Source organism: Salminus brasiliensis, chromosome 10, assembly GCF_030463535.1.
Source record: "Salminus brasiliensis chromosome 10, fSalBra1.hap2, whole genome shotgun sequence".
Lineage (NCBI taxonomy): Eukaryota > Metazoa > Chordata > Actinopteri > Characiformes > Bryconidae > Salminus > Salminus brasiliensis.
In genome coordinates, this window is record NC_132887.1 from 15689545 (window position 1) to 15761633 (window position 72089).

General features: G+C 39.3%; 2 protein-coding genes across 4 annotated transcripts; one reads left to right on the forward strand and one right to left on the reverse strand.

Moving 5' to 3' along the window:
* The first annotated feature begins 24559 nt into the window (after positions 1-24559).
* Positions 24560-52684, forward strand: c10h14orf180 (chromosome 10 C14orf180 homolog). 3 transcript variants are annotated; one of them, XM_072689441.1, is made up of 10 exons: positions 24560-25029; positions 28096-28126; positions 34111-34197; positions 37327-37450; positions 43726-43756; positions 43857-43965; positions 45404-45564; positions 46945-47074; positions 47616-47642; positions 49436-52684. In XM_072689441.1, exons 1-10 carry the CDS (start codon positions 24877-24879, stop codon positions 49639-49641), a joined length of 1059 nt encoding a protein of 352 aa, XP_072545542.1. In that variant the 5' UTR covers positions 24560-24876; the 3' UTR covers positions 49642-52684. The 3 variants fall into 3 exon arrangements, with proteins under 3 accessions (XP_072545542.1, XP_072545543.1, XP_072545544.1); XM_072689442.1 differs by having other exon boundaries at positions 37330-37450; XM_072689443.1 differs by lacking the exon at positions 47616-47642.
* Positions 52685-53842: 1158 nt separating this feature from the next.
* Positions 53843-58084, reverse strand: tmem179ab (transmembrane protein 179a, genome duplicate B). The gene is made up of 4 exons (XM_072690393.1): positions 57724-58084; positions 56973-57110; positions 55981-56059; positions 53843-55112 (listed from the first exon to the last, which is right to left on the reverse strand). Exons 1-4 carry the CDS (start codon positions 58071-58073, stop codon positions 54930-54932), a joined length of 750 nt encoding a protein of 249 aa, XP_072546494.1. The 5' UTR covers positions 58074-58084; the 3' UTR covers positions 53843-54929.
* Positions 58085-72089: the final 14005 nt, after the last annotated feature.

Here is a 72089-nt window from a genome sequence, read left to right on the forward strand (position 1 = left end):
TTCTAGCTGCACATTTTCTAATACACCTGATGTGTACAGCTGTTTGAAATTGCCTTTTTAGAGCAACAGTGTTTTCATACACAAGGCCTATCTTGAAGGTCCACTGGGTATATTTTCATCTTCTAAGATATGATCCTGATGAACTGCATCACTCTGATAAGCCAATGCTATATTTTAAGAACTAATTTCAAGGATTTTGATTGTGTATATTGGTATTCATGACATGCTTGCTAGTAACAGGCCCAAGCCCAAGCTTTTGTTCACTGGCCACTATGGATTGGAGAGCGTTTTGTCTACACAGTAAATGTGAGGAAAAGGCACATAATCAATACACTGGGCTACTCTGTAAGATATACTGTGTGTGAACAGGGGAAAATCTTTGTAAATGGAACCCTTTGTAAACAGGAGCCATTTGATCATAACTCCTTTCATAACCCCCGGTACTCAATCAGTGCAGAAGTGTCACACTCCCGACAATTATAGCAGATCCATTTTCACCAGTTGCGGCTGGACTGTCTTTATGATGGATCTCTCTTCGATAGCTAGGCAGTACACTCTGATATAATCACACTGAGACAAGTCATTTCTTTTAAGCAGTCAGCCACTTTACTTTCTTGCCCATTGTTCAATAAAAAAGCGCATTGTGGAATAGTTAAGCATCCTGCAAGGAAAACAATAAGTTTGGGGGAGAATGGTCATGTCTAACGTACAATGCCTCATAATCTTGCCTCAAACCTGAGCCAGCTCTATCATAAAGATAAGACTGCCTTTCATTTAAAGCAGCCGTTCGCTGGGTGACTTTCAATTCAGCTTCTCCACAGATGGATGAAGGCCTTTTATGCCATGTGCCATTTTGATATACAATGCCATTCGACCTGATTATTGCTGCCTGCTGAGTACGCCATTGTCACAGCTTCACAGGTGGGTTAAATTGCCTTGATAGGACTGGAGCTCATTGGGATGTAAATAACATGCATATAATGTGTAGCAAATAGATTGGACATAAACAGAGTGTAGCCTATAATGCCAGAAAACCAACTCATGTAAAATACCCATTCATTCTACACTCCAATTTACGGCAGAACAAAGTGGCATTTTGCAATCAGAACCGCAGGAATTTGATGTCTCTCGTCATTCTATTGTAATTCTAACCCGTGCTATAGAGACATCAGATTCTTGGGTTGTTAGTGAGCATTCATTCTCTCTCATTTAAACTGATTTACAGTAGTTACCGGAACTAATCTCTCATTTGTTGGCCTCTTTTTTCCTGTGTTGCACAATGTATGTGTTAAACTCTTAAAATGTAAGATCAGTGCACCCTCAGGGCACTGAAACTGTGCCCTCAGCTGAGGACATGTCTGCCCTCTTCAGGCCTGAAGAATGAAGTAGCTAAAACAAGATCAGTCCCAGTAGAAAAGCTGCTGTGGTTCATCACCCCTAGCATGTAAACAGTATTTAGGATTTAGTAAGGCATGGAATGTATATAACAGTCCGATCCTATGCTCCCAACCTTACTGGGTTGAGGTTAAAAAATAAGGAAAGAAGCTAATATATATATTTTAGGGCTGTCCCGATCAGGTTATTGTGCGCCCTGATCGAATCCGAGTCTCTTGATGCTGAATATCATCATACTGATCTGATCAGATCTTTGTGTTTGTATAATTAATACAGTGACACAGTTTAGATCAGATGTGCTGCTGAATAATACAAACATCACTTATAGCAGTTTCTATAATGAAACAATCTGAACTGAGACTTTTCTTAAAATGAGTTTTAAAAAGTGTTTAATCTTCTATAATCCAGTCTGACTCACCTCCCTGACCATTCAGCTCCCAGTTCCTTTAAAACACTGCAGTCAACTCACTTCGTTTGTATGTGTGTGTGTGTGTGTGTGTGTGTGTGTGTGTGTGTGTGTGTAGTGGTACACAACCTGGACTGATATCTGTTGTTGTTTGTCGACTACTGATGTGAAGGTGTTATTGAGGCAAAGGTCAAATTTGGGGTTCTATAGTTTGTGTGTATTAGCATTAGCATTAGCCAACACTCAAAGAAACAAAGAAAGGCATGCGATTGTCCCACCAGTTAAGCATTTTATAAAGTTTCATATATTATGTTCTGTTTTTATGTTCCACTGTAAAATACTAAACACCTTTACTAAATTAATTATAAGAATGTCCTTAAATGTTCATTAATGGGGCATGAGGCCATCAGATGGCGCTGGGATTAAAATAGTCAGTACCCGATCTATTGAAATATGCCTGTATTGGCCCTGATCCCTAATATATTTAGTTGAACATAAATCCTATTCAAAGAAAGCATTACCAACATTTTTCCTGTACCATCATAACAAAAGCCAATTACCAACCTTTAAAATTAAGGTACGTAGGTCAGTAGGTAGGTTGCTAGGTAGGTCAGTAGACAGACAGACCTCGCAAACAAACCTCGCTACACACTAGTTTGAGCTTCAGTATATCTCCTCTCAATAACCTAACTCAGAAAAGACCACCAGCTCTACATTCTTTACTTTCTTTAACCGTGCAACTGACAAGTGTTATATTTGGCCATCTGCAACCATAAATAGGTTTTATCTGCTCTATTTATTCTGCTCCATTTCCTGCCCCTTCTGATGTGACAGCAATCAGCTTTTCTCCCCATAAAAGGAAAAAGTTGTGGGCCAAATGGGAACCTGTCCTCCTCTGCCCTTTTCACAGGTATGGAGGTACATGACGTATTCTCAAATATGAGGAGTTCAGTTCACAAGGGGCCTGAGGCAGAGCATGTGTTCTCCATGCACTATTACAGCCCCCCCAACCCCCGGTCTGAGCGAAAGCTACATTTCCACCCTTTGCCCTTCCGATACACTGGTAGATGTGGGCCTCACAGCATGGTTTCCAGTGTTCGTGCGCAGTCACAGCGGAAAGTTGATTCTATCTAGCCACAGTAATGGTGTTTGAGATTTCTCCTGTAATGCCTATTCGTATGGCCTCAGGTGACCTCAGGAGGAGGAATGCAATTATGGAGAAAGGTATTGTACTGATGGGCTGTGGCCCCACTGCTCTTACTCTCTTATTTCTCTCTCTCTCTCTCTCACTCTCGCTCTCTCTCTCTCTCTCTCTCTCTCTCTCTTTCTCTCTCTCTCTCTCTGTGTTTCTATGAATCAGGTTAAGTGTTGTATAGTTTGGCCAGTCTTGTCCAATACAAAATGTTTTAAATTGCAACAGCATCATAATGCGTTTATCTATTACAACAACTGGGCTTTTAGATAAAAGACGTCCTAGAGAGCAGGAGGCATAAGTGCTTTTCGAGAAGTGCTGAGTGTTTTGAAATACAGAGTGGCACGAATCATTAAAATGTGTATGGAACCGTTAGCACCCAACTGAAGCATCTAAAAGATGCTCTAAAACAAAATTAATAATAATAATAAAAAAAACAGCCTGAGCTTTCCTAGAGTGTCCTCCAGTGATAAAGCGGATATTGCTGGATAATTATCACAGATGGACACAATGTGCTTTTTTTTTCCTAAAGGGGAATCCGTCAGCATTTACGCAGATGGAATGAGCCTTTTATGAGCTCCCAGTGAAATTGGCCCACACTACAGTTAGCCATATGAAACGAAAGCCTGAATGACACACTGCATCATGGAAGCGACAGTTCTTTTAGGAAACAGTAGTCTTTATTAAAAGCTGGAGTTTTCACTCAGAGCAAAATGAGCCATGTTCAAATGAAGAAATGTCATTTCTAAAGATTTGACTTGATTCATAAGGGGAGTTTAGAACCCCAGTTACTAGTCTTGTTGAACATTACAGATGGCATTTAGCAAAGGCCACTGGATGGCCGGCTTCATCTTTCACAACTAGAATTCCATTTGAATAACAAATTCGTGGCAGCAGCTGTGTGAACGTAATAGATTGGGTACATACAGGTGCTTAATGCGTTTTATTGACAGTTCCTTCCATAATGACGCAGCCACTAAAGATGCACAGCCGGTTTGGTTGGATTTTCAATCACATCGCCTCCAAAACAGTTACAAACAAGACGTGAAGAATGGGTAGAAGAAACGAAGGCCGTGCACCTTGCAACATTTTGCAAGTACTGCACCCAGATGTTTCTCCAATCTGTGATCAACAGAAAGAAGTCTTAGGAATTATAATGAGCCAGGGCCACACACACACTTTCTACAAATGAGGGAGGCTGGGAAAGATATAACCTCCACCCAACAGTAGCTCTGAAGTTAACAGATTTGCAAGCATGTAATCAGTGGAGGGGATGCCATGAATGAAATACTTTGGTATTTCGCAATTTGGTGTCTATCTGCTGCATCTATAAAAACATTCCATTAGCACAGACCACTTTTCTGCACTTAGTAACAGAGGAAACAACTCACAGCCTTAAAGCAAACTTGAATTTGAACTTTAATTAAAAGTCAAAGTGCAGGTTCAGAAAACACTGCCATCAGTTTTTTATGAGTGTTTTTAGTGTTGTTGTCATGATACTATGGCGTCACAAGCCATTTAGCTTAATGGAACCCCCTCAATACAAGTCCTAACCCATTTCAGAGAAGTTATAATAATATATATATATACTAATATATATACTAATCATATTGGCAGCATGATATATCCATAGTATTATGTTATGTTACATGTAATTTCACTCTTTCTTATCAATAATTACATTTTAGTAGTAGAAACTTCAATTACATCTGCAATGATGTTTTTATTAGTAAAATATGTAATTCCATATATCTACAATTTAATTCCTGCTAGTAAAGACTTATATCTAACGGAGACATTTGTTTTTTAGTAGTAGAAACTCCAGTTCCACATATCTACCATTATGTTTTATTTTAAAAGATTTAATTCCAAATATTGACAAATTAATTCATACTAGTAGAAACTCTAGTACAATTCCATTTTATTAGTAAACATCTCCATATATCTACAATTTAATTCAAGCTAGTACAAAATCCAGTTACAAATGTCTACAGTTATGTTTTATTAGTAAAACATTTATTCCAATATCACAATTTAATTCAAACTAGTACACACTCCAGTTACATATATCTACAGTTCCATTTTATTAGTAAAAATTGTAGCTCAATTTATCTACAATTGAATTCATACTAGTAAGAAGCCCTGGTCCACATATCCATGAATGAACTCTGCCTAGTATGCTAATATGCTAAAATGCTAATTCAAATTTAGAAACTGGAGTTAAAGTGAAATTCCATGTAGATTAATGATAACATTGACTAGTCTAACTTACAAAGGGTATGTTGCCTTGGCAATAAGACTAATTTGTACGGTTTTGATAATCTGTATATCTGATATTATTATTAGTAAACATTTCATAGCTGATATCTGATATTTTTGTTTGTTACGGGTAAAAACTGAGCTACAGCTTGTATCGCTGGTGTGATTATAAGCTAAAAACAAAAGGCTTGCCATATGATACTGGTGTAATGATATTTTCAACTTTGATGCACTGCACCAAATGCAATTATTTAAAACAGCTCAAATCTGAAGACATACAAGCAATGCGCTTTATAAGGAACACACTCAGGTTATTGTGGATGTAAAGCATGACAAATGTTTGTCAGCCCATCAACTTTTAGAATTGTGGGCTGGTGCTAGTCTCCAATATTTTGTACCATCTGCTGATGCTGATTCCTATAATTAAAATGTAGTAAAACTAATAAAATGGAGACTTGGTATTTGTATATTGGTATTAATTTTATATTAGTTTGAAATATCTGTAAAATTTAAATACCTGTATGTTTACACAAATATTTGCTGATATCGATATGATACATGATTTAATAAGATATGATTTATCATCATGCATTCCTTGTAGAAAGGTTCTCAGAAATGTCATATGTATAGTAGTTGTACTGTGACACACAAACACACACATTTTCAGTTTTTAAATGGTATTTAAGGGCTGTTTACTGAGTGCAGAGAGTCTACATTGTTACTTCTCACCACTATTCAAGATTCTTCTAATTACACCTGTATGAAGACTCATGGCAGGTCATAGTCAACAGATGATGACATGAGGCATGGCCGGGTGTGGCATCTTGTCCAACAGGCGAGATCTATGTCCTGTGAAGAGCTGCATTCAGCCCTCCCTTGTTTTCCTCCACACAAATCACAAGATTTCCCAAGGGAGCTCCCTGCTGTCCCATCTATATTTTACTGTTGTCTGTAGCCTACAGAAATATTCAGTATACCATTCGTAATGGGAAACTTGGCAAAATGGGATTCTCTAGACACAGTCTGGCTTCTGAATACAAATGCTTTGTGTGTGTGTGTAATGTGATGACTTTAAAGCACAACATTTTTAGTTCAATATGTCAACCAATATTCAATAACAAGCAACATATGGAAGAATTTGATTATATATGAAGTGCACTGGGTCAGTTAGTGATATTAGGTGTTTATAATGCAATCTGCCTGAGGGGCAAACAGCTTTTGAATATTGATATGTCAGTGGTTTAATATGGTACACATTTACAGGTTCTAGAAAGGGAGAAGCTCAAGAGTTGGTTTGAATATTGTATTAGTGAAATTATCAGTAGTGTCACCATTAATAACACTTTCATAACACTTAGTAGAAGTAGTTCCTATGTGCCTGTACACTTACACACACACTCATACACGCTCCTGAAATGTGTTTTTTCTTTGTGAGGTGTTGGTGTTCAGGCTTCAGCTCAAGTAATCTGATGTGGTTAGCAGTTTTCCCCTGTTGCCCCATTAAAATCGACTGGGATGGCAATCCATTTGTAAAGTCAATAATGAGCTTTGGTTTTCTTGGCTTTCTGATGCCTTTATAATGCATCAATGAAACATTTCATTTGAGATGGCAAACTCATTTAAAGCCCCAGACATATATATATATATATATATATATATATATATATATATATATATATATATATATATATATATATATATATATTGGAGCTGCTTCAATTTCTGGTTGCAGGAGGTAACGAGATGATTTAACTGTGTTTACGTTTTTAATTTCAATCACTTGAATCTCTGAAGATGGACTGAAAAGACTATATGTCATCAGATGCAGTCACTATGAACACCAGAAATCAACTTTACACAATTCTACCACCTTCTACTTACCCCATATGCAGAAGATCAGCTAACAAAGTTTGGTGTCCAAATTGTTCTCTCTTGAAGTTTGAAGTTTCAGTGCTGGAGCCAATCTGCTCAACAGACATCCGCCGCTTGATTCAGCAGCTATCATAGACTTCTTATTCTATTCCATATTCATTTTATACAAGAAAACAAGACAATAAGAAAACAAGTAAATGTCCTCCTCCTGAAAACAGCAAGGCAAATTGCAGAACAGGAATGTGTCCCTTTTTCTAAACTGCTGCAATTCGGCAGTTTGGTGGTCACCAGGGGAAAAACTGCAACCAGCACAGCCATTTTAGATAATAACTGGGAATAATAATTCCTAATAAAAACAACTGCAGATTCACTCTAAACATCACTGCTTAGGCATAAACTAAACTCAAACAGACAATTTTTTGTAGTGCGCACGGTCACTCTCACATGTTCCAGGCCTTTACTGCATATAAAACAACTCTCAACCCACTCCTTTCCAAACCGATTCCTGGTTGTTTTGTAGAGGTTAGTCAAAAATTCATTATGAAAACAATGTTATTATATATACACCTGACCTAGCTAACCTTAATTTGATCAGCAGTAGTCCTTTGATCTGAGGTCATGGGGGGGAGAAAAGGCATCAGTTTGAGACACACTGGTATACTTTTGTGCAAATCATGAATTGATTTTATTGAATCCAAGGCAGCAGCAGTGTGAATATTTCAGTCTCAGTTCATATGCTTCATATATATTTCAAATAGCAGAGTTACAAAAAAGTATTCTGCCATACTCAGCTGCTGACCCTCTCAGTGTCTGACTCATAAAGTGATCTATTCACAAAGTCTAAATTTAATTTAGCTTTAATTAATAGACCCGTCGCCTCAGCTGGCTGTTAGTCCTAGAGCCAGTAGACTAGACCTGATAGGAAGCTGGTATTCTGTATGTGACTGACGATTTTGAGGTTTTTAAAGATATTGTAATAGCAATATTGCAGCAGACCTCTGTCCTAGGTCACGTCTAGGACCAAAATAAAACGTGCAGTGTCCCATGTTAATGCTGTCTTAGCAATCTAGTTAGCTAAGTCAGCAAGTCTGAACTTTAAGTCTTGATCTCTTTTGACTTTTTTTTTGTCTTGTCTTACAATATGTCTTAAATATCTGACTACTGTTATATTATGATATTATGCAAGGCAAATAGGTGACATCAGAGGATCAGTCAAATAAGGCAACATTATGTAGCAATTTTTTACCTTAACCTTTACCTAAAAATTATTTTATGGTATACTGACTTGTAATAGGAAGATTACAGGGGCAGCTACTGGGCTTTATATTTATAATACTGATGTTGGATGATGTTGAGAAGTATCAATCATTTGTCAACAGTCTGTGTACTTGTCTACTAATCTATTTGTTATGTTACAAGTCATACAGATGTGCGCTCACCAAACACCACTCCAACAATGTGATATTGAGAAAAGTCATACACAAATGTGTGTTTCCTGCTTAAAATAGCACACATATTTGTATTCCATTGTCAAGTTTACTGGTGACATTTCCATAAAGCAGATCCATAAAACCCTAGTCTCATGAGTCCCTGATCATAAAAGCGAGTGTAATAGAGAAGGAAATTAAATTGCAAAACCTACTGGATCAATAAACATATTATTTGCCATTGCCCGGATTAATGTCATGTGCCGATTGCGTGGTTGTCCTACTGAACGGGTGGCTGGACTAAACCATTCAAATGTAAAATGTACAACACTTATTTTTTTTAGGGCTGATAAATCCAGGAGTGCTGCTGTATTCTGGGAAAACATTGATGAAATTCTCTGCTTGATTAAATTTAATAATCCACCTCCCCGCACATGGAGCGGCGAGGATAATGATGAGGGGAAGGGAGAAGGAGGAGAAGAGGTGATGAGAACACAAACATTTACAGCATTTACAGCATCCACTGAACAGATGGTGATGCTACAGGCTTCACCTTTCGCCCTCTGCTTATTGACTTATTACTGCACTGTACCGCCTTTCAGAGCCCACATCAGCACTTGATGGAGCGTGAAGCTAGCTGCAGGCCTTATGAGTGTCCAAGAATCACGCAATGCTGTTAACCTTTTTACACTCTGTACTTTATTTCAGAGAAGAGGCCCCAGCATGTCTGACCACAGGGCATTTTATTTATGGCACAAAACTGTAATTATGTGATCATGATTTAATTAAACACAGAACTTCAGCTTTCCAAAAAAGTGCCAATTTGAAACATTCCTTCAATTTGACACATATATTTGACAAATACATACATACAAATATTATCGATATTGTGGAAATGTGGAAAATGTGGTAGGAAACGGTGCACGAGCAACAGATGTCAATGCAAGAGCCAACTGGCGTCTCCAAGAAAAGTGGCTACAACCGCATTACAACTGCATTTCTAATTGGAGTTTGAAAAAACACTGTACACGGAGCAGAGGCTTTAATAGGGTTCAGGTCAGTATTGCCATCTAGCAGTTGACTGAGGAACTGCAGCACGCCGTTAGACATTGCTTTGGTGACTCATAAAAAAAAATATATATATATATATACAGTCATGCCCGAAAGTATTCATACCCCTGGCAAAGTTTGACTTAAATTTACTTTTATTTAACCAGAAGTTATATTTTTGCCTTGAAACGACACAGGCATCTCCCAGGAGATAACACGATGATGTACAAGAGGCATCATTGTGGGAAAAAGTATTTCTCAGCTTTTATACACATTTGAACAAAAAGTGGCATGTCCAAAATTATTCATACCCTTTGAAAACTGTCACAGTATATGGGAAAATCCAAAATTCTATACCATTCCAAATAGTCCAAGCTGTTTTAAAGCATCCTAATTACCCTGATTCATTGGGAACAGCTGTTTTATTCAACTCAACAGGAGAAAAACAGCAGCTCTCTGCAGTTGGTTTGTGGACAGTCATGGCTAAGACAAAGGAGCTCACTAAGGACCTGCGGCTGTGCATTGTGGCCGCTCACAAGTCAGGAAAGGGCTATAAAGCCATATCAAAATGTTTTCAAGTTCCAGTGGCTACAGTGCAAAGTATTATTAAAATATACAAGAAGTTCCACACTGTGGAAAATCTCAGAAGATGTGGTCGGAAGCCAAAAGTGACACCTGTGCTGGCCAGGAGAATAGTGAGAGAGGTGAAGAAAAATCCAAGGATCACCACCAAGGCCATCCTGGTGAATCTGGACTCTGGACTGCTGGACTGCTGGTGGCGACATCTCAAGGCAGATAGTTCAACGGACACTGCACACTGCTGGGTTCCACGGACGCAGGCCAAGGAGGACACCACTTCTCCAGAAAAGGCGCACAAAAGCCCGCTTGACCTTTGCAAATGCTCATCTGGACAAAGAAGAAGACTTCTGGTGTTCTGTTTTATGGTCAGATGAAACAAAAATTGAATTGTTTGGCCACAATGATGTGTGCACCATTTGGCGTAAAAAAGGAGAAGCCTTCAACCCTAAGAACACCATCCCCACTGTCAAACATGGTGGTGGGAACCTAATGTTTTGGGGGTGTTTTTCAGCCAATGGACCAGGGAACTTGATCGCAGTAAATGGCACCATGAAAAAAGAGCAATACATCAAGATTCTCAACAACAACATCAGGCAGTCTGCAGAGAAACTTGGCCTTGGGAACCGGTGGACATTTCAGCACGACAACGACCCAAAACACACAGCCAAAGTGGTGAAGAAATGGTTAGCAGACAAAAACATTAATGTTTTGCAGTGGCCCAGCCAGAGTCCTGACTTGAATCCAATTGAGAATCTGTGTAGGGAGCTAAAGATCAGGGTGATGGCAAGGAGACCCTCGAACCTCAAAGAGTTGGAGCTCATCACTAAAGATGAATGGGCAAAAATACCAGTGGAGACATGCAAAAAGCTGGTCAGCAATTACAGGAAGCGTTTGATTGCTGTAATAGCCAATAAAGGCTTTTCTATTAATTATTGAGAAGGGTATGAATAATTTTGGACATGCCACTTTTTGTTCAAATGTGTATAAAAGCTGAGAAATATTTTTTCCCACAATGATGCCTCTTGTACATCATCGTGTTATCTCCTGGGAGATGCCTGTGTCATTTCCAGGCAAAAATATAATTTCTGGTTAAATAAAAGTAAATTTAAGTCAAACTTTGACAGGGGTATGAATACTTTCGGGCATGACTGTATATATATATATATATATATATATATATATATATATATATATATAATCTGACCAGCTCTCAGATTGGCAAAATCATCGACTGATCATATAATTGAGGTGAAAATACACATAAAGTTGTCCTAGAAGACTATCATTGAGACCCTCCAAAAGGAGGTGGCAAAACCACAGAAGTCTATTTCTGTAAATGTGGAAAATGTGGTAGGAAAAGGCACACGAGCAACAGGGATGACTGCAGTCTTGAGAGGATTGTCTAGAAAAGTCAAACTTCCAAAACTTGATGAACTGACATCAGCCTCAGTCCAGAAGCCACCACAACAACCCTTTCATTTCTAATATCAAGCCACCCCTGAACCAGAGACAGCATTTGAGGCATCTAATCTGGGCTAAGGAGAAAGAACTGGACTGTTGCACATTATCCAAGTTGTCTGTAGTCCAGTGTAAGGTTTTCTTAGTCTGTGATGGTTTGGGGTGCCATGTCATCTGCTGGTGTCCACAGTGATCCACTATGTTTTATGAAGTCCAAAGTCAACACAGCCATTTACCAGGAAAGGAAACACAACCGAAAAGGGCTGCTTATCAAGTGCTAAAAACTTTGGATGTGATTCCTTTAGTTTTCACTTTTTGCTGCTGTCAATTTTGGTCGTGGGTAAATGTGGTCTGCACCGTTTGCTGTTTTGTGTAATGAGTGGTGTTTGTTAGCGCTGCTGTGTTCTGATACTTACTGTACTGGGCTGAGTAATGGACTCTCGAAAGGAGTATCCTCAATTATAATAATTATTATTATTTTTATTATTCTTATAAGTTTTGAATTTTCATTTATGTGAATTGTTTGTTTATTTATTTAAATAAAAACATTTTTGACATCTTCAAAAATAATAGTTTTTGATTCCCTTCATTACAGCCTGATAAAATAATGGGTGTAAATGCACAGTCTTATGGAAACAATTCATGGATCCCTAGATGAGGGGAGTAGGTCAACAAGCCCACTGGGTCATTTTACCCCATGGCCTCAAAAGCAAAACATCAAATCAGTAATATCTCAAGACTTCTTAGAACTACATACCTTCAGTCCTCAAGCTTTGATAGTTTGTGCTGGCCATCATCATTCTTTAGACAATAGTCTCGGTCATAGTTTTTCATAATTCTTTTTTTAATAATTCTTATTTTATATATTATTATATTTTACCTTATTATCACACAGTTCTCCACATTATCATAAATTGTAGACTGTTTTGATTACAGTAACTGTAAAAAATCAGAGGCAGTTCTGTTGAAGGCAGCTCTCTCAATGAGAATAGGAGCCAAAATACATGTAAAATATGAAACAAGATTTGAGTATACTGTCAGCATGAAAATGAATCCAATCCTATTTGGTGTGTGTACTCACACCCTGATTGCTCTACATTTTCCCTGGGATCAGACATACATGAATGATTCTATGCAGCAGTAATTGAACAGTCGGGCTGGCCTCTCAGATTAGGGGCAGATTGCGTTAACACATCTCGCAATCAGAGCAGAGAAATCTACCCCAAGCAAAAGAACCATTATTGGAGTCCAATTGCAGTGAGAGTTAATTCCCCCAGCAATCAAAGTGCTCTCATATGCTGGAGGAGCTGTACAAGAATTGTTAGAGAACGTTACCTCTAATTTGATGGCTTGCATCTAGAGCTCATTGATCAAAGCAAACTCAGTGCAGTCGGTTGGGAACGTAGAGTGGAGTAATTCACTGCAATGAGCTGAAATGCTAACACAGGACGATCTATGCAGTTAATAGATTTCACTGAGATTTTAAGAGAGACGTATCGGTCTCCTTTGATCTCAGTGGATGGAATAATAAAGAGTTCGGACTGACGCCCGGGATGCTAAACTGATTATGGTATATAACTTTGTTGAGATTTATTTAAAATGATTGGTTAGACTGGGGGCCACCATTTTAATAACATGGAAATTACATGGAGTTATTCCCATACTCCTACCTGTCAAAGGTTTGTGGTCACTTTGTAAATGTATGCACTTCTATTGAAATACGTAAAGAGCCAATAAGAATACAGTGCTGTATAAAAGCAGAAAAAATAGTCTCAGCTAAAAGTGCATTCATAAAAACATAAGAATGTATATAAAAACACAATAAATGACACTGATTTCTTGTGATGTGTTGGTTAGAAGAACACAGTTAGACTAACACAGGTTTGGTTGCTGACTTCCCTGTGAAGATTTGTTCAGTTCCACCAGCAGCTCTCCTGATTTACCGTAAAGAAGAACTGATTAAATGAGCTAGGTGCTGCAAGGAAACTCTTAATGTTGGCCTTCCTCAATGGGAGGAGTGTAAATAGTAACACTAACGCATGCAAATATTATAATTATTACAGTTATTATCACTATTTGTTTTTTTATCTTTTATTGAATTAATGATTTTATAATGCTTTAATGATTTTATACTTAGTAGTTATTTATTTTTGTATATAAATATAGTATATGCATATACAATATATGTATATAGTATATATTTGTTAACATGTAAAGAAAGTCATGCAGAGTGATTTGGTGTGAAATGCTCTGTTTTTGAGAAATGTACAACATGTTCAGAGTGGTGGTGATAGGAACCAGACTATCACCTGAGGTCCAGCACAGTTAGCAGAATTCCTTGCTCTAACACACCCAATAAACCTAGCAATTAATGGGTGAGTTGAGTCAGGTGTGCTTAAGCAGGAAAAGCACAAAACTAGGCAGGAATTTGGACCTCCACGACCCGAGTTCCCAACTGCTGCTCCAAAACCTATTGAAAAATAAATGTATATTAAGTTAAATGGATGTGAACACACTCCTATTGTATTTGATATATAAAAATCAGGAGAGGAGCATCACTTCACTGGTTATCTTGGTTAGTAAATAGCTCAGAATAGCTACAGAGTTATGATGTAGACCTCATGACTTTTGGTTCCTGTCATGACAACTGTTAAGAAATCTGAGCGAGTGAGTTTCTCTACAATGAACCGCTTCCCATCAAACCACTCCACACAACTTCTCTTTACCCCAAGGTTTAAAAAAAAAACATGCTTGTTTATTAAAACCATTTTCAATAGCGAAGCATCCCTGAATTTCTGACCAGCAGCGCAGGCCTCATATTTAATAAAGCCTGACAGTGTGAAGCTGGCTTTATGGTGCCCGGCCATGGCCCATCTATTCCATTCCATGTAGACATTTTATGAGATCTAATTAGTATGCATTGCAATAACAGACCATTAATTGCACTACTGTCTCACTGAAAGGCAACATCAGAAGGCCAAGCAGGCCGTCCAAAAGGATGACCCATTTAAACAAGAGCTGCAACTGTCTGTTCAGCTGCAGTGGATCGATTCATACTGCTTTTACTTCAGTCCTGCATGCCTTCACAGCTTTCAGACACCTATCAGTACTGGCAAGCTCTTTACCCACTGCTCTTCAGCCACAGCCACAAACACACTCAGCCTTTCATATGGCCGTCATTATTTTTCCACCCAGTCGGTCTAACAGGACTGAAGCAGCCACATTGGGCCAGCCCACCTGCACACTGACGCAAACCCAGACGGAGCGTGGCTGGATGAAAGCACAGACAGAGCTGCAGGTGCTGCTTGTTAACACTCATCAGTGACGAGGAGATGTCTGACAATTAGGGTCACACTAAAAAAGGACAGTTCTGCACACCACTGACGCAACACTAGTCTGTCCTTCCAAAAAGTAAAAATAGATGATCCTACAGTGGAGATCTAATCAAGTTAATTTGCCCCAATCCAATCAGAGCGTCTATGTCTACATATCATATATATTTTTAAATGACCATTTTATAGAGTGTTTAGCTTTTAATCCAGTCCTGACCTCACACCACACATTCTGGACCAATAACTGTTGTTGTTTGATTTCTATAACATAATGTGTGCATTAGTGTTAGCGTTAGCCTCCTCCTCTCGGTTCTAAATGAGGTGTTCTGTGCTGCTTTAGAAAATGATCAGGGATGAGGATAAAAATAGCTGATAGCAGATCCATTAACATATGTCTGGAACGGCCATCTAGACATATGTCTTCTCCATCATCCCGTTATTGTTTCCAATTTTCTGGATGTGACATGTGCTTTTGAGATATTATCATGAACATTCACCCAGTCGTGCGATTTTTGCGTCCTGAAAGCCTTACTTTGTGGATAGCTTTTGATTGGTTTGATTTCTCCCACCACCAGTACAATGTTACTTTCTGCTACCTCTGTGACCAGTGCTGTTCACATTCCCAGAGAGGTTTCCTATTTTCTGCTTCTCATTGCAGGCATAGACTGATGTTAAACTTCTGAATCTTTAACCTAAGGCCTAACTCAAAATAGTATTGGAGGAGGCTGTTCATCTATCTGCTGAACTGGCTGCTTAATGAAACTGTTTTCTAATGTATGGTAAAAATCATGTTAATGCTGTGTTTACTTGCTGGCGAGCACGTATGAGCATGTCAAGTTCAAGTGCTTTGTTGTTGTTGTTTCTCGACATGAGAAATGATGGCTAATGTAATGTTATTCTATAGAAGGCAAAATGCATATGGATTACTGTTTAAAATCATGAGTACAAAAAAAAAAAATTAACACCAGCTGTTCTGGTAATAATAAAGAATTGTGTCTTCTTAAGGTTAAAGGTCACCTTCACTTGGGTACTCTGGTATCAAAATGATTTCCCACTAGAAATGATGACTGGAGGTGTTTTTGTGCAACATCCAAGTTAGAAATGATGATCACGGCATAATTCACATTCATGTTAGTTCACATTCAAGTGAATTCAGGTTTGGGTTGTCTGTTTTTCTGTCTCCATATGGATTTTGCACTAGTTATAATATAGATTTTGACCCTCCCCCAACTTCAGCATTTGTTGGACACTTAGCAGATTCACACACAAGTTGAGATTTGCATACTGTGGCCTTTGGGTGAACCATGTTTACATGAGCCCCTTTATATGTGCATCTTTGCAAAAATTTGAATCAGCCTTAAACCTGAGCATTATATCTGACACAAAGGCTGCTGATCAAAAGACTTCACTGATATGCAGCATGTTGCAGTTCATAAGCTGAGTGAAATAAAGTCACAGGAACCAGTAAATCCCTTTCATTCAGCTATCACTGGTAGCATTACTGGATCTGGTACATTAGCATTGCACTCTTACACTACTTTAACTCTCTCTGTATGTAAACAATGAATACACAACTTACATCATGGGTTATCTGTTAAGGCTAATGTAGTTCATGTCAGTGAAACATTAATGCACTGATACTTTATTAACGTGATGTAACCCTCACTGTTGCTGTTTAACAAGATCCGACAGGAAGTCTTGAACAGACTGTATTTTGCATTAATGTAGTGTATTTGTGGGAGCGGTGTGCCCAGCCTCATACAGCTGTGTTAAAAACATGGAGCTTAGCGGGCTCATGCAGGAGCTCAGCACCCTTGTAATAGGATTACTTTCCCCTCTAATCCAAGCGTGTAGCGTCTCATTATGATCCCATGCAGCCTGAACAGGCCTGGGAAGTAAAAGTGCTCACAAAAGGCCCAGGTGTCAAATGACAATGATGTTGTGTCTGGTTTTCGCTTTGGCAGAGGGTAATTAAAAACAAAACACACTGAGCAAAAGTGCGACACTACTAATGGTGACCTTAGACTCTATGCAGTCAGCACTGGTGGCATGATTGATACTGATGGACATCTGTGACCTTCTTCTTCAAGCATTAATATTTAGAGCCTCAACAATTCCAAGAGAACTTTACTTCTACTAAACTCTAAAAAAACAGGTGCTTTAAATGGTTCTATGAGGAATACCACAATGCCATTCCTCACACTCACACATTTCTAATACAAACTTGGTTCTTAATGGAACCAAAAGTGGTTCTTCTTTGGACCTGCACGGACCATGCACAGGCATGTTTATTTTTAAATGGATGACATAAAATATGTGATATGTAACTTTTTAAACCAAGAAAGATCACATAATTTCAGGCAGAGCCAATTTGACTGAATGTATGTTTTAAAAGCAATGAAAATAAAGAAAAAAAAAGAAAATAACATTATTTTATGCAAGGGCATAAAATGTATTCCTATATAATTCCAATATGATATGATATATATATATATGATATATATATATATATATATATATATATATATATATATATGATATATGATATATATATATATGATATATATATATATATATATATATATATATATATATGATATATATATATATATATCATATCATATCATATCATATATATATATGGGTAATAATATAAATACAAATATCTCTGTTGTTTTAATAGTGGTCTGCATGATAGAAAATTTGGCAGCGTTTACTGGCATTCTCAGTGTGGTGCATTAAATGTGCACTAGAGGGCGGTAGAGGGGTAGAAATGACACTAACAGTTCATTCCACTAGAACAGCAGTGGGACCAGGGTCCGGAGTCCAGCACAGATTGCTGATTTCCCTGCTCTAATAGCCCAACTAAACCTGGCAAATTATGTGTGCCTGACCAGGAAGAAAATCCTGACCTTTTCACATCACTGTAAAAGAGGAAAACCACAACATATGGAAGTATGTTCATGTATGAACATATATGAAAGTATTTCATCATATATACCTACAGATTTGAACGTTTTCTAACAACTGATAGAATGAAATAAGAGAACCACTGAGTTCTGCCTGTAATCTTCTCAGAAGACGAGAATAAAAAACACAGACATGGTCAATCCAGACAGGAGTGACATCACAGCAGACATCTTGAAAAAGTGACTTTCCCCAGAATCCCATGTAAATGGCCTCATGCCCAAAAAGAGCTTAACATTCAGTACACCCCAGACGTTGACATGTTATAATATTATGAAATGTTATTCACCCATGAGTGGTGTTAAAGTTTTGGCTCATTAGTGTACTTAATCACTGAGGTTTATGGTTTTACCATTATACCGCCCAACCCTAACCTAGGCTATTATTTACAGATCATTATACTGGACCACAAGGCATGGTCTCTTTCATGCAGTCTGTTAAAAGCGGGTCTGTGCATTAGTGATGTGCTGCATGTGTTGACTGATGCTCGGAGGAAGTGGGGAGGAGCTGGACTGGGAGAACAGTTAAACAGAACAGATCAGTCTGCAGTTCTGTGTTCAGTGAACGATACACCAACTCTAAAAATAAGTGAGTAAATGGCCGTTTAAAACTTTAATAAAAAGTACATCAGCTGTGTGTTTGCCCTTTAGTCCATACCTGATATAGAGTTTCCATAAAACACACGAGCCAGGAAATCACTGTGTAGAAGGACACACACGCCAGATGAACAGCACTCTTTATACCCACCTCCTGAAAAAAACCCTGGTGCTGATTAGTGCAAATCTACCCCACAGCCATCATACACTCATAATTCCAGTCATTTTACACCCACTGGTTCAATTAGCTGTACTATGGTAATGACCACAAATCCCAGAATGCACAGTAAATATGGAACCAAGAAACAAGTCACAGGTTTATCCTGACATTTTCCTCCAGTTTCCTTCAGTTCATCTGTGCCTAGGCTCTGCATGGCCTTCTGGCAAACAGCTGTGACAGAACTAAAGCAATTACTGCAGCCAGTTTGCAGCTCATCATGTAAATTAGCTTTGTGGCCGTTAAGCTGTTCCGGTAAGCCATTAGCAAACAAAACCTTAGGAAACACAGAAGTCATGCTATTTATTGCACATTTGCTCCAAATGGATTTCACATTAGATCTCAGGCTTCCCTTTAGCCTGTGACACAAACGGCAGAAACAGAACAGACATGAAGGGAAGCGAGTGGAACTGCTTCCCAGACAAATAAGTGTGGACTAATTTACTGTAAAAGTGCAGTCATGCTTATGTAGAAAGCAATTTGTAGGTGTGTGTGTGTGGGGGGGGGGGGGGGGGGGGTGCCCTGTGCTGTTTATTTTATCTTAGCATGTTGAACAGATATTCCTAAAAAAATCTCTATAATTTTCACAATAAAAGTTATAATAAAAGCTTTTTAATTGGGAGTTTTTTTATTAATAGCAAGTTATAGTGTCAGTGTTTTCAATTACCATACAGGTTATTATAATGTAGTTTCATGGTTTGAAATATTTAAATAACTCACAGTGAGAGCTATCTAAAAACCTTAAAAAAACACAGGTTAGTTGTACAACTGTGGTTATTTGGGGAAGTTTCATTGAAACAATAAGTGAAGCCCATTTCTTCCCATACATGCATTGAGTTCACTTTTAATTTTACTTTTTTTACACTACCTCAGAATTATCTAACCCCTTTACCAATCAGCAGTATGTTTGGAGGAGGAAGAACATCCTGTCTACAGTAAAGCATGCCGGTGGCTCAGTGATGCTCAGGGGCTGCTTTGCTTCGTTTGGTAGTGGGAACCTGCAGCATGTGGAGGGCAACATGTATTCAATCAAGTATCAGAAAAATCCTAGCAGAAAACATCAGGCCGTCTGTGAGGAAGCTGAAGCATGGGTGTCACTGGACTTTCCAACAGGACAATGATCCCAAGCATACCTTAAGTGCTCGAGTGCCAAGTCCACCAAGGCTTGGTTTCAGAAGAAGACATGAACACATGATCTTAAGTATTCTATTGCTTTAAAAAAAATAAAGTAAGAATTAAATAACCTGAGCGGTGAACATTGCATTTTATGTTTTAATAGTAGCATTTTCTTCCCCCAAATTATAGCTCCTTAACAAGCAGCTTGTTGCAACATCACGGAAACAAACTCCACACACTGCACAGCCTGCACTTCCGTCTCCAGCTCCTTTCACAGTCTAAAACATTCAACTCTGCTTCCCTCTCACAGTTTTTTTTTGTGTATTCTTGTCTTAATCCTTTTAGTTTCAATTTAGGTCATTCTTGTTTTCGTTTGCTCAGGGCAGTTATGTTACTTCTTGGTTTAACAGCGATCAGCGAAGTGATCCAGTGTTTGTGGAACAACCATGCTAATACGGCATGGTTAGGATGCTTCTCCGCCAATCAGCTCGTATGGCCAGAACTAACTGTTGACTTACTTTTACTTTAACACTTCTCATTTCTGTCAATAAAGTAATCCATTAATTTTCCTGTGATCACCTTTAAAAAACAGTTACATGTCACAGTTATATGATTGGACCAAGACGTTTAGCTCCTGAAGGGTAAATTGGGCTCTCAAATCAAACAGACAAAAAGGCCCAAAAGCAGCTGTAGTTTCTCAAAAGCTCTTCCCACCAGTCTTTAAACCAGACTCTTACTCTGGAGATTACTTCTGCACCACTGTTGCATGTGAGTAGGCGTGTATACCAACAGCAATGAATTACCTTTTTTGTTTGACCAAGTGACTAAAAAAATATTGGTTTTTATATCAGTTTTTCACAGTTATTTTTTAATCTTTATATATATATATATATAAACTATATTTAATGTATTTAAGGTAATGTAAGGCAGGGTAAGGTACTGTTTTACATTACATGACTTAAAAACATTTTATATTTTGAGTGACAGTGATTGTATGCTGGTTTATGAAGCATACCAGCATTCAAAATGCTGGGATAGTACTAATATCATGTCCTGCGGTGTGTGGTTAGCTATGGTAATGAGGCTAGGGTTAGCTTTCAGCCTAGCTCCCCCGGTTTTCACTTCAGGCTAAGCTGCATTCAGCAGGCCTGGTTGGCACAGCAACCCATTTTCAAGACTGTTACATAACAGTTTTGAGGTTTTGGAATTGGCTTGTTTACAGTTCTGTTTCTATGAGATTTTCTTTTGAATGGAGAGACAGCAGTGTTTGTCATTCACAGTATGTTGCCATCTCACTTTTAATATTATATTTATAAAAGATCACAACACAGGGCAGCCAATTAGAGTACAGTTCATTTACATATATCAGTTTTAAAAGAAAAATAACCCAAACAGCCTGTGTCATTTTAAAGAGAGGCTTGAAAATGGTAGGGCGGATACTAGAGAGTGTGGGACTGACAGGATGGTCAAACATGGTTGAAGCACATGTTCTCTGTTGAGATTAGAACTGGTCGAAGACGTCTGAATGCTTAAAGACATCAAGCGTTTACCAAACACCTATTAGACTCAACAGAAAGCACGGTGTGTTTGAATTTCACACGACAGAATAACATCTGCATTCCAAACCTTTACTTCTGGCACCCTGCATGTCTTACAGCTGTAGGTTTATACAGAGCTGAGTTATGTGAGCAGGAGAGTAGTTTGCTCTGCTTCTGTATATTAGTCCACACAGAATGAGCACACAGAAATGGGTGGATTGTAAACACTTAGTCACCATAACCCGGCAAACAAATATTAGGTTACGTGCCTATATTTGGATAATCAAGAGCCTTCCATTATAGCTACCACTAAAAGCTTGGTTCATCAAGCACTGTTTAATGTTGTTTAGATAACATGTCATTTATGTACTTAACACACAGATTCTCTTACTTCTGCCACATGCTGAATTTGCATTTGGTGCATTTCGTTTAACTTTTATGACTTCAGTCTGTGTGTGTTGATAAAGCTTGAGCGAGCTTATTTTCAGTCTTCATGAATAAAGCATCACTACATTGCAGGAAATTTTTAACCCAGTTTCTTACAGTGCACCAGTTTATACGTCCTTTTAGTGCTGCGCTGCTAAGTGTACCAGGAACAAACTATTAAAACAGCAGGACAACCCTGGTGCTTAAGATCCAAAGGTATGGCTCCCTCATAACTGAATCACCAGGAGTCCTGCGTAGGTACTGTTTTAAAAAATCTTCTTTTATACCTTTTCTTTCCAGTATAATCCATAGATATGTCCAGATATGACTGTTTTCATGTGCTTTGCATAGCTCTCTCTTATTAGAATCTTTAAAGGATAGTAGTAGTAGTAGTAGTAGTAGTAGATAACAGTAGTAGTGGTAGTAGTAGTAGTAGAAAACAGTAGTAGTAGTAGTAGTAGTAGTAGTAGTAGTAGAAAACAGTAGTAGTAGTAGTAAAAGTAGTAGTAGTGGTAGTAGTAGTACATTTACATTTACAGCATTTAGCAGACGCTCTTATCCAGAGCGACTTACAAAGTGCTTTGCTATTTACCCAGTAGTAGTAGATAACAGTAGTAGTAGTAGAAAACAGTAGTAGTAGTAGTAAAAGTAGTAGTAGTGGTAGTAGTAGTAGATAACAGTAGTAGTAGTAGTAGTAGTAACAGTAGTAGTAGTAGTAGATAACAGTAGTAGTGGTAGTAGTAGATAACAGTAGTAGTAGTTGTAGTAGTAGTAGTAGTAGTAGTAGTAGATAACAGTAGTAGTAGATAACAGTAGTAGTAGTAGTAGTAGTAGTAACAGTAGTAGTAGATAACAGTAGTAGTAGTAGTAGTAGTAGTAGTAACAGTAGTAGTAGTAGTAGTAGTAGTAGTAACAGTAGTAGTAGTAGTAGTAACAGTAGTAGTAGTAGATAACAGTAGTAGTAGATAACAGTAGTAGTAGTAGTAGTAGTAGTAACAGTAGTAGTAGTAGTAGTAGTAGATAACAGTAGTAGTAGATAACAGTAGTAGTAGTAGTAGTAGTAGTAGTAGTAACAGTAGTAGTAGTAGTAACAGTAGTAGTAGTAGTAGTAGTAACAGTAGTAGTAGTAATAGTAGTAGTAGTAGATAACAGTAGTAGTAGTAGTAGTAGTAGTAGTAGTAGTAGTAACAGTAGTAGTAGTAGTAACAGTAGTAGTAGTAGTAGTAGTAGTAGTAGTAACAGTAGTAGTAGTAGATAACAGTAGTAGTAGTAGTAGTAACAGTAGTAGTAGTAGTAGTAGTAGTAACAGTAGTAGTAGTAGTAGATAACAGTAGTAGTAGTAGATAACAGTAGTAACAGTAGTAGTAGTAGTAACAGTAGTAGTAGTAGTAGTAGTAGTAGTAACAGTAGTAGTAGTAGATAACAGTAGTAGTAGTAGTAGTAGTAACAGTAGTAGTAGTAGTAGTAGTAGTAACAGTAGTAGTAGTAGTAGATAACAGTAGTAGTAGTAGATAACAGTAGTAGTAGTAGTAGTAGTAGTAGTAACAGTAGTAGTAGTAGTAGTAGTAGTAAAAGTAGTAGTAGTAGATAACAGTAGTAGTAGTAGATAACAGTAGTAGTAGTAGTAGTAACAGTAGTAGTAGTAGTAGTAGTAGTAGTAACAGTAGTAGTAGTAGTAGTAGTAACAGTAGTAGTAGTAGTAGTAGTAGTAGTAACAGTAGTAGTAGTAGTAGATAACAGTAGTAGTAGTAGTAACAGTAGTAGTAGTAGTAACAGTAGTAGTAGTAGATAACAGTAGTAGTAGTAGTAGTAGTAGTAACAGTAGTAGTAGTAGTAGTAAAAGTAGTAGTAGTAGATAACAGTAGTAGTAGTAGTAACAGTAGTAGTAGTAGTAGTAACAGTAGTAGTAGTAGTAGTAGTAGGAACAGTAGTAGTAGTAGTAGATAACAGTAGTAGTAGTAGTAACAGTAGTAGTAGTAGTAGTAGTAGTAGATAACAGTAGTAGTAGTAGTAACAGTAGTAGTAGTAGATAACAGTAGTAGTAGTAGTAACAGTAGTAGTAGTAGTAGTAACAGTAGTAGTAGTAGTAACAGTAGTAGTAGTAGATAACAGTAGTAGTAGTAGTAGTAACAGTAGTAGTAGTAGTAACAGTAGTAGTAGTAGATAACAGTAGTAGTAGTAGTAGTAACAGTAGTAGTAGTAGTAACAGTAGTAGTAGTAGTAGTAGTAGTAACAGTAGTAGTAGTAGTAGTAAAAGTAGTAGTAGTAGATAACAGTAGTAGTAGTAAGAATACTTTCAGTGGAAGTAGTGGCCTTACAGAAGTAGCAGTAGTAAACAACACTAAATGGATAAGTTTGATGAGACAGTGAGTCTTCATGCTACAGTCAGATTTTTATGTTAACTGTATCACTATTACATATCATTAAAAAAGGAAAGTCTGTGGTCACCACTCTAAATGTGTAGTAGGGAAAAGCTCAAGCTCTCAAGCTCCCATTTCCTTGGGGTACAGTTCCAAGCTGTACTACTGTACATGGAAATCAATCTGACTGGCTGTGAACCCTGTCAATCAGCTCACAAATCTCCTACAATGTCCTGCCAGTGGGCGGGCCTGCTGATCTGCCATTGGTAATGCGAGCGTGGGCGGAAACAGAACGGAGCTGTCTGCGATCCTCTCCGTCTGCGAGCCTCTTACGCTTCCACATCCTCCCTCCCTCTCCCTCGCCCTCTCCCTCGCCCTCTCCTTCCCTCCCTCCCGCTCTTTCTCCCGCCCACGCCACCTGCCCTTGAGTCTTAGCCGCCTTTAGAATAGCAAAGCGGCTGGAATCCTCTCCTCTTCTCACACTACAGGCACAGCCTCTCTCTCTCTCTTTTTTTTTTTCTTTCATTCTCCTGCCTCTCTTAACCTCCGTCCTCTCCACATGCCTGCGGCGCTTCATCTTCCTCTGCCGGTCTGAGCTGGGATGGGGTGGGAGGTGCCAGTGCCGGCTCTGTGTGGCACATGAACGTGCTCGGCTGTGCTGCGAGGCGGGCCGTCCCGGGACAGGGATGCTGAACGGGGGGCGTGAGGGCCTGTTTGAGCTGGGCAGGCAGCTCCAGCAGGAAGGAGACTCGCAGGCCGCTCTGCACTGCTTCCTCAGCTGCCTGCTCGGACTGACCCATGTCCAGAGCTTTCACTCGCTGCCCAACTGCCTTCATCAGGTAAGCCTCAACCTGCAGGACCTGCAGCTCCATATTAAATGCATGAGAATGGACATTTACTGATACAGATAATAAAAAAAAGTTTTTTTGTGCACAGGTCATTATTTGAAGGCAACTTTTGTAGTTATTTATATCTGTATCTGAAGGCTGTTTATGTCACAGTCGTTTAAATCTATGTGTAGTTTATCTTTGAAGATTACTTACATAAGGACTTCATAATGCATGTATAAGCACTAAAAACCTATTACTAGCAGTGCAGTAGTATGATCAGCTTATGTCAGCATTTCTGAAGTAGTAAATGACATGATACTGATGTACAAGCATTACATCAACTAGTCTAGCCATAACATGATTTGCTATGGAGGGGGTGTCTAAACAACATCATTATATATATATTATATATATATACTGTATGTATATGTGTTATGTCTGTACAACATCACTGAGTTTATAAAACATAAACATAACCAGTGAATGCTGATCCAAGCTGTTCATAAATACTCAAGTATTGCTTATGCATGTGTTACGAAGCCTCAGCGCACAGGAGCTCGCCTTGAAATATAGTCTTTCCAAAGCAGCGTTGATTGGAACGCAGTGCGAAGGCTGCTTCATCAGGCCAATGTGCTGAGCACTAATTCCACATTTAGTGGACAGACTGCACTCATTATTCACTCCACACAGCTGAAGGCAAACGTGCAGCGGTGGATGTGTTATATGGCTACCTGAATGGGGTTGGTTTTCTCAGAATAGGCTACAACAGTTATGTAAAGCTCGTGCACACATCACAAGACATCATATTTGACCTAGATCCGTCTCCACACGTATGGCAAGGATGCTCTGTGTTCATGCACAGGGACATGCATTGGGAGCGTGCACAGCGTTCGCAAGCATAGGTAGTGCATAGAGATCCGTGCACATCAGAGCATGTAAGGTGTGTTAACGCACTCACACACATTTGTGCTACTATGCTGCACAAGCGCGGATCGCATGAAGAGTTTGTGGCTGATGTGAAGGCACACTAACCTAAATCATCTGGGCGCAGTGAAATGTTTTCAGCATGCCAGCCAGTCCTTGCATATTTTACATGGACCAGTGCATTTTCAATTACTGACAGCAGTGCTAAGTACAGACTGCAAGCTTTGCCGTTTTCATGGAGGATGTTTGCACATGTACTGGGCCATGGAGTTTTAGCTGACAAATAATTGTCACATAAATATTTTTTCATTCCATGCAACTATTTTAATACGGGTCTACATGGGTTGATTACCCTTCTTGTTCTCAAACTATTTTTATTAGAAAAATTAAGTGACCATTAAACTAAGGCCTTGAGTTTAAGCCACAAATGTTACAACTTGCTAAAAAGATGCAAAAATACTAATAATAATAGTAATTCCTGCTTAGCTTCTTATGGGAGTCTGTACATTAAACAATGGTATTTCAAGCTTGTGAAAGTCAGGCCATGTTTAATGTAATGCTTGTAACAGAAAATTGTATTTTCTGTAGCAGTTAACAGTGTTTTTTCGGTAAAGAGTCCTGGCACAGAGTCAGTCGTTTTTAAATAATGGACTGAAATTGCTTATGTTCACAGTCAGTGACATATCTAGGACTTCCAGAAGGCTCATAGTGATGTTTTTCAGTCGAAACTGGTAGTAAATCTGACGCATTAGACCTTCATTTCTACCAGTGAAGTCCTAGCCATTGTGGAGAATGTATTAAGCTGTACCTATCAAGAGACCACTTGGCAAAGCATCCTAATTAGACAATTTTGCATTTAGCATTGTATATATGTACCCATATATAACAAAATGTAAACAAAACCTTTGTTGAAAAAATAAACAAGCTCAGATTTGTGGAGTACACCTGATAGTTGGGTCAGATCGAGGTCAGATTGCATTCTCTCCACAAACAGACCACTGTAGAGTTTGTTTGGGACAGGACTGAAACCACCTCATCTCAAGGGTCTTGGTGTGGTTGTTTTGACCCACATCCGAATGCAAGTATTGTATTCACACCTGCCCAAACAAATCACACCAAGGGTGAAAACAACCCCAAAATAAGTCTGTGCAAGTTTAACCGGGCAGGTGTAAAAACTCCCTGAATCGTTCAGAGAGAAGCAGTTTTCTAACAGCATTAGTTGTTGAAGTTGCGTTAGCCACTTAGTATGTTCACACACACAAGGAATAGTGTATTTCTAGTATTAACAGTATATAGCTACTCTACATATTATTTAACCAATATTACAATTACTTGCTCAAGAAAATTCAAAACATCTCATTTTATGCTTACTTGCCCCAACTCATGCAATTTAAGATGTTTTGTGGCACAATTTAATTATTAAATAATAAATAAATACATAAATAAAGAGAATAAAGGTCTCATATAATTGCCCTCTCATATAATACAAGACCAGGTGATTATGTAATACCTGCCACACTCCTAACATGTACACACACATACTATGCTAATTTATATGTGTGTGCTGGTGAGTGCACAGAAAGAACTCAGCTTTAAATGAAAACTGGATATATAAAGCCTGCAACAAAATGTAGCTTTGTTCAGTACCTTTTTCCATTCTGTATCAGCAGATCACTACAGTGTGACAAGTCTCCCAGCATGAGGTTACACGTTCACCAATTGACATGGCCTTCTCTAATCTAGACATGACTGTCTGATAATGACAGTTAATAATAAACAAAGATAACTTGGTGGCGGCCTCACAGAGTTTCTAGCTAGGCCTGTCAGCTGGCCCTGTCTGAACATTGCAAGTGTCCCAGGAAATAGTGTATATAAACAGTATCTCTTATACAAACCTAAAGGAATGTTTGGCATCACACTCTCGAGAGTCTGGCCAACACTACATTACATTCAAGGCACTACAGCCCTTTTCCAGCAAGCAGAACTCCAAATTTTATAGAAATGTATCATGCTACATACCACCTTTCACAGTTTTACCTTAATGTCTAAGTAGGAGGTAGGAGGAGTGGCTAGTAATGTGCTTTTTTGTAATGTATGCATTGTACTGTATTGAGCTGTTGTGAGAAAATGCTTTGTCTACCTCTCTGACAGATTGCAGAACTCTTCATTGACGAGAAGAATTGTATCCTTTTCTGTAAAGCTCAAGAAATAATCTCCTACTGGGTAAGTTTCCATGTTGATTTGAAGGCATGATGTAGAGGTCATCCAGAAGTTCAGTTCTAGAGAGCTGGATTCAACAAAGTTTGGGGATTTCTTTAGGTATGCACCAATATGGGAATTGTGGGCTGACGCCAACATCATAGTTTGTATGTGCATACAGTTGCAATTGAAATGATTGAACTCCTATTGCAAAATAGGTTTATTAGCAACATTTATAAACTTTCAACTGTTTGCAGTAAAACCAATCAAACAAGAACAATTCAAATAGCTCAACGCAACTAATATGTAAGTGCTTTTTGCAAACAAATGATCACTTTCAATGATGATTGTGGTCTTAGATTTATTCAGCGCCTTCATGACAAGCTTCTTTATTACTTAGTAGAGCCCCCTTTAGCTGTTACACTACGTTTGAAGCGGGTCATAACACACCATCAAAGATTTTCTTTAGGGTTCAGGCGACTGACGGCCGCTCCAGAATCTTCCAGGACTTCTTCTGAATCCAAGCCTTGGTGGACTTTGAGGAAGGTCCAGTGATGCCCAAGCCTCAGCTTCCTCACAGCTTCCTCACTTTCTCCGAGAATTTCCTGATACTTGATTGAATCCATCTTGCCCTCCACATGCTGCAGGTTTTCATTTGCTAGAGGAAGCAAAGCAGCCCCAGAGCATCACAGAGCCACTGCTAAGCTTCTCTGTAGGCAGAGCATGCTTTATTCTTCCTCCTCCACACATATCGTTCATCCTTAGACCCGAAAAGTTCCAGTTTTCTTTCATCACTCCACAAAACTGAACCCCAAAACTCCTGTAACTTTTGGGTTTGCAGTAGTGTTATGTCGGGAGGAGGAAAGCTATTTAAATTGTTCTTATTTGATTGGTTTATTCCAACAGCTAAAAGTTAATACATTTTGCTAATTATTTTTTTATTTGCAATGGGGTTGAATAATTTCGACTGCAGATGTATATGCTGAAATATAGATTTTTAAAATGTAGAAATTAAGACTATATTTACCTACATTTCCTTTACCTGTGACATTTATTTCTACAGGGCTACAAATGACATTTTAGTGTCACCTAACCATTCTGCATTTGTCAGAATACAATAAATAAATATATAGAGTTGAAATTCAAACATTATTAAAGGAAATATTCAACTTATAGATTAACTACAACCTACAGAAACAGGGTACTACAAGGGTTCTATATAAAACCATGACAACCATTGGAGCTCTCTCTGTATATGGTTCTTTAAAGACACTTCACTATAAATGCACTATATTGCACTCGCACTATAAATGACTCTTATTGTTAGAATAATTTCCAGTACTATATAGAAGCCTTTTTGCTAGAGTGTATCAAGTTTAGATGTTTTGGACTCTCAAAGACCAGAATTGGTGACACCTGACCTAAAGCATCCTAGTCTTTTTTGTGTCCTTAATTCTATCCTAAACATATACAAACACCTGCATGAACTGTAACACTACAAAAACACTAGCAGATATTTATGCATAAGTCACCGCCCCCCACACACACCTAACCTTTATCAGATGATCAATTTTGCATTAAATACACATGCACACAGACATTTGCATAACAGTCATGAGATTTTAGGAGGTAGTCCAATAGTGCCTTTGTCCACTACAGCTTTGTGGCCTCTGGGCTTTCACGGGCATTTCTACGGGGCTTTGCTGTTGTGTTTTAATCTCCTAAGAGGTTTTATAAGCTTCTATCAACTTTCGAGCATCAGAGCTAATTAACCTGCGGAGACCGAGCCTGCATTCCACTCTCTCCATTTATCTGTAAAGTGCTGATAACTGCAAGGCATGCATTACACAATATACCTCTCCCTTAAACTAGTAGCCCCAAATTACAAAGACACACAGTTTATATGACTCTAATGTTTCCAGCTCCCGCTCACAGATCAGTATGAAAAAGCAGAGATGGCCTGACGCTCGACTACATGAGAAACGGTTAATATAAGGGGTGCTAGAATGTGCTGGAATGACTGTTGGGGCACTTTAAATAAAGTGGTAGAAATGATATAGTGGCTTTTATCGTTTCATTGGGTAGGCCATTTGTTTTGCCTATGCATAAGATCAGAAATATAGATTTGAACTCTACGATTACAAACACAGGTCTCATTCAATTGCAAGATTATAGAGTTTCAGGCAAACACTACAAGCCAATTTCACTACGACCCTTAATTCACAACTGAAGATTAACTTTGATGATGGTCATTACCCTAAAATGACCCACACAAACAAATGACATGTGGGATAGAGTACTCCATTGGTCTCTTTTTGTGTCCCAAGCAATCTCTGTCATTTCCCGAGCTTCATTATGCTGTAAACTAACTAACTGTGCAGAAAATAATTCAGTATTGTATAGTCAGGAGACATCAGATGATTGATGCTCAGCAGATTGGGTTCACACATATAGAGAGGTCATCGTAGATGTCCTGTCCTTCCCATAAAGTAACATAGCTTAGCTTTAATTAGCTAGTAACTTATCAGTTCACAAGAATGTCTCCCCTCAAGGTTGTGTGAAGAGGGCCAGCTTACTATCATATGCCTTTGACCATGATGGATCAGTTCAGAATTCCAGTGCAGTTTAATGGGAATTCCTTCCAGTTCACATATTTAACAGTATGTTATTATAATGATGCTACATTACAATATACTAATAAATAGTTCTACGCTAAATTAAGAAAAAACAACAAAATGTGTTTACACCTCTTCTGATCAATACATTAAGCTTAGGGGTGGGCAACATGATGAAAAATAGTGTATCACAATATGTAAAGACATTTACACAAATTACATAAGTTTGATTTATTCAAATTTGCTGCACTTTATCCAGTTATACCAATTACATCCAATTAATGGCACTGTTTGTAATGAAACATGAAGCTGGTCAGTGTTCGTTAACAATGTTGATATCCACAGTATGCTTAGAAAAAAAACATTTTGTGTATCACAATAAGAAACAATGTTGTCATTTTGCCCACCACTAATTCAGCCAGTTTAAGTTGCATCCATTTCTGACACAGTTGTGCAAATGCACACACAGCTTATCTAGTACCTCTAGAGGAGTACTGCTGATAGAATAGGACTCTCTGGAGCAGATAAACATGAACCTATTGGCATCATGCCAATGCTGGAATGATGGTGCTCCATTTAATACTTTTGGGGTGAGTTGGGGATGAGGTGGGGTGTTGAACATCCAGCTCAAACTCCCAGTCCCCATCCAAATCCATCCCACCCAGCTGCACTCTAAAAATATCAACTCCGGAAACTCCAGGGAATATGTGTCACATTCCAGAAAATGATCACTGTGTATTAGCAGCGTTGGCAGAAACAACACAAATGAACTAATGATTCACACATGAGATTAAACGGTGGCAATAAAGGACCTAATTTTAGGACAGGAGCTTCTCGCCAACTCGTTGCCTACTGGCACCATTGTGTTGTTTGGAAGCACTGAGTGCTTGCCTGGAATTCAGTGCTGTCCTGGCACCTGAAGATGTGGAACCATTAAGCTGCTGTCAATTGTCCCAGTCAGTCACACACTGGACTCACTTAGAGAGATTTAATACTGACTTGCAAGCATCTTTGAGGATGTCCTGATTTTGTGCCCCGTGACCCAATCCCCTTATAATACTGAAGTAAAAGTACACTACTTGTAGTAACGGTTTCTATAAAAAGACATTCTGAACTGATTTATTTTTACCTAATTTTATTTTAACCCTGATTTGCCGGTGGGCCGAACTTCTAGTACCAAAGAAATGCCCCGCCGGTTTGTGCAGAAGTAGTTACTGAATAATGTGCCTTAGTGTGTAATAAACCTTTCTGCATTGTGGGGTAAAAGGACCTTTATTTTTATTGTTTTTCAAAAATAAAACAAAAAATAAACAAACAAACACCATAACAAGGCTGAAAGAGAAAAATAAAAAAGTCAATAAATAAATAAAAAATAAGAATGCATTAAATGAGATACCATTTGCACCACACACAGCTTTATGTCTGATTAAACAAATCTCTAACAAAGGCAATAGCCTCGAACCACAGTCGAACTGTGGCTGCCCTGGCATGATGTAATCTGGCAGTGATTCACTCTAGTATAAGAACATTCAAAAATTAATGTATAAACAAAGGTTTTACAAGTACAACCATAAAAGGACCTTTTTATAGTGTGTTTATTATTCTATAATATTAAAAGTATGACTGACCTCCCTGATTATTCAGCTCCCAGATAATAGGTGCAGGGGTGGCTCAGCGGTTAGAGCGCCAGGCTATCGATAACAGGGTTGTGGGTTTGATACTCGGGCTCGGCAAGCTGCCACTGTTGGGCCCTTGGGCAAGGCCCTTTACCCTCTCTGCTCCCCAGTTGCTGGAGTTGGCTGCCCACTGCTCTGGGTGTGTGTGTTTGTACTCACTGCCCCTAGTTCACGTGTGTGTGTTCACTACCACAGATGGATTAAATGCGGAGGACACATTTTGCTGTGCAGTGTACACTGTACAGTGACAAATATGTGCACCTTTTTATATAGCTGGGAAATCAATAAATGTGTGTGTTTACTAATGTACAATAATAATTTTATAGCGTCATGAATGAGGTATGATTTTGCTTTCTATAAAGTGTGTGCATTAACCTCCTCTCAGTTTTGAACCATTACAGTGCTGGTTTATAACTTAACTGACTGTTTTGCAATATTTCTGGCCAGAATTTCAGAGTAAAAACATGGAGTTTTTCCCCACATGGTTTTGGCAGAAAATAGACAAATGTCTGCAGGCAAGGCAACTTGTAGTGCTAGAAATACTAGTACTAGAACCACACATATTGTGTTGAGTTGTTGCATTTCACTTCACACTGCTGTGAATAATGCTGTGAATAATGTCCATTACTAATATTTCAATAGTTGAACAGAGTGCTAATAATAAATGATCGGAACTGGATAAAAAGCTTAAAATATCCAACCCAATCAATATATTTGCCTAGATCGGACCACTGCATTGGATTGGGGCATTCCTACTTGTTGTCCACTCAACTGAAATACAGATGTACAGCTGTACAACTTTAAACCTTGTGAGTACCACTCACAACAAATACTAGTCCTTTTATTGGTATTTTAGTTAAATTAGTCATCAACCAAAAAAAAGTTCTACACACAAGGCCTGATCTGTACAAATTGACTAAAAGAGTATGGACAACATTCCAGCACCGATATTGCAGCCACTACTGGTTTGACATAGTTCTGATGGATGGGGTATGACTTTCTATTACTTGTTAGCTTCATTAGCTTCACAGCTCCAGTGCAAGCTGTAGTACTAGGACTTGACTGGCTTGGTAACAGGGGGAAACTGTGGCATGTCCTTTTCCTGGGTTTAATCAGTTATTTTCACTCTTTAATAAGTCCAAAATAGAAGCATTTGCTCGATGCTACACGTGATTCTGTTGTGTCCCGCTCTGAAGTGGGTCATTCAGATTTATTTTAAGACCATTTTCCTCTCCAACCAAAAGGACTTTAATGACACTTGTCAAGTGCAGTGTCGTCTTACAAAGAAACATGCTCCTTTCCCTCCAGCATGCCTCTGAGTATGTAAATAAACTCTTAAATGCACATCTATTAATAGTTCTCACACATGCTTTGTAGCTTTGTATGGACAGAGAGCAGTACAACCAATACTGGCCAATCAAAACTGAGGATGAGGCACAGTATAACCAACACTGTCACTCGTGTGAAGCTCTGTTACTTGATCTGGGAAAGATACTGGGGCACTACTGGGAAAGGTCATTAAAATCACTGGCTGAACAAAACTTAATTGAAATAGAGTGTGAGTGACAGGGCCGTGTATGTGTGCGTGTGTGTGTGTGTGTGTGTGTGTGTGTCATCATAACAACCTCCTAATCCCGGTGACAAGTTTGGCCGATTCCTTCACTCGTATAAAACAGATGAGAAGGCACTGAAGTTCATTCAGGCGGAGAAGATGTTCTATGAAGTGGCATTGATCGAGCTCACCGCTCTGCAAGGGAGCACAGGCAAGTCTGCTTTATGACTTTTACTTGTTCAGCTGCTAATTATTATTATTGACTGGATGTACTTCAACATGGCGCTACAGGAACCAGACTTGCAGGAGAACTTACGCTATTATGGCTGTAGCTGTAGCCCATGGTCATCGAAGTACACTCCAAAAAATGAACCACTAGGATTATATTTCGTACATTTTAAGGTGTACCCTTGAGGATATGGCCCCAGTGATTTGAGTGTATCATCCCAGTGACTTCAGTGACCAAGGTATTTAATATGTCCTGATCTGCATGTAAACAAATGCCCTTGAAACAGACCATAGAGAAGAAGGTACTTCTGATCTTATTGGTAGTGCCCATGTTATTTTGGGTTGATTTTGCATTCACACAGATGATCACCATAGTTTACTTTACTTCCAGCCTATTTCCTAACCGGTCTGGCTGATGTAGAAGTTGAATGATATAGCACTATGGGGTGGTAAAGGAATACTGCCGTGTCTTTCGACCTAATCTCTCTGCTGCATCTGTAGCATGTGGTCACTTTTATAGAGACTATTGTTTCCCAATGGAAAATAATGGAAAACCTGTTCCTGTAGCAAGATAGAAATACACTGAAATTTTTGCCCATGGTCATCGAAGTACACACATTTCATACATTGTAAGGATATCCTTGAGGATATCGCCCCTGTGATTTGAGGGTACCACCCCAAGGACTTGAAGGTTCCAAGGTATTTAATATGTCCTTATCTGCACATAAGCAGATGCCTTTGTGTTTAACATCATAGAAATAGACCATAGAGAAGAAGGTACTTCTGATTTTATTGGTTGTGCCCATACTATTTTGGGTTGATCTTGCATTCATACAGATGATCGCCGTGCATATCTGGGATCAGCACAGCGTGGTAAACTCCAAGAATAAGCATGCGGTCATGCCATACCACTACATCTGAGCTAAGCCTCTAGCCTGAACACTAAAAGGAAATAAACGCTGGTGTGAATTCCAACTGCAACCGCAGAGAGCAGCAATGTGTTTAGCCCAGGTTAGGCTTTATTTACTGCAGTCCATGACAGTGTTTGCGGAGGGAGCAGAGCCATCCATCTCTTCTCCTGAAGCATGTCTGCATGGCATTCTGCTGGCTGTCAGGCCATGCTGAGGCAGCAGACTGCTGGAGCGTGGGCTGAGAGTGGGAGTGCTTCAGCCCACAGAGACAAATGGCTACTGTGCACGCTCTCTCATTAAAGAGCCACTGGGCTCCATGGAAACACCGGAGCCTGACTCAGCGCTTCTGAGGCAGCTGTAACTGTCATGGCTTCCTCCCTCCAGACAGCGCTGGTACCTCACTCGCTGGGGCTCAGATAGCTACAGACAGCTTTAAAGCATGAATCTCTCAGCTCATGTTTACAGTGCTGTGAAAAGTATTTGCCCTCCTGCTGATTTCTTCCCTTATTGCACTACTGATGGCCGGACGTTTTCCTGCAGGATGTTCTGGTAAAAAGCAGAATTCATGGTTCAGTTCAGTCAGTTATGGCAAGTTGCCCATGGCCTGAAGCAGCAGTGCAACCACCGTGTTTGACTACTGGTCTGATATTCCGGCAGTGGAATGATGTGTTAGGTTTACACCACCTGTTCAGGGAATATTATTCCAAATAGCTAGGGTGTCATCAAGGTGCTTTTTCTTTGGCAAATGTTGGTTGACACTTGTTCTGCTCCTCCTGGATAGCAGTGATCTCCACCTTGCAACATCCTCCTGGACATTCTTTTACTAATGCTCCAATCTCTTTCCACTGGTGGAATTATTAACGCTCACCTTACCTGAGAATATGATGAGGTCTACAGTTCCTCAGATGTTCTTCTGGGCTCTATGGATGAGTCATTACTGTGCTCTGTTAAAGTTTTGGTACTTTGGCTGTACAAAGTTTTCTCCATTTTTACAGGGGTCTCAGAGCCTTGTAAATGGCCTTGTAACCCTTTCCAGACTGATGAGTTTTAATATTTCTGTTGTCTTTCTCATCTCTTATGGAATTTCTTTTGATTGCAGCGTCAGATCAGTTTAAGCCTTCTACTTAGCACTAATAAACTGATGAGACCTGATTCTCAGACAGTTGATAAATATGGGTCCTGGTGTCTATAGTTTCACTCACATGCATGGAGCTCTCTCCAGTTACATAGGCTATGTAAATAAATGTCAATATTTAAGAGTGGGCTGGAAGGATCATTGGATCATTCCTGTTCAGAACCAATAAATCTTCATTGCTGATAATTTAATGAACTACAACATATCTGAAATAGACACTTCACTGCAATATGAGGACATTTAGTATTTTTCTGTTTATTTATTTCTGTTACAGTCTAGGCTTTCAGTATTACTTCCCTAAACATTACTATATACACTGATCAGCACCATTAGCACCGCTGACAGGTTAAGTGAAAAGATTGATTATCTCCATCTACGGTGTCAATATATGTCAAGGGGTGGACAAATTGTTTTAGCTAGACAACTGGCTCAGAGCATCTACAAAACACCAGACAGGTCTTTTGAGATGAATCTGATATGCAGTGGTCAGTACCTACCAAAAGTGGTCCAGGGAATAACACCTGGGTAACCGGCCATGGTCACCTGAGGTTCATTGAAGCAATGTATAGAAGTTCTGCTGCTAACCTCTTGGTGCCACATACCACGGGACTCCTTCAGCGGTCTTGTGGAGTCAATGTCTCGAATAGTCAGGTCTGTTGTGGCAGAACCTACTCAGTATTAGGCAAGTGGTGTTAATGTTATGGCTTACATTTGTAATCATGTAGCAGGACCAAATATCATCTTTACAGCATTTTTCCTTCACCTCTCTTTATAATGCTTAACAACTGTTTGTTGAGTGTGAGCCTGTGTGCTCAAGGATGTTCTCCTAAGAGTATTTGAATATGTGGGTGTGGCAAAGCAGGTGCCTTCTTGTCTGCTCTCTCTTTCTCTCTCTCTCTCTCTCTCTCTCTCTCTCTCTCTCTCTCTTTCTCTCTCACCCTCTCTCTCTTTTCCACTCCTACTTCCTCATTACGTCACACTCTTGTGCCTGTTCCATGTATCTCTAGGGTTCAAGCTCTTCTGGCATATTGTCTGGGGCTTTCTGACAGTGTGCATGTGTGTGTAGCAGGCTCTCTGGATGACGGTTCAATAGGCTCTCCAGGATGGCTCTCTCAGGAGGAGTTATCAGAGCAGGCCTCACAGGCCCAGGATCTTGAAAGGTTGGCCCAACTTTGCATCATGAGCAAAAGGTAAGCATTTGCCTGGATAATGCTTGATAATGAATTTGCCTGGAAAAATGCAGCATCTGAAAGGGGATCATGGTAGAAGCAATGTGTTTAAATAACTTAAACAATTCTTGTTAAAGTTCAGGGTAAAACTGTTAAAGTACAGGGTTTGTGTACATGTATAAATAGGTACAGTGCATGTAATATAGCTTATTGACCCCAAAACTATTATGTTCTGGGAATTTATGCTGCATCACATCTTTTCTTATAGTTCCACACTAATAGATCCTGTCTTATTTCCTTACTGTAATTATACTTAGCCTGCAAATGAAAGTAAAGTCATTCTATAGTGTATAGAGTGTGTGTATTTACAGAGAGCACTCCCCTGGCAGTAATGGTTTCCTGGGCTCTGGTCCAGGAGGATATGAGAACATTATATGAGGAATGGTCCTCTGTGTTTGGTCCCAGAGCACAAATATGGCAAAAAATCTGTTCACAGCCCAGTATGTTATATTATGCTGTAATACAGAGGTGGTGAAATCTGTCAATATGGGCACTGATGCTTGTGATCCAAGACATACAGGTTCCATGAAATTCAGTCAGGTCCATAATTATTTGGACAAAGAAGTGCATCATTTTGCTAGTGTTCACGACCTCACCATCAAGATTTAAATGAAGTGTAGACTTTCAGCTTTAATTCAAGGACTTTACCAATAATATAGTTAGAACCTTTTTTACGAATTAGAGCTATGTATTACATGGACCTTCCAATTTCACTCTAGTTGTTGCCTGTTTGCTCATTTTCTCAAGGTCTGGAGTTTTAAATGTTGTGTTTGTATTTGATCGCTATTCATGAGAACAGTCAATGCACTGTCCAAAGAGGATGATGAGGAAAGTGAAGGAGGCCATTATTAGACTGAAAAAACTCTCAGAGAGCAAGAAACTTCAGGGGTGAACAAATCAACAGTGTGATGCATTTTTAAAAAGTAGAAATGCACTGGTGAACTCAGAAACACCAAAGTCTGAATGGTCATAGCATTCTTTCCCTAATGAGGAAAATCCAGTCACAACATTTAGTCAAGTTAATAACTCTTGTGTAGGTAGGCGTATTATTATCAAAATTTAGAATTGAGAGATAAATTGAGAGTGTAAATACAGAGTATTTAAGTAAACCAGACTACTAGAAACCATCTAAAAATCCTTCCAAGTACTGGAACAAGTTTCTCTAAACAGATGAAACCAAGATTAACTTGGAGACTATGGAGAAAAGGAAGCAGACTCCATGATCTAAAGCATACCACATCATCTGTCAAACATGTCGAAGGCACTGTTATGGCATGGGCATGTATGGCTGCCAGTGGAAGTGTTGATGATGTGACTGTTGATAGAAGTAGCAGGATAAATTATGAAGTGTATAGAGCTCTATATTCTGCTCAGATGCTGCAAAACTGGTAGATTGGTGCTTTACAGCTTCTGAAAACATACCTTGAAAACAACCCAGAAACAAAAAGGCAAAGAAATGGAATGGTCTCAAATGACAGCAGAAATTAACTGACCTGAACTGAGCATTCCTTTCTCTTACTAAAGAAAAAAGCTGAAGACAGTAAAACCCACAAACAGAGATTAGAAATAATCCAAATATTTGTGGACACCCCTTCCCATGAATGCATTTAACTACTTTAAGTAGCACCCATTGCTGATGTCGATGTGCGAACACACACACTGCTTTTAGAGAAGTACTTTCAATATAAAGGACACTCTGAAGCAGATAAACATGACCCTCCTGGCACCATGCCCGAAGCCAGGCCTAGGGTAGAGGGGTTAAGATACATTTTCAGCATTGGAGTAATATGGTAAAACAGTCAACTGAGGTTACGAGTGCATTTGCATGATCTTTATCTCAATGAACCGCAATTGCGCACACAAAGAACGGGAGAAAGGTGACTGGTGTTATGTGAGTCCGCAGGCTTCGGGTGTTACTGGGCCACACTCACATGGGTGTCCTGTTACCTCAAGGGGCTTAACATGACCAGGGAGTCACTTGTAAGGCCACCACATACTGTACATGTGGGGACAGAGATCAATATTTACACCACCATCACCCGCCCCTGTTGGCGCTGCTTACAGACCTGAAGCATTTAACCATGTCGTTCTACGGAAGAAGACCACTTGTTGGCTCTATGAGAATGAGAATGCCATTAAACTTGAATGAAATCAAGATGTGTTATTGGTGCCCTAATAAGATTACGTTTCCGAGGACGCAAGGATAGATGGTGGTATTTGCATTGCAATCTCTTTATCTCTAGCAATGGATCAGGTAACACAGGACAGCTGAAAAGGGCAGAGATTCAAGCTCTCGGTGCCCATTGAAAGAGTAGTCACATTTAGGGCCGGTGTGTGCTTCAAGCAGACAGCAGGAAAGTACCTGTAATGCTCAGAAATGTGTGTACAAAATACTGAGGATGTGTTTTCTGTGGAGTTCAGAGAGACAGTTATGTAGTGCTTTCATAATAAATGCTGCATTTGCCATTTTCCTCACAGTGCTGTAGCTGTAAATGTTGCTTTCACGTAATCCATCAGCCAGTGTTGCTGAGTGTAAGGAGAAAAAACACATCTTTTTGTAGTGTCAGCCCATTCTGCACCTGGTAAATACACCTACACTTACATGAGGGGTATGACTGAACATCATCCAAAGTCTAGATCTAAAATTGCATTTGGGTTAAAAATAGCAGAGTTAAAAAACAGATTCCAGGCGGATGCCATCAGCATGACGCTCAGGTGCAGCTTAATTTTGGGAACATCTGCAGGCCTTCTAAACAATGCTCCCTTAATCCTTCTACTCACACAAACTGAACAAGGCAATGTGCTAAACTTACTTTAATGAACATATAAAACATAAAACATATTACATCAACACAGTCACTAACAAAAGTAAGGCATTTAGGCCCCTTTCACACATATCTGGATATTTTCAAGAATTTTCTATCTCCATCTCCAGCAGTGTTCCTAAAAATCTCTGTCTACACAAGGACACAATGACTCTAAAATGCTCATGCCCATGGGGGCACTAACAGCTCACAATGTTTGCTAACAAGTTACACTTCCAGAAGCAAGTGTAATGCCCAAAATAGACCTAAATAGAGCGCAGCAATGAAGCCTCCTAACATGTTATTCTTAGCGTATGTTGTTTAAACAGGTCTCTTTAATCTGATCTCACACAGAGTTTTTGTATGGTGCCCAAGCTATGCTGCTGTCTCTGAATCACTCACTATTGATCGGCAGAGAAGTGAAGTGACTTCTGGTTCTTAGTATGTCTGTCAAGTTTTCCCGCAGGTTCCCAGGAGGTTCCCGCAGTGTTTTTTGTTTTGATTTTTTTTCCCCACAATTGAATTTAGGCTTTTTACATTTGCTAGGCATATTTAAAAAATAGTTTAAAGGTTTTTATCAGCGTAAATTCAGAAAATATTCCATGTTTAAATACATTTTAAATTAAACTTTTTATGACATGCATTAAATAGTATAATAATATATTACTCTGATTCTGTGTAAATATTACATTATTATCTATATTTATTGTATTTTATTTGACTTGTTCACCAGGAGATTTTTAGGTTTTTGTGTTTTGTTGATCTCCTATCCACTTACAGATTCCTGTAAAGCTACCAGTTATTAAATAAAAGTGCTATCCATACATTGGAGCTTAATCTAATTTCAAGCTAATCTTCCTGGAACCATTTAAAAACATTGCTTAACGTTCCTAAAACAATTAGAAAGCTAGCTGAGTTATGCCATGTTTGTGTAGATGGGAGGCCAATACGCCCAGAAAAAGATATGTTTTTAAACATATCCGATACCCGTGGACGAGTGCTTAGAATAGCTCACTCTTTGCAGAGTGAAGAGGAAATGGTTTGGCCTCTTGAATCTTTCAGTGTCGTGGCAAGTACTGCTCTCCTTGCTGAGAGCTAAGCTATGTAACTGCTGATCAAGTGTCCCCTGCGGACAGTCCAAAACAGGGCAAGCTGACACCTGGCCATTACTAATTGAAGCTGGACCACAGTTAGGAACAACCGCTTGGACATCCGCCTCACCCAGAAAGAGCATGTTGTACATTCATAAGCACATGTAAAGGTGACTGGCGGGCTCGGTGGGCTTTAACCCTAAACGTGAAAGCAGTAGGGTATACCGTAGGCCTGGGCACCCCTGGCACAGAAACGTGCCTGTAAGCCTTAGCACCATCAGCACATGATGAAAGTGACTTTCTGAGGTGCTAATGCTAACATCCTTGGACACAACGAGCCATCACAGAAACAGAGCCCTTGTGTGAAGCTGAAATTAGCATGCTGAGTGACCGATGGAACACTCTGCAGTTCATCAAATATGTGACCCTTCGCACATGGCTCCATATTTGCTGGCACAGGGCGCACGTTTCCACTGCCTCCATTAGAGGCCACAGCAGGAATCACGGCGCACGTGTGGTTGGATTTGTTGTTTGCTGAGAACTGAAATGGATCCACATACCTGACAACACGGCATGCCTCACTAAGCCTGATTAAGACCTGTCATAGCTGCTGTATGTGAGGTATCCATGTGGAGCGCTGCCACAGATCAGAGGGGTGAGTTTCAATCGTGGATCAAATTTCCCCTTTTGTTAAAGCTGAACTACTTGTTCATGAGCTGTTGCTTTCTAATGTTATATGAATTTAAACACGTACATTTATGAAACTATGTAATATAGCATAGAAATTAATAACCTAGCTTTCAGTGGGCAATGTAATGTTTACTTCCGTTGAAAATGGAAAGTTGATCTTATTTTCACAGTCAATATGACTCACATGAATGTGTATTAAAGTCACATGGTCTTGTTACCTCAGCATTGAGATACAATAAACAAGCTGTGGTGTCCTGTAATGTATGATGCCAAGAACCTCTTACATGGGTGGTGGTTAGCCATGTGAGAACTCTCAGGGATGAGGTGACATGAGGCCTTTGCTGTATTCTCCCTACTGTTTCTCAAGTGTCAAGAGATGTCAAAGGTCACATGAGGCCACTAGTGAAGGCAAGTGTCAGCAGTATGTCTGACAGCCACTTGCTTGCGCACATACCATCGGCGTGAAATGCGATCTGTGTCATGTTTACATTTACTCTGTATGGCACACACTGCAGTATGGCCTCCTGTAGTTGTTGTCTTTAACCCTTAAGAGTTCTAGTTACTGCCAATGAAAACCATACTGTCATCCAGCAGTCCTTAAACTGTCTGTCAGTACTAAACGTTCTCTGTCACGTGATACCATTTTTGCGTTCATAAGTAAAAGAGAACATACACTGTGTGGACAAAAGTATTGGGACACCTGCTCATTCATCGTCTTTTGCTGCTTTTGTTGAAGTAACAGTCTATAATGTACAGGGAAGGCACTCTACTAGATTCTGGAGTATTGCTGTGAGGATTTTATTGCATTCGGTGACAAGATCATATGTGAGGTCAGGATGTTGGATGATCTCAACTTCACCAGTTTATCCCGAAAGTACTAAATGGAGCACCATCAAGAACACAGCTCCACTGCTCCACTGGTCAAAGCTTTCTACTAGATTCATGAGGCTTTACAAGAGGTTGATGTTTATCTGCATCCTATTCTATTGGCAGTACTTTGCTACAGGGACAAAAAGCGGTATCCACAAATGTTTGGACATATAGTGTGTTTCTTTAGTATTAAAATAAAATAAAAGCTATTTTTATAAAAAAAATTTACAGAAAGAATATATATATATATATATATATATATATATATATATATATATATATATATATATATATATATATATTTATTATTTATTTGCCACATTTGTGTCACTGAAAATCTTATATTTGTGTCACTGAAACAATTATATACATGAATACATTTTTGTTTATAGGGTCCCCTGATGGTTTAGGGACCCTAATTGTTTATAGAGAGAAACTATCCTGATTGTTTGAGTTTGAAATGGTTTTTTCAAGCACTGGAAGTGCAAACGCAGAGCTGTTACAGAATGTAAGTTGAATGTAAATGTAATGCAATATGAAAATAATTCAAACAAAAGAAAGTCTGTTATTCAAAACTCTCTGCCTCTCTGCAAGCCTAAATCAACTTTCCCCTCAAAAAGAAAAACAGACACGTGCATGTGCTCCAATGGCACCAGTGATGCAACCATTTGTGTGTTGGTCTCACACAAGCACATCTGAAACAGCTAGTGTGTACATATCACTGCCTACACACCTGGTTTAATCACTGGCATTGTAATTCATGTTCTTCTTTTTCTTTCAGACCCCATCTGGCTTTAGAGTACAGCGGCAAGGTCTGTACAAGTTGAACCTTTGCATGGAGGACTTTAAATTTGAATCAGTAAGTTAATTCTACTATGACTGCCATGAGTTCACACATATTGTCTGTCACAGGCCACTAAAATACACCAGCGGGCTTTTGGTAATGATCACCCAATCACAGCCAGGAGTCTGGAGCTACTGGCCACAGTCTACGCTGAGATTGGCAAGACAGAATACTCAGGTAAAACAACCAAAAAAATAATAAAATGTATATTAAAACTTGTATTGCTATAGATATTGCATAATGTGATTTAGTTCATTTCAGAGGAAAGGATTTGCGAATATGGTTTTTATGGTTTGTAAGTTCTGTCAGCAATGAATGCATATAGTTTTTTCACCAAAGCCAAAACCCTTTAACCAAAGAATCATTTCAGCATCCAAAAGTTTTTAGTATGTCATGGTTCTATACAGAACAATTGTCTTTGATAAAGAACCCTTAAAGAACCATGGGTACCTCCTAAACTCACCACTATACTTCTGGGGTATGCAGCAAATCATAAATATTCACTATAACTGGTTTCAAAGCCATGTTAAAATTACATTCTCAACCTGGTAGCCTGTATTTGCCCCAGTGTTAAACACAGGGCACATACAGTAAACTGCCTCTTCCCATGTGTTAGCTACACAGTCTGCTCAGAGGAAAAATCACTCAATAATTAATCATGTACAGTTAGCATGCTTTCTCCATACTTAGCTGCAACCAAAGTTCTATTTAGATGTTAGGAACGCATTTTAATGACTTTGACAGTTTGAGGCCAGCCCTTTCTTCTTGTTTTCTCTCTTTGGTCCTTTATGTAGGCAGTCTTAAGGCTAGAGCAGCTTATTTGCGTTATGCTAGGATGCATGCCTGATGCCCTTCCGTGTGGTTATATACTGGATAAAAAAAAATGTATAGCGGATGTTCAACTACTGAGTCAGCTGCTTTAAGAAAGTGCTTTCAGTAGAACATGTCATCCAGTGTAGCCTTTTGAAAAATGAGGGTACATTGACCATTGCACAGGCCTGCTGTTTGCAAACCTCAAAATAATCCAACTAACCACAAGAATAGCCAAAGAAACACACAGCTGTGTTTACTTAAGCTGGCTTCACTTAAGAATGTTGGCAAAAAACAGCCTTTTGCTGTGGATATGCTTCAAGTGAGGTGGAACTCTCAGCTTCTCTCTCTTCCACAAGAGAACATTCCTTATATAGAAATCAAATTTGGAAAATGCAGCTATCTGAACAGCTCCTTTTGTTTGCTGGTGCAAGGCAGGTGCTTGTGCAGTAGCTTATTATATGAATGAGGCCATGGGCTAGTATTTGTTTTGGTGAGAACACTAGTAAAGATGAGAACTCCAGTCCTGGAGGGAAACGTGGTGATTTTCTTGCTCAAACACTGATTCACAAACTTAGACACTTAGTCATCAGTTCATTACCAGGTTTGAGACAGGAGGGAAATCACCAAACCTGAGCAGATCTCCAGCGCTTGGTTCCTCAACCCTGCTTTACACAATGCCTTCAAAGTGAACTGTTGACGTTTTTCCTGATCCCACAGGAAACTCTTTTGCTTATATTCCAGTATCCTGTATGAAAAAAATCCACTTAAAGAACATCAACATTACTGTCCGTTCACTTCACAGACTCGTTGGGTCAGTGTGTGTCAGCTCTGTCAAAGAGGTTCTCTGCCGCGGAGTCGTACAGCAATACACTCAACGGTTTCACTCACAGCCATAAGGACAGACACACTGAGCTCCGGCACAGGAAAGAACCACATCCATCACCAGACACACCAAAACCAAAGGTATGGATAAATATTATGGTAAAATGTTAAGCATAATATTCACACTTCCAGGGACTGACTAAGAGCAGCCTTCAGTTTGAATCCTCAGTGACCCCAAGCTAGAGCGGGGCGATATGATAAAACAGTCATGTCGATATGCTTAAAAGAGTATATGATATTAATATATGATACAATATAATGAAAATTGGCATTGCGATTTTTTTTTGTCATTTTTACCAGATTCTCCAGATGTCAATGATCAGACAGATCATAATATTAATAATGCCCTTTATGTATGGAAGATTTGAGTAAAATAAATGATCGATTATTATTTAATCATTAATTTGGTTGATCTGTCATGGAAAATGAGAACAGTGGAGTTTTCCTTTCCTTTAAGCAAGCAGTAGCATGATGTGTATCATGAAATTTGCTTTACATGACATTGCACATCCTGTGATGTGAGTATTGTGCATGCACACATCGCAATGATTGATGCTAAAGCGATATTTTGTGCAGCCCTAACGAAAACCTTTACATATAGTATAGAGTGTAATGTTAAAGTATCAGTATTTATTTGTAACACAAAAACACAGCATGCTGGATATTTAAATAGTAAATAGTATCATATTTTTTAAAATAATAAACATTAGACAATTGCACTCATGGAATTTCACTGACCTAGCAAAATGCACTGGCTTATGTTGTTTGAGATGGTAAAGAAAAGTCGCTAAGTTGCTACCTTTCACTGAGATGTTTCTGCAGAATAATCAAAACACAAAACTACACAAACCATTTCCACACAAACAACTCATGGACATGCATGTCCTTTTTTTTAATAAATAGCACAGACGGTAACCTAACAGGTAGCAGGTGCAGTATTACAAATATGGTAATTTGTACATCTTGTATAAAATAGTTTTGTATATATCAGTATTCACAATACCTCATTTAAAGGTTTGGTATCTGAAGTTTGCTTCTTTAGTTTGCTACAGGCTAGACTAATGCTGCTAACAAACACTGGAGTTAGACTGTCACCAATCTAATTTTGACAAATTAACAGCCAAAAATGTCCCTCAAATTGTGTTGAATGCATCCAGATCAAAACGATGTGGGTAAGAACAAGGCATGACATATTGTAGCCTACCTTTCAGAAAGGTTGAACAGTGGGACAGGCATTTTCAGCAGCTATTCCAATTTCAGCTTCAACATCATAAATAATCTATCCATGCAGCCTTGCATCTCCTACTGTAAACACAAAAGAGCACACATCAGATATCAAACATGTCTTGGATGATGGACTGCAACCATATAAATTTAACAAACTAATCCTTCAAATTTACGTTTCTGAATGTTTATTTTGGACTGTTTCTATTAATCGCGAAATGTTACTGTTGCCTTCAGGTCATCAATGGTAAGATTCCCACTTCCATCCTGAAGAGGACCAGTGTAGGCGGCAGTGAGTCAGATCCGACCCACCGGCGGAAAACAGAGAGACGGGTTCGCTTTAGAGAGCCAGAGATCATCGTACACGGTGAGAGCTTTTAGCTTTTATACAAGATTCCTCCAGTCAGTCCCCTTCTCCCTGACCTGCATGTGCACTGATCGGCTCTTTAAAATGCAGCCTGCATCTTTAAGAGCCAGCACTTGAGGGCAATGAGTGACGTAAACTGAAGATGTAGGAGAGCGCTATAACCGTGCTTCCCCTGTAGAGTGAAGTTAATGAATCACCAAGGTTTAACAACACACCAACATAATTTACATACTTAGGTAATTATGTATGCAAATGAGGCACTGCACAGTCTGTGCCAGCAAGACTATTATGAGACTGAAAGGGAATACATCACCACATACACTGTCTACAGTGCTTCACTAGTAGGCTAGCTGTTTCTTCATGAGGGTTAAATGTACCTTTTCACTTTTGGTTTTCGTAAGCTTGTGATATCGCTTCCTTTTTTGACAATATATAATTCCAAAAAGGCTGTGATTTTGTACTACCATCTCCAATTCTTGTCTCTGCACGATTTAGAAGTCTAGGAAGTCTAAAAAGCCTTTCTCTTATTCTGAATTCACAGACATTCCATACTATGACTGTTTAGGAGGTGAGTGAATTGAACTGAACTGTTGCCTTTTGGTGTTAAATTACTAATATTCACTGGAACTAGCCCTGACACTCACAGATAATTTTCCAGACACAGATGAGATCATATGTCACTGTCAATAAGGATTTCTCCACTGGCAGTCCCGCTTATTAGTCTAACTCTAGCACTGTGTCGGGAAAACAAAAACTCAGTGCCTGTACACTGCATCGGACAACACCGTGCTCAGTGCTGCCCAAAAGTTTGTAGACAGCTTATCTAATTAGTGCATTCAGATACTGTAAGGTGCCTCAATCATTGCGCTCATACCATGATGTTCACCATGCTCACTATATGGAACCATACAGTATTCTCTAATAAAATTCATTAAATATCTTTGCGATGAGCTGGAATTCCTTTTGTAATCCATAATTAATCATCTAAAATCTGAAGGGATAAATAATACTATTACTACTCCATATTTGAGAAGAAATATTGGATGAGCAGGTGTCTACAAACTTTTGGACATACAGTGTATTACTGCAGTAACAGCATGAGGCATGAGTCATCGGGTGCATCCCTACTGCATGCAAATTAGTAATATCAGTTCCTGTTCATAGAAAAGGTACATTAATCATTTGTGTACTAACTTGCCAGACTGTAAAGATTAGTATTAAGTATTTACCTTGTGGCATTAGTGTGTAGTATGCAATTGGGACTGCCATCCCAAGCCATCATCTCACACACTTAGACTTTGTTCGCACAGCAGGGCCAATTAGATTTGTTTAACAAACTACAAGTGGCCCAGTCTGATTTGTACAGGCAGACTGTAGTGGCATAACGGCGAAAGCATGCGTACGATGACTTAAAAGGTGTGTTCGGCAAATGGTAGATCTCCAAAAAAAACGTTGCAGACCAAATGACAAAAGACACGGTTTGGATGTGAAACTGTAGCAAAGGGTGAAACTGACCACAACTCTGATGAAGGTTTATGAGCCAAAACATGTTCCTTATCAAATGTTGCTGGTTTTCACTCTTCTCTTCTACAGTTCTTTGGTATGTCCTGTTTAACATCAGACCTGACAAACATCAGATATGAGCTGCCAGAACCAGAACAGTATCAGATTATCAATACAACTCAAGCTTAGCTCACATTACAGTTTGGGTGTTGTGATGCACAGAATTTAATCTGGCACAATACTGTTGTGTTTCAACATGATCGTTTTTTTGACACAATGTAAACTAAAAGACCATTCTGTACAGGTTTCAGTACTGAGGTCAAGATTCATTTTGAAATCCAATATTTTCTTAAAAAGGATTTTATGGAGTTCTGTACTACAGAATTTTAATTTAAAAGCTTCCCCAATACAACTTTTCATTATCTGCTACGTGCATCTATAAAAAAGTAAACCCAAAAGTAAACCACCCCAAAAATGAAAAACCTTAGATTTCAGAACTGATTCATAAAAAAACCTGGAAGACATTGTAGACACTGGTTTCCATAAACAATTATAGATCCTCCAAAGGGATTAAGGAGCATATAATACACTATACACTAAAATGTGAAATTGTTATACATTTACAGTAAACCCTCCAATATGTAGGCCTAGTTTCTCCATTTCCCATGTTTTTTTACATTTTAAAGCATTCCAAGAAGTAATGGAACAACATTTACATTCACACTATTTAACGCATTTCATGCCATTTAATATTTACACCAAAGCATGGAAGTTGAGCTGTACCTTTCTTCCAATATTTCTAATTCCATTCCTAAGAGGTCTACTAGTTGTTTGACCTTTTTTGACCTCTGTCCTCAGCATATGACTCCTCCCAGAGCAGGCCTTATCTGGCCCTGCTGACCTGCCTGTTCCTGCTGCTTTCGGCACTGGGCTTTGCCCTGTACTGCACCGACCGCCGGCGGCCCCACCGTGCCTGTGAGGAACTGCAGGCAGCACTGGCTGTCTACCTGCTGCAGCTCAAGCAAATCCTGTGGGGCTGCTGGATCTGGCTCACCATGCAATGACCATACCTGGACTCCGGGGGCAACAGCGCTCGTTCTCTTTCAAAGGAATACCAGATAGTGGAGAAGAGGTGACTCAAGAGGTGACTCAAGAGCTGAGAGCTATGGCAACATGGAAGAACCTGATGCTGTCTAAGCTTTTGGTGAATAGGTAAGCACTCAGAAGGAGATGCCCTGGGATGCTCTAAAAAGACATTCATCCACCTTTCAGGTGGCCGAAGACCATGAACTTTACACACCATCTAGACATGGTGTCCTTATGCCCTTTATGATGGCTCAGTTAATGCCATACCCTCATTTTTACTAAAAGGCGTATGAATCTGTATAGCTGTCCACTTGTTCTTGTAGCACTTATCTATGTTAGACTGCATCTCATGTTTCTAATGCTGTTTGTCGCCCCTTATCCAAAGAGTACTTGCCTGGGAATACTACATCTAAATATCTGTGCAGTATCTACAAAGTATTCTTTAGGTTAAAATCAATATATCATGTTGAATTTCACGCCCACAATATGCATCCCCCTGCATATCTCAGTTACTCGATCACCTGTGCTAGTTTTTCATTCGACTATACAGTCTGTGATTGTCTATGTGCAATGCAAAACAATGCTGTTCATTTTGCTGTTAATGGAATATGCTTTGAATACTGAAATATGCTTTACATACTGCATCATTTCACATGTAAATAGAAGCTATTAACGACTGTCACCTAAGTAAGCCATGTTAATGTGCATTATATATTTGAATGTACTTGCAACCGTGAATACGAAATGGAATGGCACAATAGCTGTATCTACATAGCTACACTCACTGTTTCAAATGAAGGACTGTGATGCAAAGGTAAGCACAAATATTTCCATCTTCTGCATTCACTTATAAGAGAAACATAGAAGCAAATCTGTTTCATAATAAGGTTGGCCATAATTTATTTTATGCAATGCCAGACTTGATCTATATGAGAAAAGGGCAAAGCCATTTGTAGTTTATTAAAAAACTAATCCCAATCAAAAGATTGAAGATTATTTCTTCTATACTTACATGAGTTGAGCTCATTTTTTAAGAACCAGCTGTACCAACTTGGCATTAGTATAATACATTTATTTATTTTACTATTTTTATATGGGTTTTTTTCTAGCTATCCATTTTCTATAATTCATTTAATGTTAATTTTTTACTGCTCTTAAATTCATTATTTAGTCTCTAATTTCTCTTTGTCAACTTCAATGGTGAGCGTTTTTTAATACATACTTTAGTTTTGTGCTGCTTTGGGGATGACACATGTTTCGAGCCAAGGACATATCCTTCTCCTACACATAACAGTAACACATTAAAATAGGTGTTCAGTACCAGCAGATGCAAGAATACCTGTAAATATTATTAGTTGACACAATCAGACAACTCGAAATTTGGGGAAAAATACAGTATTTTAGCCAATAGCACTAAAGCAACAGTGCAGTTTAAAATGAGACAGATAATATACACACAGATCAGCCATAACATTAAAACACAAACAGGTGAAAACACTGATTTCCAGATTGAAATGGCACGCACAATAGTTAAGGAGTCAGAGCTGTGTTAACCCACAGTTATGCTTAACTACACAGCAGTTATAATTCATTATATTGCAATATATTGCAATATTGTTTTATCAAATTTGAGAAAAACTGTCATAGCATTAAAATATACCTTTAAATGTAAAAAATATATATTTTTTATCCAATCAGAACAGTGGGATCTGAAGACAGACTGCATCACTGTTATCTAGCTGTCTGGGTAGATACACAGCATAAAATACAACAAGAATTCTAGCATGTAAACTGCTTTTAAGAATCAATGCAGCGTTGAAAAACAGAATATTGTGTTACTTCAGTATATCAATATTTTCTTCAAGGTTTTAATGTTATGGTGGATTAGTGTATGTGTAATCCACTTTGATGAGGAAATCCATATGAAATACATAATAACTTATTATTTAAGTTAAATCAATGCTACGCAAACCGGCTAACATTGTTAACAATGCATGAAAGTTGGTGCCAACAGGCTAATTGGTCCTTTGATTAATCATAATGATTAAATTGAAATGGTCGGTCATTAGAAGATCCTGTATCCCTGGGATACAAGGAGGATGTGATGGAAAAAGAGCCACACACAATTCTGTTGTTATATGCAGCAAAAATGAAGCACTGTGAGATATCTGGGTGAACATACCTGTCTCTTAGGGTCACAATACATCGTCTGTATATGAGAACAACTGTATGAAATATATGACTGTACATAAGTATTTGTATAAATTGAACTATATACACAACACAATTGCTCATTGCATAGCACAACTTAAGGCAATGCTTGCTGTACAGTGTGAACTGTTTTAGTGACGAAATTCAGAAACATCTAAATGGTTTGTACTTGAATTTCCAAAGCAATATGAAGCAGTGCTTACAAAAATCTGAATTGGCAGTAGCCTATACTAGTGGTTTCTGAACATACAAGCCTATGAAGCAATAACGTCTCATGAAATACAGCACATATTCATTAAGTCCTGGGTTTGGTTTTATTTATATTATGTTCTCATTACAAATACTGTATGTGGACACTTTCAATAGAAGTGCCTTTTTAAGCTTCTCTCCTTTCTTTGTCAGTATATTATGTTGTAATAAATCATCAATAAAATCACTGCAAACCAGAGAAACTAAGTGCTTTGGTGATTCCTTTGGCTGGCAGTATCAGACAACCCGGTGAGTAAAAGCTCTACTCCAACACCTTACTTATCTTATCTAAGAGCAATGTGTCACGCTTTGTCCTGTTTGTGCCTGTCTGTGACTTTGTTTTGGTTTCTCCCATGTGCTCCTTAGCACATGGCTCTGTGTTTGTTTCTTTGTCTCAGTCTTAGCCCTGCCTTGGTATTAGTGTTCCCACCTGTCCCTCCTCTGTAGCCCTGCCCTCTTGTTAGTCTCAGGTGTTCCTTGTTGGTCGCTTTATCAGTAGTCTCTTTATTTCAATGTTCCTTGTCTGGTTGTATGACAGGACACTGTGTGTTGCTTGGCATGTCTGGGTCATGTGTTTGGTTATTCTGTTAGTTCTGTTCTCCAGTTTGTTTTTTTGGATCTTGTTTAGTTGTTTGTTAAATAAATAAATAAAATGAATGAATGACTTGCATTTAGTCTGCCTCCAAGCCCACAACTCCAACACACATAATTCTCTGTCAGAAGCTAAGGGCTATTGCACAACCCTAAATTTTATTATTTCTTATTTTTGGAAATAGATTACAGTAGACAGCCAAGCAACCCAATTAAGAAACCTTTCTTAAATTTGCAATCCCAACAGATTGTTTTTTGTTTTCTTTAATGTAAAGGTGAATAGTATTTTTATATATAGCCTACATATAGCTGTCCAGTTTGAACCAAAGAGCCTGGGTCAGTATGCAAAAACACTGCAAAAACAGTGTCCCAAAACTTATTGTAATTGCTAATAAGGCTGATGGTACCATGGTTCAGGTGTACAGCTGAATATCAACCATTTTCTTCACCTTTGTTTAAAAAAAAAAACATAAGACCACATTTACACTTAATACTTAAATACCTAAACTTTAGAATGTAATCATTCATTCGTGTTCATTTAAAGCAATGGAGTTGATGTGTTCAGCTTGACAACCCAATGCACAATATGGAAAGCAATGGGAATATGGAGTTCTCAGTGTAACGCACCACCTGTCAGTTATAGTGTATTAATTTATACACAGGGGAAATATGTCATTTTATGTTCTATCTCTGCACAGTCTGGGCGCAGAGTATTTTTCTTTATGTCTTATTACCTTTTTTAAAATTTAGTTTTTTTCCTTATGTGTATTAGTGTGTAAAAGCTGAACCGTAACTGCAGCAAAATACAGGATTATAGTATAGTGGAAGTATAGTCCACTACTGTCCACTACCTCAAAACCAAAATAACAGTGAAGGCAGCTGTACTTGCTTTGTCACTGAAGAAAATTATACTATGTTAAGCAGTTTGTACCTTACTTACATTGTAAGCATTTTTAATGTGACACAAAGTGAAGAGCAACATGCACTCACTAAGCACTTTATTAGGAACACCGCACTAAAACTAGATATGGCCTCCTTCTGCTATCAAAAATGTCCTGATTATCCCGATTCCTCCTCGAACATAAGATCATCACAAACTACATGCAGAAAGAAGAAAAGGAGGCATGGTATAATTTAAGGATTGTATTTTATACAGGACAGAGATAACAAGTGTTTATATGGCTGTGTTGCAAACATACAATCAAATGAATATTCATGCGTTTGCTAAATTAATAAACACATGGAATTAAAAATATTCCAATATTCCATTTTCCAGGGTTACAAAATAGGTATTTGGCTATTTGAAATGGTTCATACTGAAAACACACACACACACACCACATTTTATTGCAGCATGCAGCGAATACGCAAGTGGCAAAAACTGTCAGTCATACCAGAGGAAATGATAAAAAGAGTAACACTGAGGGACACCCAGCGCTGTGCAACTGTGTAGCTTTCCAACTGTTAATCTGATCGAGAATTTTAGAGAATATGACCCAGTGCTTGATCTTCATTAGGAAAGTGCAGAATTAGGAATTCCGTTTAGGACTGACGATGTATGTCGAGCTACTTATACAGTTGTACAGAGCATAACGGAGCACATATTGCCTTCTCATACGTAACTGTACATGAATGACTGCGCTTATCGTATATGCTTACACATACAGATAATTGCAGCGAGCTAAGAACAGAACCCAAGGAAATGGTTGAGAGAGTACAGTACTGTAAATCGTAACAGATTAATAGTGTATACTGAAAGCACTAACTGAAATACTGCTTCTAATTAGCTCAGATTTATTTACTGGGACTCTAAGAGGGATTTTTAAGCTGGATAACAGAGAGAGAATACTGACTTGTAATCCACATCTTGAAGTAGCTGAAGTTGGGTTCGAACAAGCTAGAGTAAAAGTCCAACTAGATAAAAGACTAATTGAAATATTGGCTGGAAATACATCTAAAAAGAGCAATATTTATGCCTAGTGTATCTTAAACAGTGTTGACAGGAATTGAATAACACTATAGAGTTACTACAGCTTTGCCACAAGTTGCAGTTTCTTAGTCCTAAAGAAACAGCTGTTGTAATCTCTATGCTATAGGAATCTTACTACTGCTTAAATCAGTGCATGTGGATATATGTCGCCTCGCATCTCAACCATCATCAGCCTCATCAGACCCTCTGCTCCAATGCTTATGGGATGTTCCAGAGAAGATCACATCAGATCATGCCACTTTTCTTATCCACCACGTCAGAACAGCGGCGTGAGGAGCGGCCTAGCAGGAACTCTTTCTCATTGATCAGGCTGTCCAGCATGTCCTCCTGCCTGTAGTTATGGTAGACCTTCAAGAAGGCCATGACTGTGATACCCAACCAGGTCAGCCAAGCCGCCCATAGTCCAAACTGGAGGGGGAAATGGAGGCACATTAATATACACTGATAAAATGTATATGTACACTTGGGATATGTATATGTATATGTCTGTGAAGCTATGGTAGCAAAACCTAAACATTGTATCTCAGAAATGACCATCTCTTTCTTCCAGAAGAATGGACCAACACCCTTATCTTTAGGTTCTGTGCAAAACACTTTTCTACATCTGTCTCTACCTCCACAGAAAGTACTGCTCACTCGCCCTTAACCAGCTGCCCAATGAGAGTCCTTGCAGGAGTAAATGGGGGAGGAGCCAACCCTTTAAATGGAGGGAAAACTGCTGTCCCACAGTGTGCTGGGGTTTTAGTAATGGCTTGGTTTTCAATCTCTTGTGTTAGGACTACTTTAGTTTGGGTGTTTTACCTGCACACATTACATGTTAAAATGCTGTGTTAGTGATGTGCTCTGTTTTTAGGTCAGTTACCCACAGTTGCTAACTCTGTTTTATTAGACAGTTGATTGTTTACGCCACCTGGGATTTCAAACAGGTAAGAAAGGTGCAAATATCCATTCCACACCATGTAGGACTCTGCTCTGTATAGATCCCTAAGCTAGAGAGTGGGCACTACCCCATGTATTTTGGTTACTGGCCAGGGAAGTTTAGAGTAGCAAGCTTTTTGTTTCATTTACTTTGTAGCTAGCTATACTTTAACTAGCTGTATTTGAAGTGTGTGTGTGTTTTTGCCCCAGTCTTCCAATTCTGAACCATATCTATTGGTCTATTCATTACAGAATATTCAAACAATGTACATGACACCTGGCATTACCAAATGCTGCAGAATGTAGGTACACTATGGTGTGGTGTTCCATGCAGTATGTATGTTCACAGTGAACCTACTTGTGCAATGGCAAACTGGTCATAGAATGCAGAGTTGTCCAAACCCAGCTCCAGATCAGTGTCCTGCAAGTCCTCACAACTGGAAGTCAAGACACATTAATATTGGCTGATGAAAGGAGAATTCTAGCAGAATGGACAAACCCTAACTACAACTTTCTGGATTTAAAAGTACGCATTCATAAAGCCTCACTCTGAAATAGAGTCTACCTCCTGCCATGAAGCTGATCTCATTACATTTTCAAAGGAAGCCTCATTGAAAAAGGTCTTTAAATTTTCATCAAAGCTCCCGTTCAGACTGAACGGATTCATATTCATGCGGTGCCGTTCAGTGGAACATGATGGAGCTTTAAGATCATTGGACTGAACAGAATTAGAGACCCTCAGGCTTCATTTCATTCTCGCAAATTGTTTAGCTGCAAGAACAAACACGGAAATTGGGAGAGGATACTGGTCAAACACAATACCTTGTAAACTATAAGTCCAAATGTTTGTGGACACCCCTTCTAATGAATGCATTCAGCTACTTTTAAGTTGCACCCATGCAGCTGTGTCTAGCCCCGTAGAGAAGTACTGCCAATAGAATGGGACTCTGGAACAGATAAACATGAACCTAATGCTAGGCATGGGCTAGAGAGGTATAAACCACCTGGCACTGAGTTGTGAGGACGAAGTAGGGTGGTGATCATCCAACATTCTGACCTCACTAATGTGCGTTGATTGTTGAATGCAATCAAATCCTCACAGCAATGCTTTATTATTTTTTTAATAGCCTAGATTTTAGAAGAAACAAGCAGGTGGCCCAATCCTGTTGCCAATATAGTGTATTTACTAAAGATGAAGCCTTCCTATGGGTCCATACATGTCTGTTGGGACTTGCAGATGCAGATATCTGGTATTTTTATGTACATATCTGCTAATACTGATGCACTGACTTAACCCATAGAAAGTGTCAAACATCCTGTGAAGGAAGAGGATCTCAATAAGATGCTCACCTGCTAGGCATGCTGCCCCCCTCGGTGATGGCATCACACCACAGGTTGAAGCCCACGCTTACAATGGTGCTGGACAGGAACACAGCGAACACCACGAAAGAGCTGATAAGCAGGTTCAGGAAGGCATTGAAGATGGAGCTGCGAACACATACAGGAAGAATGCCTTCAGAAAGGTAACCATGGACAATTTGGGCTGATTCTTCGGAAAATGATAAAGCACTCTGTTTCTGCTGATATGAAAAGCTCAGATATTAAAATTAGTCAGACCAGTCTGGATCATACCCTGAACTGTTTATATCAAAGCAAAAGGCAGGCTTTAGGCAAAGGCCTACGCATGAACCATGATCTGTTACAAAACACCACTTCTCAAGCAGTCTTCTCAAGCATTTTACATAACATGGCTCAACTGCAGTCTGAGATATGTGTCAATGTTGCCATCACATCTGCCATGATCAGGGCTGAAGAGCTGCACATTGATCGAGCTGCTCATTTGGATGCTGAGAGTGCTGAGCCACGATCACACTCACTCGCTTTCGTTTCACGAATGTTAATAATGGCAGAACGCATAACATCCGAATTCCTTCCCAATGTCATTAAAACACACGACGGCCTTCCACGCAACGTCATGTTAAGCTGTGAGCTATGAGCCGCTATGTGTGCGTGCGTCCCATTCATAAGCTGATGCCCCCAGCATCCCTGACACGAGCACAGGGCATGTGAGGGGCAGGAGCGCAGAAAACGTGCAACTCACTCATCGTGGCCTTTGCATATGAAGAAGAGCAGCCTCCAGGCTTGCACCGCGGACAGGACGAGAGAGGCGATGCCCACGAAAGTGATGAAGCTGCAGGAAGACTGGGGTCCCCACTCCTCTATGATAAACCGCTGCTTGGACACCGTGATGTTCTCGTTCTGCCACATACCCCGCGTGAAAAGCAGACATTTCCCTCGAAAATCCTCCGTGTTCTCCGAGAGAGGCACTACCGCGATAAAGCCGAAGACGAACGCCAAAAAATACAGGATGCACTGCGCGAAGATAAAATTATCTTTAGCCATTTTCGCACGGCTGCTGCTACTCAGCCCCGGAGCTCCGGCAGTGCGCATGCGCGGTGGCGCTCTGCGGGCGGAACTACAGGGCAGATGGGGGAGATGATGGAGAGGACAGGTACAAACACACAGCGCTTATATATGAAGGAAATGATCTTTTTCTGGAGAGTTTAGGGGTATGTTTCTGTATAGATACGGTTTGAAAAGAAAAAAATATATCAACACAAATAATTATCTAACTTCTTTATAATTATTTATTAAATTAGCTTTAAAATTAAAATAGTATTATATTATGCAACACTGAGGCCAATATATTATAAATATAATATAAAGGTGCCATATAATGCATTTGTTGAGTATTTTATAGCTGTACTTTTGTGTATAAATAGTAAGTACATGACTTTCTTTGGGGAAAACCCCCAACCAAATGCCCAGATTTCATTGTACAAGCCTGTTTACTCCCCTGCTGTTTTGCCTCTAATGGTGGGGTCATGGGGAATAGGTTAGGTTTGTTGGTATAAGCATTAGCTTAGCCTAGCATAGCTCAGCCTGGTCTAGCACCGCAACACGAACCGTAGTGATTTTTACTGTTGTCTTCACTGTGTCCTCATGGTGCAGTGTGCACTTAGCTATCCAAAGAGACTACACCCAGTTTGGCCCTTTCCCTTGTTATTAATTGCCCCCCTGCCTTTCCTGCACGGCCCACAGTCATCAGAACATGGCCCCTCAGCTTCCCCACACAGATACCCCCAGTGTTGGCATTTGGACCTATTAGCTAGGTACTGTGAATAAAATCATAAGTAGCATTTAGAAAACATCAAAGTTACAACAGTTATTGGTTCAGACAACTACACAAATATCATAGAGCAGCCATATCTGTTATCCTATATAAAGGCTAATGACCTGCAGGGTCACGTCTCAGTAAATCCTCCTCCAGCCTTATTTTGTGCACCTTAATCAGATTTGTTATGCTAAGACTCTTTATGCTAACTGCCATATCCATCTTTAGTCGTAGTTCTCAGGCTGATGAGATTTCAGATGTAGAGTCAGTCTATATGTGTACGGTTGGTTGGCGATTGTTTGGTTGACTGCACAAATTATTTACAGAACATGTCATTCCAGACCATGTATAGATTGCTGTGAGTGATTACTGTATGTATGTGCTTCTGTGTGTATAATACGATATTACAGTAGTTCATGTACATGATCTACATTTGTAAAGAAGAAATGCAGTGCAGACAGGATCAGATTTTTTGAATTCAGTTATTTAACCGTCAGTCTATATGTGTTTTGGTTTTGGAACAAACAGAATACCTAACGACTGCACATGTAGTTACACACATCTACACACATCCACACATCTTATCTGGTGGATTTAGGCAAAAACAGGACTCAGGGTCCCATGAATACAAATTAAAATCTTTTTATATCTTTTGTTGTCAGCCTAAAACATTTGCTTTAAAATTTATAGAGCAGCAGACGTAGTCTAGATGGCTACTTTAACTAAAACTTGACCTTGAGAGTTTTGGCTTCTTAGACTCTTAAAAACACATTTAGTGACTTCCTAATTTCATCATCAGTTGACTGAAAAGGTATGTTTTCAGATGTGCACTGTTCTGGGGGATTCTGATTTTGGCCTGGAGAGTCTGTTTTGACATTATTATTATTTATTTATTTATTTATATATTATATGTGTCAAACGTTCAAAGCTGTCTACACTGACATTTGTTGTGGCTTACTCGATTCAGGATCTGTTCAGTAACATGAGAATGAAGTCTGACTAGCTACACTAAAAGGACAGAAGTATTGGGACACCTGCTGATTGATTGTTTCTTCTAAAATCAGTGGTATGTATCCTGCTTGTGTTGGAGTAACTGTCTGTACTATCTAGAGGATGCTTTGTTACTAGATTTTAGAGCATTGCTGTGTGGGTTTGATTGCATTCTGCAACAAGAGTGTTAATGAAGTCAGGACGTGGGTGATCACCACCTCACCTCATCCTCAACACATCCCAAAAGTATTATATAGAGGACCATCATTCTGAGGAACACAGTTCCACTGATCTAAAGCTCAATGCTGTGGGCTGTCTACAAACCTTTGGACATAGAGTGCCTGTTCAGTGTTCAGTGTTCTTCTATAGTACATAATGTGCTTTGGTCCAACATCTAGGAAGGGGTTCAGAAAACAGAGATGGTTGTTTACATTACAATGGTAGGCATTCTGTGGCAACATCTAAGATCAGAAGATTATAGGTCTCCTATCATGAGACATCTTCAGCCATACAGGGGCCCTATGCTGCCCTCTACTTTTTCCTTGTACTAAAAAAACACCCCTGCTTGTCTCTGCACAGAGGAAACAAGCTGCAGCAATGGCTCCTGCTGAAGCTTCAGGGAGCTCATCAATTTTTAATAGGTTACATTAGCACCATCTCGACTAAACACACAGAGCCTTTTATAACACCAGGCTAAAAAGACACATCTGGGAATGTGGGTCATACCCACTGGGTACCCATTAGGTCTATAAAGCCTCTGTGTGGAGCCTCTTTTTTCTTTATCTTGTTATTGTCTCATGCCAGAATAAAATAACCCTAAACCTAAAATAGGCAAAACCCTGGGTCTTACATTTTTAAAGAGCTCATGGACTTAGCTAATGATTTTATTCATATAAATAATTAGGGGGTGAGGTTGGCTTATGGATTGCAAGGGTGTGTTGATGGATTATGGATTGAAGGGTTTGTCAATAGGAAAGGTAGAGGGAACTATGGAAGCCTGAAATGAGAATTAAAGGCAACAGTGACCTAAGGCTTACCTAAAAGTCTTAGACCATCTAATAAAATGTGTTTGAAAATGTATTTATTTGGGTGGTAAATAGGGGTTTAACTGTACAGTCACACTGGGTTGACTATTTGATATGCTTGTAACATCTGGAACAACATTTAAATCAAGAAAAGTTACAACTATTTGCATTGAAGCATTGAAACTAGAGCTGGGTTATTGATTGGCGCTGGTTGTTTACAAACATTTGTGATGTTTTAGTTGTATAGAATTTGAACTCTAATGGATCATATGGATGGATCACTTAAAAACCTTGTATCTCCATTTAATGAATTTTCAGTTTGACATACTATGATTCTGACAGTTGTTTTTTTACATTGTGGCCCAATTCCACCATTTATGGACCAACAGAAATGCTTTGAAAGGACTTGGAATAAAATCTTTTTATACTGACTTCAATTAAAGTCAATGTAAAATTGCCATTTTGGAGATTTGAAGGTTTTTGCGTAATAGATACAAAATATTGTATGTTTTAATGTGTTGTCACACCCATTCCTCCAACAATCACTGCTTTGAAAAGCACTAACATTGAAATAATACAAACAACAAAAAACTAAAAATACATCATGTCGTATCTGTTTATCCGTCATTCCATCTGTCCAAAGCAGCTATATGAACATTTATTGCAGATACCAGATTACACAATATAACACAAATTCTAGGGTATGTTTAATATATATTCTTTATTACATGTAATATGTGACCATTTCTACAAGTGTCAACAATATAAGTTTACAGTATATACAGTCTACACTCTACAAAAATGCAGGGGTATTTATTCTACCTGTGTGTTGGGTTTAGCCAACCAGGTAGTTTCGCTACTCTTTTGTCACCAGTTTAGCCAGTATTTAGGCAAATAGTATGAAAACAGCTGTTGGGTTATTTTATTAGGTAGGGTTAGCACCTGGCTAGCACCTGATCGCGTCACCAGCCTCTTACCGTGGCCCTTGCAGTTCTTTCTCAGCCATTGTGTGGGGGCACTTCATCCAGTCTGCAGAAGTAGCTGTTGCGTTTACGGCTGGGTGTATGCAAATTTTGGTAAAAAAATCTGACGGCATTTTGTGTTTGTTCTGTGTTTAGAAATCAAAAGTAGTTTGGATAAAAAACTAAAATCTCCACATGTATCTATTCATTACAGACTCGCTCTCGAGCGCCCTGAATGAACCGAGAGACATTATCAAATAGACATTATCAAGCCCTCTTCCATAATTTTGAGTGTATATATGCTCTCTGGTGAAAATGCTTTAATACATTCAGTGGTCAAATGCACACATTGTGATCAAATTGAGCAATAACAGAGTTTTAGAGACACATTTCTAAATGAGTATTTTATTCAACAGAATGATAGCAGAAAAATGTGATGTTCATCTTCAAAATCTCACAAATTCACTCTTGTGGCTTTAAGTCCTCTCTCTCTCTGTCTCTCTCTCTGTATCTCTCTCTCTCTCTCTCTCTCATGATCGTTTAAAGCGATTTCCCTTCTTGCCTCTTCTTCCTGTGTGTGCAGCTGTCCCAGGCTCTGCTGGATGAGACACTTTATGTGGTCCTCTTCTGCTTGTTGACTCTTCGTTCCCACCCTAAAAAAACACAGTAAGTCATGAGGTCATTCAAATGTTAATATTTTAATTTTCAGAAACAATCTAATTTTTGTCCCCCTGGGTTTGATCTTCAGGTGCATTTCTGAACGTTATGAGAGTCTGATCTGTTATCTGTTGTTCAGAAGGCCTGTTTTCCACTGATGTTGCAGCAGATTCAGGAATCAATCTAGGTCTTTTCATCATAAAGCTCTTCAGTTACATTGTTCACCTCTGGCCTTGTCCACACAATTCCGGATATTAAAAAAAACATTTTTTCCCTGTCTCAGGCCGCGTTTCTGAAAACCTCTCCATCCACACAAAACTTGTCAGCCCAACAAGAGGTTCAAATTCCTCAAGAAGCGGCGTAACGGCCAAAACAGACCTAAAAACAGCATTATTACAGCATGTTATCTATTCTCTGTACTTTCTTAGGTTTTGAGTGCAGGTGTTTTAATCATAAAAGGATTGACAACAGAGCTCTCAAAACCTCAGACACCTAAAAGTGCCAAATAAAAAAATTAAAATATCTGGACACATGTTTTCAGGGCTACAGTGCTGCTATATTATTTTGCGACTTAAAAAAAATAATCACACGCTAATATCATCCAGTAGTGCCTATGGTGAATTCAGAGGGATAAAACATCCCATGAAAAGTGTAAACTTATATCAAACACATGCTACAACCTTATTTACAGCTTGATACAAAAGGAAAGTCCACACTATTCTTATTTTCCATGACAGATCTACCAGAGGCAGATTAGATCAGCCTAATATTGTTCATTCTACTTGAGTCTTATTCTATTCCAGTACATGAAATGCATTATTAATATTATTTTCATTAAGATCATTTTGGATCATAGACTTTTGCTGAATTCTGATGAAATCTGGTAAAAATCCCTGACTGCAATATATATGGTAGAAATTAAATACATCGCAATGTCAGTTTTTTCAAATATTATGCAGCCCTAGTTGAGAGTGATGGGTGATATGACCTCAAATCAGCATCACGACTGATTGAATATTTAACTTGAACATTAAACAATCACAACTAATGAACAATTAAGCTGCTGGAGATGCTCAATTGGCTGTGTGTTTGAGTTATCCTCCATGTTGCTTCCATGTGACATACTTATTGGGGTGGAGTCATGTGACTGCACACGCGGTAGTATGTTTTTAATGGGACAGTACATGACCACACACACCGGGGAATGTGTGAACAGATTTTGTATTATTAATACTAATAATAATAATTCATTTTTGATTATCCAACCCTATGTTGAGGTCTATTTCGATGTGTGTGTATGTGTGTGTATGTGTGTGTATGTGTGTGTATGTGTATGTATGTGTATGTATGTGTGTGTGTGTGTGTGTGTGTGTTTCAGGGAGTTATGGGGGTGGTGAGAGAGCAGAAATATCCGGATCCCATTCATCTTTGCCTGAGGTTATAGGACAATCCTTCACCGAGCGAGGGAGGACAACAAAGTAGAGGCACTGATTAACGATTGCCTGTATTGCCCTCCATATCAACTGATATCTATATGATATCAGTTTGGAGGATTGTCTTAAAAAAAAACAATAAGCAGAAAACTGAACAGTCTTACTGGATTATACTGCACTATAAATTTAACCACGCTTCTAGATTTAAAATCTCCTCTTTTACTAACAGTGGCCATATGTATAGGTGCGGGCATTAATCAAAGGTGAAAGTGTGCCCTGCTCCTTGTCAGATACAGGTGTAGCCTCGGACACAGTTGATGAATGAACAGACTGCAGCCAGAGCAGGATGATAAATTATGGACTGGAATTAGTGCTGAATTAAAAAGCAATCACTCAAGTAGAAAGAATGTTAAATGCAATGTAAATGTGGTAGTGGGCTGTGATTGGACGGTGCTTACAACATTAACACCACGCAGTGTTTTGAGTGAAATGCACAACTCCATGCACCATTCAGCATTTCATCCTTCGAATGCAAATCCACACATATTGATTTGCTGATTGAGCAACCCTAAATCAATGCAATGGCTCCATTACTTTTCATTTTGGCATCTTTTCTGCATATCGCTGCTGAAACACAATCTCACAAGCTTTGTATTTTACTTGTCTTGTACTGATTGTTTTTAGTGGGGCATGCATGTCTGCAGCACTGCACAGCTATACAGCAGTAATGTTATAGATGTTAGCTTTTCATTTTTGCACATATGCTGCATGTCTTAATTGAAATGCAATGACATGTAGTGTTTTTCCACTGGAGTGACTGCTTTTCAATTTGGCACCAATTCCTCTCCATATTCTTCATTTTTTGTCTTTAGTGTTTCAGCAAAGCTTTATTGCTTTTTGATAGGGCCTACATTGCAGTGTCAGTGTGGTAGTAGGGTTTGCAGGTTCTGTGTGCTAGCAATTGCAGCGGTAAAGGCTGTATTACTATAAGTAACCTACATTAGACAACCATGAAGAGTCTCTTAAGAATATCTTAATACAAAAATAATAAGAAAAAATAACAAAGAGAATATCTGAGAAGTACTTCTGTTTTAGAGAACATTTAAAAACATTTTTATGACCTTCATAGTGTTTCTCTCATTCTTTGTAAGATTTTTCAAAAAAAAAAAAAAAGCTTTTGTGAATATGCCCCCTGATTCCGTCAGTCTTGACCTGTTCTGTCTGGTCTTGTATGGGAAATAGATCTGGTTCTGACATTTTCTGTAGGGTCTTTTGTGTAAACCAAACCTGGTTCTGACATTTTCTGTAGGGTCTTTTGGATACTAAGGCAGGAAGACACCTAGTCATGTCTCAATCAAAGGTTACTAATCTAGGCTTCAGTTTTACTGGGCAAAAAATGCTAATGGGTAATGATAACACAGTTAAATGCTTATATCTAGCACTAAGCTGTCGATACCTTGGCAAGATCAGGACATATTACTGCCTTCATGATTCCATTACAGAGACCTTTATCACTACACTGATACAGTGTGGGCAGCAAAAAAACAGACACAGCCATAAAGACTAGCCCAGCTTTCTTTCGCTTTACTGTTTGTGTGTCTGTCCCTTACTTCATCTGTCTCTTCCACAGTTGTACCTGTGCTATCAGCAACCTCAAAACCCAGATTCAAAACTGTTTTGAAACTGAATTGATTCATTTGAAACCCGGCATTTCAACACATTGGGGGACTCTCAGTGCAATGTACAGCAAGTTCAGACTGGTGTTCTTGGTAGTACTGCTACTTGGCAAGTTTGACTCGCGAATTCAAACTCCCGAGGACGTGAGGACACTGTGCGGTAATTTTGTAATCAACTGGGACAGCAGCGTGGTGCGTAATACATTCTGGGCTGTTTGGCTGTGCCAGGTCCACACAAGTCACGTCCTCAATAACATGTCCCGAAACAAGAACACATCTGGACCTTTGGACTGTACTTGGCTAGATGGGCTGCAACTGATGACATTTCACTAGTCCACAGGAACACAAGTAGACAGGAATGCAGATTGAGAATCAACCATTGCTTTGAGGTCCATATCGAAATGAAATCCTCATGTGAAGATTTCACTTTATCACACTGTTTCAAAGCATTTCGGTTCGCGCTTAAGGAAGTCCAGTGTGCTGATCTGAGTTCATATTTTACCCAAACATGCTTCCAACTAATTATGTCAGAAAAGTCCTATCTCTGGTCCCCGAACTGTGATTGTTGCATCACACATTGCAACATTGCCACACCCTTACAAACTTCAATAAAGATGCAAATGGATGTAACTATTTTCTAAAGAAAAATTCAACATTTCAAACAATATCTTTATTGTTATTGGTGTATTATTTTGCAAATCATGGCATTTGTGAAATGGATGGATTTCAAAAGAACTGGGCCTGCTGTTTGGGATCATTTTGGCATCAATTGTTTTTTTTTTAATGAAGAATTTAGGGATTTGGGGTTGTTGTTTTGAACACTTAGCTATATTGGCCACCAGATGTCACTGTGGTGCAATGATTCGAACATGTTACAAGATTGAATCTTTTTCAAAAGATTCAATTTCTCAAAAGCCACTTATGCCATTACTACTTAGCTACATGAATCACATGAGGACCAATGAGAGTCCTGGCTAAAATAAAAAATAAAATTGTCTCAAGAGGGAGGACTGCTATCTACACTCTTATGTTGGGATCACTTTCTGGATGTTTTACCTCATCTAATTGCAGTTACAAGGTGTGGGGGTTTCTTTAGCTATTTTGCCTGTAGATCCTAACTTGGTGTATTTCAAACAAGTAAGAGAGATGCACCTCCACATTTTACACCATGTAGGACTCTGATCTGTCTATGTCTCCAGGTTTGTGGGTGCGTGCCACCCCATATAGTTTTGAATAAACTAAGAAGAAAAATATAACAGACAAGACAACCATATTCACCATTTCTGTTAGACACAGATGGAATTTAGCCTCCACCTATAAGTGCAGTGAACACGCATACACACTAGTGAGTGAAGGACCTTGCTCAAGGGCCCAACAGTGTCAGTTTGCTGAGCCTGGGTATCAAACCCATAGTCCTGTCATCACTATCCCAGTGTTCTGCTGAGCCACCACTGCCCTTCAATAATAGCAAAATAATAATAAAACAACAAAAAGAAATAATGAAAGGTTTTGACCCAGCATGTTGGGCTATTTATAACAGTGTGTGTGTTGCCCATTCTGGAGCCCATGTTGGGGAGATTACCTGAATTGGGTGGCTTTTTAACCCAGCACTGCATATCAAAATCCGGTCCCTGAAGATACTGGTAGCAGTGGTGGATAGAATTGTACATACTCATCATGAACGTCATGGCAGTATTGGGCTCTCGGTTATTATTTTGGCCTGCTTTTAAACAACAGCAGCCTCAAAGATGATCAGTGCAGACAGCTGTACACATGTGGGATGGAAGGTGCAGCTGCTGTGCCAAGGTCTAACAGGAGACCCAACGGCTCTGATAGGATACCGTTTAACTGTGAATGGTGGTGGCAGATTGCACAAAGTGGACGGAGTGATGAGGCACTAGCTCAGAATTAAACATGGCTGCAAACAATTCAACAAGTGTACATCAAAGTCTGTCTTATATTAAATGAGTAATTATTAGTCAGTAATTATTACTAAGACTAGAAATCCAAACCCGTTACATATTCAATTCTAAATCTGACTAATGGTAATGCACATGTTTCACAAGCTTAATGTCAATTCTGACTGATATTACCAAAGCAAACCTGTGACTTACTGAAAACTAATTATAACCAAAGCTAATGCACATCTGTTATAGATTAATATTGCTATCTGAAAATCAGGGCATCTGAACCGATGAATTATCAGACCACTGAACAGTTCAAACACAGTTCAAACACAAAGGTAGCAAAGAACATCTGAGAGTGCCCATTCTTCTGTTTTCATCCCACATGGTTCAGCACTGAAGAGTTTAATTGAGTGCAGCTGTCTCAGCCCCTCCATTAGAGTCTACATATTGCTCTTTATTACCCTGAAGATAACTGCAAATTAATTACCTACATTAAACAATCAAGTGAGATTAAACAATTAAGCAATTGCCTGAATCCAGAATCATTACCTACGCTTCCAAACACAGCAGAACGATATGCAGTATGAGATCATGCTGAACTGCAAGAACATCCACCCAACACTGCCACACTGTGGCCTCAAGGGCGTTCCACACACACTTCCCTCAGTCTCACTGCCTCTGTGAAGGACTGCTGTCACTCATATGTTCCACATATAAATAAGCTTGTCTTACCTGTCTCACCTCTTTTTTGCCTCCTTTAGACCTGGTAGAAGATTCCACTAAGCCCAGCGGTCCCTGAGACTGAGACCATCCTGGAACAAAGGGAAGAAAGAAGGCACACATTTCATCATGATCTAATTCAAGTACACTATATGGGTATACTATAAGCTATAAGTATATTATAAGGTTTGTGGACACCCCTCCTAAGCATTAAACAACCACATTGACCATTTGTGACAGACCCAGATGGATCCGCATTTATCCAATCTGTGCAGTGCACATACACATACCAGCGAAACACACACAATGGACAGTGAGCACATGTGCCCGGAACAGTGGGCAGCCATTGCTGCGGTGCCCAGAAAGCAGAGAGGGTGAAGGGCCCAACAGCGGCAGCTTGCCGAGCCCAGGTATCGAACCCACAACCCTGTTATCAATAGCCCGAAGCTCTAACCACTGAGCCACCACTGCCCACTTTAAATTGTACCCACAAATAAACGCACACAGCATGTTTAGTCCCTGTAAAGATGTACGGCCAGTAGAATAGGACTCTTCGGAACAGATAAATGTGAACCTATTGGCACCATGCCTAATGCGCCCCCCCCCCCACCGACCTCACTAATGTTCTTTTTGCTGAATGCAATCAAATCCTCACAGCAGCGCTATCTCTAAATCTAGTAAAAAAGGCTTCCCTGGACAGTTACTCCAATTCCCTTAATTTGGGAAATGAGCATGAATGGGCCTATACCTTTGTCCAGACAGTGTACATTATTTTGCTATAGGGCAGTAAAATTCAAAAATGTGACTCATTTAACCATTTACTTTTAAACTAAAAATAAATAATTATTTTTTTGTTATAAAATGTACCCAATTGAAAAAAAATATCTTTTTAACATGGTAAAAATAGCCTGAAAAGTAATTCTAGCCTACAAAATGAGCACATACACACTGAATATTATTATAAATTAATTATAACCAATTCCAATCTATACAAGTTATCCTGCCACTTTGAGACTGATAGACCCATAGCATGCACACAAAATCAGGCAGGAACTAAACCTTTAGTAGCAGCAGAAACCTGCTCGATAGCAGGCAGCAAGCCTGTGGAGGCTCGTCTCGTCTCCAGAGCCTGCTTCCACCAGCTGCCCAGCTTGCCTTGGCCCACTCGGTCTGGTGTTGTTCGGAAACACACCGCCTCCTTTGCTGTTGCAGTCTTGCCTTCGCTGGGGAACATGTCTCTGGCCTGATCAGAGGGGCTGAGCTGGGGGCTGCTTGTAGGACTGCTGTGGGGTGACGGGGGAGCTCTGAGAGGAATCTGCAGCTGATGAGTGCATGAGCTACACCTCTTGGGGTTAAAGTCTATCTCCAGGATGGAGCTTCCTAGAGAAGCTAACGAAGTGAACTGGCATGTTTCTCCTTTCTTTATCAAGACATGCTGCTCATGGATCTGCTCCAGGAGGTCCTGCATGGTCTCAGTAACAGCACAGGAGGTCAGGATCTCTGGCTGGTCCACCGCATCCTGGGAATCATGACGGGAAACCTCAGAGCATTCCTCAGCTAGAGGGAGTGACAGTGCCCTCTGAACACAATAAGAACACAGATGAATGGCCGAACATCAGTGAGCCAAAAGGGGTTTTATGGGTCATGTACAGGGAAAATGGGCTCACCCTTAAAGGCTTGAGTTCTAGAAAGCTGCTGGATTCTGGTGTCTCAGCAGAAATAGATTCCTGGAGATGAACACTTTCATCTTTCTGCTCAGGGGCTAAAATACTCAAAGACTCAATGACATTTTCTGCCTTAATGATGTCCTCAGATACAACTTTATCATAGACTGCTTTCTCTGTGGACACAAAGTGGCGTTATGAAGTCACCATCAGCCAACAAATGAAACACTCTCAGTTGTCAGATAAAAAGATGTGGCGCGGTTAAACAAAGCCTATATAAAATACTCTTAGCTTACCGTAATCAGGGGTTAGGAAATTGTGACTGCCCACGGTGAGCTCAGCAGTGGAAGGCACTGCTTGATTATCCTCATTGCTGTAGCACTGAGATGGAAGGTTAAACTTGCTCTTTGACCTAAAAACATAAATCAGGACCCTCATTATTACTATTTACACCCATCAGCCATAACATGAACACCTTGTTTCTACACTCCCTGTCCATTATATAAGCTCCACGTACCATATAGGAGCACTGTGTAGTCCTAGAATTACAGACTGTAGTCCATCTGTTTCTCTTAATACTTTGTAAGCCTCCTTTCACTCTGTTCTTCAATGGCCAGGACCCCACAGCACCACCAGAGCAGGCATTATTTGACCATTTGTTAGTGTGTGTTGTGCTTGAATGAGTGGATCAGACACAGCAGTGCTGCTGGAGTTGTTCAACAGTGTGTCTGCTCACTGTCCACTCTATTAGACACCCCTACTTAGTTGGTCTACCTGGTAGAAAAAGTAACAGGGACAGAAGCTTATCTGTTGCTGTGTTGGCCATCCTCTAGTCCTTCATCAGTGCCCACAGGACGCTGTTAGCTGGATAATTCTGCAATACACACTAAAGGTTCAGTTATGCTTAATGTTAAATCCGGATAGGGTTGCATAGACGTATGTGGGCAGTGACAGTTACATGCTTTGAAACGAACGTCTTAATTTTCATTTATAAAGGTAGCATAAATGAGCCTGCCACTGTCAGAACGACCCTCTAACCAAATAATACCTGCTCTATGATGGATCTGTAGGGATCCTGACCATTGAATAACAAGCTGAAAGGAGGCTATTTTCAGTAATCACTGTGATGATGACCCTAGTTTTTGAATATTTGAGGGTATATACTGCACCAGTCTAGAACCAGTTGGATTGTATTATGGAACTTCTTAACATTTAAGATCAATAATGGATCAGTGTGTACCGTTTCTTAGTCTGCGCAGTTTCAGCCATTGGACTCTCAGTTGGGTCTGAGATATTTCCTGGTGCTGCACACATACAGATTTCCTCCACACCTGCTGAATTACAAACACTTATCACAGCTAATGACAAATAAAGAACAGCTTGTGGCTTAGAAATGTAATAATAAAATGGCTAAACTGATCATTAACAAAAGAGATGAGATGTAGACCCACACTCATAGACGTCCAGTTCAATGGCACTTTCTCTCCGTAGGCTTTTGAAAGACATTGACTCTGTAGCTCCATCAATTGTCAAAATAAGGTCTGGGCAACGGGGGGACAGGTTTTCAGGGGGCATCTGGCCATGGTCAAGCACCTGGCGGTCCTCGTGTGTGCACATAGGGAAGGGGTTCTGCACTGCCTGAGTGCTGCTGTGTCTAGATGGGATTTCAGATGGGACAGCAGGTAGTGAAGATGAGGCAGAAGCGAAGGAGCATGCAGATGTCATGCTGTCTGGAGATGTAGTGCCAGAAGAGGCATCAAATGAGGCTGATGAAGACACACACACCTCCTGAAGAAAGATAAAGAAGAGATAAAGGTATGGATGGATGGAAGGATGGATGCAAAGCATATGGAAAATATCAGTGTTGGTTAGATATTTGTGGTTGTGTAGTACTGGTTGTGGTTGTAAGGTTAGTACTGTGCTGATTATCAGAATCAGATTTATCGACCAAGTATGTTGCACACACAAGGAATCCGTTCCAGCTGTTAGTGACTATTAACAATATACAGCTACTTTATATATAACTTACAAACAATACACAATACACAACATACAGAGAGCAATAGTACAATAGTATACACAATATACATAGTATAGTATACTATACAAGGACATTTCTATACAGTGTGCTTTACAGTGTTATTCACAGAATAGCAGTAAGCAACACTATACAGATTGAATATTGTTCAACAGCAGTGTACACATGAAATGATTAATAGTGCAGTGATGCAGTAACTGTAGAATAAGAGTGATACGAG

Bases quoted from the DNA above. Each gene is read 5' to 3' on its own strand.
- tmem179ab (XM_072690393.1), bottom strand. From the start codon at position 58,073: ATGCGCACTGCCGGAGCTCCGGGGCTGAGTAGCAGCAGCCGTGCGAAA. The intron at 57,111-57,723 runs GTGAGTTGCACG...ATGTGTTCGCAG, and splicing joins ATATGCAAAGGCCACGATGA to CTCCATCTTCAATGCCTTCC. The intron at 56,060-56,972 runs GTGAGCATCTTA...CTTGACTTCCAG, and splicing joins GGGGGCAGCATGCCTAGCAG to TTGTGAGGACTTGCAGGACA.
- c10h14orf180 (XM_072689441.1), top strand. From the start codon at position 24,877: ATGCTGAACGGGGGGCGTGAGGGCCTGTTTGAGCTGGGCAGGCAGCTC. The intron at 34,198-37,326 runs GCAAGTCTGCTT...ATGTGTGTGTAG, and splicing joins CGCTCTGCAAGGGAGCACAG to CAGGCTCTCTGGATGACGGT. The intron at 47,075-47,615 runs GTGAGAGCTTTT...CTGAATTCACAG, and splicing joins GCCAGAGATCATCGTACACG to ACATTCCATACTATGACTGT.